The 72,089-nt window shown below is 30.5% G+C and overlaps 5 protein-coding genes across 23 annotated transcripts in view; 1 reads left to right on the forward strand and 4 right to left on the reverse strand.

The window, feature by feature from the left end:
• Positions 1-8,908: 8,908 nt before the first annotated feature.
• On the reverse strand, positions 8,909-15,099 carry LOC110613816 (mitogen-activated protein kinase kinase 3). Of its 3 annotated transcripts, XR_002487666.2 has the most exons (12): positions 14,929-15,099; positions 13,979-14,139; positions 13,649-13,903; positions 12,979-13,197; positions 12,723-12,860; positions 12,383-12,550; positions 12,108-12,221; positions 11,725-11,832; positions 11,248-11,339; positions 9,971-10,363; positions 9,682-9,833; positions 8,909-9,185 (listed from the first exon to the last, which is right to left on the reverse strand). XR_002487666.2 is itself a non-coding variant. In XM_021755151.2 (11 exons), the coding sequence occupies exons 2-10, from the start codon at positions 14,078-14,080 to the stop codon at positions 10,003-10,005; spliced, it is 1,557 nt and encodes a 518-aa protein (XP_021610843.1). In that variant the 5' UTR covers positions 14,081-14,139; positions 14,929-15,099; the 3' UTR covers positions 8,909-9,185; positions 9,971-10,002. The 3 variants fall into 3 exon arrangements, 2 of the variants coding, with proteins under 2 accessions (XP_021610843.1, XP_043812131.1); XM_021755151.2 differs by lacking the exon at positions 9,682-9,833; XM_043956196.1 differs by having other exon boundaries at positions 9,153-9,833.
• A 6,356-nt stretch (positions 15,100-21,455) lies between these two features.
• On the reverse strand, positions 21,456-33,343 carry LOC110613814 (uncharacterized protein At3g49140). 8 transcript variants are annotated; one of them, XM_043956011.1, is made up of 12 exons: positions 33,160-33,342; positions 32,135-32,228; positions 31,625-31,847; positions 31,405-31,507; positions 31,249-31,313; positions 29,244-29,360; positions 29,062-29,160; positions 25,786-25,939; positions 25,197-25,306; positions 24,809-24,958; positions 23,832-23,927; positions 21,456-21,785 (listed from the first exon to the last, which is right to left on the reverse strand). In XM_043956011.1, exons 1-12 carry the CDS (start codon positions 33,191-33,193, stop codon positions 21,681-21,683), a joined length of 1,350 nt encoding a protein of 449 aa, XP_043811946.1. In that variant the 5' UTR covers positions 33,194-33,342; the 3' UTR covers positions 21,456-21,680. The 8 variants fall into 8 exon arrangements, with proteins under 8 accessions (XP_043811946.1, XP_021610841.1, XP_043811948.1 ...); XM_021755149.2 differs by having other exon boundaries at positions 31,625-31,853; XM_043956013.1 differs by having other exon boundaries at positions 29,244-29,296; positions 31,299-31,313; positions 31,625-31,853; positions 32,135-32,258.
• Positions 33,344-49,114: 15,771 nt separating this feature from the next.
• Positions 49,115-52,047, forward strand: LOC110612903 (probable ribosome biogenesis protein RLP24). Its single transcript, XM_021753747.2, has 5 exons — positions 49,115-49,489; positions 50,860-50,962; positions 51,219-51,332; positions 51,466-51,602; positions 51,703-52,047. Exons 2-5 carry the CDS (start codon positions 50,882-50,884, stop codon positions 51,875-51,877), a joined length of 507 nt encoding a protein of 168 aa, XP_021609439.1. The 5' UTR covers positions 49,115-49,489; positions 50,860-50,881; the 3' UTR covers positions 51,878-52,047.
• A 1,617-nt stretch (positions 52,048-53,664) lies between these two features.
• Positions 53,665-55,703, reverse strand: LOC110614012 (probable xyloglucan endotransglucosylase/hydrolase protein 23). Its single transcript, XM_021755457.2, has 3 exons — positions 55,297-55,703; positions 54,956-55,149; positions 53,665-54,273 (listed from the first exon to the last, which is right to left on the reverse strand). The coding sequence occupies exons 1-3, from the start codon at positions 55,546-55,548 to the stop codon at positions 53,880-53,882; spliced, it is 840 nt and encodes a 279-aa protein (XP_021611149.1). The 5' UTR covers positions 55,549-55,703; the 3' UTR covers positions 53,665-53,879.
• A 10,516-nt stretch (positions 55,704-66,219) lies between these two features.
• LOC110613838 (probable pre-mRNA-splicing factor ATP-dependent RNA helicase DEAH5) overlaps positions 66,220-72,089 on the reverse strand; it is a 10,161-nt gene continuing 4,291 nt past the window's right edge. For 2 of the 10 annotated variants that reach the window (XR_006350478.1, XM_043956007.1), the window contains 2 exons: positions 67,256-67,311; positions 66,882-67,175 (listed from right to left, as the gene is read on the reverse strand). The gene's annotated coding sequence lies outside the window, so the exon portion shown is untranslated. Of the gene's footprint in view, positions 66,654-66,753; positions 66,846-66,881; positions 67,176-67,255; positions 67,312-70,297; positions 70,357-71,619; positions 71,657-72,089 lie in introns of those variants that run through there. The other 8 variants (XR_002487671.2, XM_043956006.1, XR_006350479.1 and 5 more) reach the window with 6 other exon arrangements.

Consider the following 72,089-nt stretch of genomic DNA (forward strand, 5'->3'; position numbering starts at 1 on the left):
TGAAAGAATGATGAATTTTGGTTCTTCAGCGAGACAAAATGTCACACGCTCTTCGACCAGATCCTCTCATATTTGAAATGCTGAAAGAATAAAATTTTTATTCTCCATCACCGGGTGTCCAGGGGTTTCGGTCCCCTTCGAATGAGCTGGAACATATATGTGGAGCTGAGAAAGGATGGGGTCCAGCCACGGAGGAGTGAGGAAGAGGTTTTGGACTTCCTCCAGATGATGGACACATTTCAAAAAATAGACATCACTAAGGCGGTGAGGAACAACATTTTATCTTGGCAGAGTCTTCTCCAGGGGAGCCAGGCTTGAGGTCCTCAGCCGCCTAGCCTTCCCAGTTTTGGAGAAAGCATCTCTCTGGCTAGCGAGCATGGTATATTTCTTTTTGACTTTTTTTTATAATTCAAACTGCCTTACTCACTTTTTACTCTATGCAAATAAGGCAGGGTCATGAAACAAGTTAGTCGTGGCGGCACGTATTGCCCGAAAGGGTAAAGCTGTTGTCGGTACAATCGAACCACCATCCAAGCTAGCTCGCAGGGTCGAGGAGGGCATCATGCTTCCTCCTCCCCCTCCTCCCCCTGCTGCCGAAGCACTAGCCCCTATTCAACTTGAGTCTTCCACGAGGGGTAGACCTGAAGTAGTTACTGCCCATGTTGGAACTTCACAAGGAGAGGCTGAAGTGGAAGTCATGTGGCCTCAGGGCATCCATCACCTAGCACTGGCCCTAAATTGAACAACCTTTCTTCTCGAGGAGCCCTAGTTGTCTATCCTCATAGTAAGAATGCTTTGTGGCCTGGAGATCGTCATCCCCTGAATGCTGTCGAGACAGACAATCTTTACAACAACATCATCCACTCCACAATGGAAAGCGCCCTGTGCGCATATATGGACAAGGAGTGTGAAAAGGCTCTAAAGCGAGAGTTTGAGGCAAAAGAAGCAGACAAAATCTCCTACAGGAGGAGTGCTCGAGGCTAAAAGCTCGGGTTAAGGAAGTGGAGGGTACAATGAAGGAGACGCTGAAGTCCGTTGACAAACTCCAAATAAACCTGGATGAGGCTAATACTTCAAAGCTGGCATTTGAGAACTGAGCTAAAACTGCCGAGGACTAACTGGCTACTCTCAAATGCCAATTCTAGGAGTTGCAGACTCAAGCAGAAAAGGCCTGGGTTGCCACATCTAGAGTGGTTGAATTGAAAGCCGAGCTTGAGGAAACGGTAGCTCGGGGCAGAGAGATGTTCGTGCAAGGGAAGGAGAACTTTCCAAGCATTTTCCTATAAAGGACTTCTTCTGGATTGACGACATATTTCCAGACGATGAGGATGAGGACAAGGATGGGCAGATGAGGAGAAGACAATCGAAGAAAATCCTCATGTTCCGGCTTCTACTGTAATAGCAACAGTTAAGCTTGTATCAAAAGCTCGAGAGGAGGCAACTGATGATGTCCCTTCTGCCTGTAATTTTCATTTTTATCTTTAATGAGAAATCTTTCCTTATATATTATTTGACATTATTATTTCTAAGTGTTTATATGCTCGATACTCGACCATCACTCTCGTCCCATCATAGCCAAATAAGACTTTAAATGATCTTTTTAAAAGGTGTTAACACCTGACCAAGCACCTGGCAGTCTCTGCTTTTTGATATAAGATAACTTTTAACATTTCAATGGACTTACCCCTTGCCTTGTGACTCGCCTGGTGGATACCCGTCTCGTGACTATGTAATAAATAACTTGAAAGAAATAAAAAACTGAATTTAACACTCGGTCATGATAATGACTTAAATGATTTTATTAATCAGGACTGACTCCTGGTCATTAGCCTGGCGGATACCCGCCTTATGGTGCTTTTTAGCAGAAACTTGTCTTTATCTTTTGGGATGAACACCTAAAAACTCACCTAACAGTTACTCGCCTTGTGGCGCTTCTGGTAGAAATTCGCCTTTCTCTTTTAGGACTAACACTCGAAGACTTGTCTGGCAGTTACCCGTCTTCTAGTGCTTTTTGACATAAATTTGACTTTGTTTTTTTAGGATTAATACACGAAGACTTGCCTGGCGATTATCCGCTTTGTGGGCTGGACATAAAATGCCTTAGAAGCTTTTTGTGAAGCGAGACTAACTCCCAAAGACTCGCCTGGTGGATGCCCGCCTTGTAGCCTAAGCATGAAATGTCTTAGAGACTTTTTTACGAAACGGGAACACTCGGTTGCGTGGCTTGGCGGATGCCTGCCTTGTGGCCTAGGTATGAAACTCCTTAGAGATTTTTTCGTGAAATGAGACTAACATCCGATAGTGTGGCTTAGCGGATGCCCGCCTTGTGGCCTAGGTATGAAATGCCTTAAAGACTTTTCTGCGAAACAGGACTAACACCCGGCCACGTGGCCTGGTAGATGCTCGCCTTATGGCCTAAGTATGAAATACTTTAGAGATTTTTTCATGAAACGGGACTAACACCCAGTCACGTGGCCTAGCGGATGCCCACCTTATGGCATGGTATAAAATGCCTTATAGATTTTTCTGCAAAACGAGACTAACACCCGGTCGCATGGCCTGGCGGATGCCCACCTTGTGGCCTAGGCATGAAATGCCTCAGACTTTTTTGTGAAATGGGACTATCACCCAATCGCGTGGCTTAGTGAATGCCCACCTTGTGGCCTAGGTATGAAATTCCTTAGACTTTTTTGCAAAATGGAAGTAACACCCAATCGCGTGGCCTAGCGAATGTCTGCCTTGTGGGCTGGTACAAAATGCCTTAGAGATTTTTCTATGAAACAGGACTAACACCCGGTCACGTGGCCTAGTGGATGCCCGCCTTGTAGCCTGGTATAAAATGCCTTGTTTAGCAGGACTAACACCCGGATTATGGCCTGGCGAAAATTCACCTTGTGGACTTGGCATAAAATGCCTTATTTAGCGGGACTAACACTCGAATTATGGCATAGCAGAAACCCGCCTTGTAGCCTTGACATAAAATGCATTGTTTAGTAGGACTAACACCCGGATTATGGCCCTGGTCAAAACCCACCTTGTGCCACAATATAAATTATCTTATTTAGTGGGACTCACACTTGGTTTATAGCCGGCATAAAATGCCTTGTTTAGTGAGACTAACACTTGGATTATGACCTGGCTGACATCCGCCTTGTGGCATGGCATAAAATGTCTTGTTTAGCAGGACTGACAACCGCCTTATGGCCTGAGGAAAACCCGCCTTATGGCCTGAGGAAAACCCGCCTTATGGCCTGGCATAAAATGCCTTAGAGACTTTATTGTGAAACAAGACTAACACCCGGTCGCGTGGCTTGGTGGATGTCTGCCTTATGGCCCTAGTATAAAATGTCTTGTTTAGCAGGACTGACACCCAGATTATAGTCTGGCGGATACCCACCTTGTGATCTTTTTCTTATCTCCATATATCCTCACCTTTCTGCCTTTTGGTTTTACTTTGGACTTATCCTTTTGTCTTCTCTCAGCGCTTGGACTTTATCATCCAACCTGACATACTTATGGGTTTTATTTATTAGCTTTTGGTACATAGCGACTGGGTTCTTGATTAGGGAATTCCTGAACTTAATGTTGCATGTTCCTTTTTTAAATGCTTTACATGCTATATCATAGTTTAATTCTTCTACATGTATTGCTTCTGCATTGAAATGTGAGATAAAGCTCCTTAAAGACTCGCCCTCTCCTTGGCAGATCTTCCACAAGTCAGAAGAGAGTTTTTTAGGAGGTATACAAGTAATAAACTTGGATTTAAATAAGATATCAAACTATGTAAAGTTCTAAATTGAACATGGACTCAGATGTTGGTACTATTTCTGAGCCAAACCTGTGAGTGTTGATAGAAACACTCGGCACAACACAAAATCATTGACATCTTGGAGTTGCATTGTTATTCTAAAGATCATCAGGTGACTCTTAGGATTTGTTGTTCTGTCATATTTTTCCAAATTCAAGAGTTTAAACTTGGCAAGAAAAGTATATGCTAAGATCTCTTCTGACAGGGGTGAGGCATCGTCCAGCCCATAATCATCCTCCTGCTCCTTCTGGTACCTTTAAATGACCCATATCAATTTTCAGTCTACATCCTTTGGAGCTTCGTCCGACAACTCTTGTTCCTCTAGGTTTGTCTTCCCCTTGGACTACGATTGGATCGCTTCTCTCTGAATCCTTGTAGTATCAATTGAAGCTTCCTCCCTTATCTTGAGAGCCTTGAAAAAGGCCTCATCTCAAGCTTTATATTGCTCGAATGTGGCCTGTAGCCTTTTTATGTATTGAAGCATCTACTCATTGTTTAAATTGCTCAAATCAGTTTCATTGACCATTGATGGGGTGTTTTGTCCACTACCAGAAGTGAAGGAATTGATTATGCCATGGTTTCCATTAGTAGCAGCTCGTGAATTGTCAGTCATTTTAGAGAATAGAAAAGGGAAAAGATTGCCTTTTAAGAGAAAATGAAAGATCAATTTCTAATCCAATTGAACAGAGATAATCCAATGGATTTCCTAGCAGCGAACTCAAGTCAGTAAATTGAAGTAAAGGGCGAATGTAATGAAATGCTTAGAATTCAAGAGTAGTTGTATAAGAATGCGTACATTGATCTCTGTGATCATTAGTTTTTATACTGTAATGTAATGAATTATTTAGAATTCAAGAGTAGTTGTCTAAGAATGCGTACCTTGATCTTTGCGATCATTAGTTTTTATGTATTGAAACATCTACTCATTGTTTAAATTGCTCAAATTAATTTTATTGACCATTGATGGAGTGTTTTATCCACTACCAAAAGTGGAGGAATTGATTGCGCCTTTATTGCCATCAGCATTAGCAGCAACTTGTGAATTGTCAGTCATTTTAGAGAATAGAAAAGGGAAAAGATTGCCTTTTAAGAGAAAATGAAAGATCAGTTTCTAATCCAATTGAACAGAGATAATCCAATGGATTTCTTGGCAACGAACTCAAGTCAGTAAACTGAAGAAAATGGCGAATGTAATGAATTGCTTAGAATTCAAGAATAGTTGTATAAGAATGTGTACCTTGATCTTTGCGATCATTAGTTTTTATATTGTAAAAAGATGGAGTTAATTATCACATCTTCTAAAAATCCGATTGGTACCGACTAATTGATAGGGGATCCTGTGATTGTAGATGTAATGAGGATTTGCTGGATTGTACTTGCTAACGGTAACTTTATGTGAAGACTCGACCTATTCAGGAGTCTTTCTTTCCATGGGTGGAACCGTGTATCGACTTATCGGACGCTTGACATGTGACCCTATCTTATAATAACAGTTTATATCTTGCTTTGGGCAATTATTATGTTATATTAATAACTTTGTTTTATTTTATTTTATTTTCAAGAAAATATTTTAAATATCTTTTAATATTTAATAAAATTTAATATATTTAAGATAGGTATAGTTAAAAAGTTAATAAATATTGTATTTTTTTTAATTTCCCAATTCCATTTCAAAAAAAAATGTATTTTTTAATGTGTATAAAAAAGTAAAATGGATAAAATAAATAAATTTTATATATGGAGGGAGTATTATATACGGTGTATAAAGTATAATCAATGATAATAAATGTAAAATATTAAATTATAAGAATTTAATTTTGTTATTTAAATTATATTATTTTTAAAAATAAAAATTAGTCAACATCTACAGATTCATTAAATCCTTGAAAAATATATATTCAAAAGGTAAAAAATAAATATAACCTCAAATAATTATGTTACATGGCATAATAATATAAAATTGAAAATATAATAAGTAAATTTAAATAGATATGGGATATTAAAAATTAGTAAGAGTAATATATTATAAAAATAAATATATATTTAAGTGGATCAGAGAGTTGATGTTACCAATTTTATATACTTTGAGCATATAATTAAAATAATATTTTTAATTTAAATGAAAAAAAAAAGTATATATGGAACTGAGAGTTCAATAAAAAAAAATTCTTGACCCACTTTACTGTTAATATAAAACATAAGACCATATAATTCCTCAAGATTTTTTTAAGGTGTGAAGGTAAATGTATAAAGAATAGTTCAACTACAAATAGAAAATCCTATCCAAAAGCACAATTGATCAGACCCACTCAAATTTTACCAATCAAACCAAGAAAATCAAACCTGAATAAAGAAAAGCCAGGACACTTCCACCATCTTCCAACTGTCTCCACCCCAACAGCGGCTAACACTCCACTACCGACCGCCAGACCATGATCTACACTAGCCATGGTATGTCCTTGGTTCCAGATCGGAAGACCACAGTCAAAGAATCGAAAATTGGAAAGGATACTCGCTGGAAACCACCCCATATATGTAGTTGGAAAATTGAAAAATAGATTCAGCAATAGTGAGAATGCTTATCCGCATCTCAGTCTCTTCTAACCTGATGGAAATCAACTTATAGAATGTGTGGCAACTAAATTTCTGAAGCAAACTATCATTGAACAAAAATAACTTTTTTGCCTAGTACCACCACAAGAAGCCGCACAAGCAACTAATCATTACAATCTCTTTATATACAGGTACCCATTTGAAGAAAATAAAGAAAATCTAAATAAAAATAATAATAAAAAATAAATATAAAATTAAAATTAAAATTAAAATCAAAATCAAAATGGCTCCACTGGTGTTGAGAGAGATGATGACCGCTGGACCTCTGCTCGAGTTCATACAGGAAAGCTAGGTCATCAAAATTTAATAAGTAAGTCTATCCTCTAGCACGCAGTCCAGACCACAGTCGGACAGATCGAACAGAATAGGACTCAAGCCTAACAGATAAGAATCCAGCTCACTTGACTTGATGGATCAGTAGTGAGAACATATCTCTCTTCACATTCAGAACCATGTCAATAGGTTCCGGAGGAAATTAAATAGCCTACTAAAAATATTTAATAGTCATCTGACGATTGAGAAATGGACAATACGTTCATATCTACGATTATGCATGATAGCAACATGTAATATTGTAACTGAATGACGGTTATACGTCATTAGATAATTAAAAAATAATAATAAAAGAAGGGCATTATTTAGATTAAACTTACACATGTACCTAAAACTCTACCATCTTTTAGATATGAGATCATCAAGAGCTATCTCCGAAAAGCTGCACAAAAACAGACCTTACCGAGTAAAACCAAATAGCAAAAATCACAGACAATTGATACTCAAATTTTGGCATGACGTGGAGTTGGAAATCACAGTTCCCTTTCCCTCTCCTCATCCTTTCTCTCTCTCCTATCTTATATATATAACTCTTATGTTGTAGGAATGTTTACATTTTGAGCTAACCAATAGAGATTTCATACTCAACAGTTACTTTATATTTGTTTCGTAAAAGAATCAAACCGGTATTGATAATAAAAAATCTCAACTACTTAGCCATAGAACCCAAAATCTATAACCAACCCATATATTACTTATTGCTTATTTATAAAATAATAGATTATTAATGCATTTAGTTAAATTAAGATCTCAATCTCCTACTTTTTATATAATATATATATATTTTTTATATAATTTTGAGTTTCTTTAGATTTATAAATAATTTCCACAAACGTATTTTAAAAAAGGGAAAATAACATTTATTAGATTATACTACTCTTTTATAACTAATAAATTAATTTTTTTACATTAATAAATTATTTAAAATTACAAGACATAATAATAAATTAAATATACTATAAATAATAATTAAAATAGTTATACTATTCATTAAAATATAATAAAAAAAGTTATGTAAATGCATAATAAATAATTATATTTTAAAATACTTTATAAATATATAATAAATTAACACTCACAGATTTAATTTAATGATAAGTGTATCTGAATAGATAAAAGAGGTTCCACTTCAAAGAAAAGTATATTATAAATTAATATTTTTATATTTACTGCATTAAAATAATAAATTGATATAGCGTTATTAATTATTTATTAAACAGTTATAACTATTAGTTACAATACTATTTCAGAAAAAAAAAAAAAAAAAAAAAAAAAAACTATTAGTTACAGTAAGCTCCTTACTATTTAGTAATAAGCTAAACCAAACAGTTTTATATACCAACAAATAATAATGTTGCCGTATTAGATGTCCCATCAACCTTTAAGAATTTAGTTGTGCCTATAAATAAAATTGCCTTCTCAAAAAATTGATATTATTGTAAATTGACCCAAATATTTGGTTTATTTCACAATTAAGCCTAACATAATAAAAAATATAGAATTTATATTTATATTTATTTTTTCGTCAGCTTATCAAATATTAATTTAAAAAATTACTAATTTTTTTATTTTGATTTTTTAATTAATTTGGATAAACTGAATATAATTAAAAAAATCTTTTAATTGGGCTACAATGACGGTTCAAAAAGCTGTAGATTTTCTAACCAGTGTGATACAAGAATCACAAGACTGCCCTTAAAACAATAGCATCTAAAGCCACAATTGCAACTAATTTTTAAAATTGGGCCATGATTATATATATTGTTAAATTTAAATCAGTGAAATTCAAAAAATTCATGGCACCATTTACTGATGATGTAAAATTCATGGCACCATTTACTGATGTGAAATTTATCGCATGTGAAATTCAACAGACCCCTCGTGTCCAGTGCGTGACATATTTATAAGATGTTCAACATCGGAAAATAAACTATAATACCATTTAAATTTGAATCAGACCTAACTCATTAGTTTTGGAGAAGTTGCTGTAACTCATATAAGAGACACGTAACTAGGTAAGATGTGAAATTCAACTTATATAAATTATAATCGGCACTAAAAAGTAGGTTTTTTTGACAATGTGACCATTAAATATAAAATATTTCATATTTCACATTTCATTAATGAAAATTTAAAAAAAGAGCAGTGGGTGACAAATAAAACATGGAGTTTAGTTGATACTAAACTATATAAATAAATATATTGCTGATTTTGACAGAATTTTCTAGGAGATTAACAGTGAGAGATTAAATTATAGAGTGGAAAAAGTCATGCAAAATTCTGAAGTTGTAGGTCACAATATCTTTGTACTAGAATAGCTGGTGCTTCATTTTCTTCATATAATGCAGCTAACTTCCATGTTTCTTCCCTTTTCTCTTCATCTCTGCTTTCTTTGATATATTTGCTCTAATGGAAATGTAAGCTTGACGGTCTGTTTTCAACCCCATAAGATTTAATTTTCAATAAATAAATGCTCAAATGTTTTTGTATAAGGACGAAAGAAATGATTAAATAACTTTATCTTCTGTTAAAAAAAAAAACAATACTACTAATGGATGTAATATATTTTCCACTGTGATATTGATCATAGCTAACTTTAACAGTATACATTACTAAGTTCATATCACAATCCAAAATTGTGTCCACAATGGATCTTACAATGCCAATATGAAGGCATGTATAAGAAGCTTTATGATATCAATAGTGATACTCTTAATGTTAAGTTGATTTGATCAATGGCAAATTGCAATTTGCAATTAGTCCTGATGCAACTCGTCTTAGGGCTCTGTTGATCAGATCTCCTTGGAAGAAGCAGTTTGTTAATTTGTCTATTAGTTTGGTTCAATGTTTGAGACCGACTAGAGAACTAAGGGGGCATGAACAGAATACAAATGATACATTCAAGTTTAGACAAAGATGAAAATTACCTTGACCCTTATAATCATAGCAACTTGACAAGAACTTAGTAGTCAGGTACACTACATAAGATTGACTCTGTATATTAGATGATGAGTCGTGGACAAATGTAGACCCATAAGTTTACCAGCTTAGATTTCTCACAGCCGTAATGGTTAAATATCTGTCAGACCAAGAAAGGGATAGAGATGAAATAAGAAATTTCCTTACAGGCCTCAAATATGCAGACAGCAACTACGAAAGTAACATCAGAAATTGCATAACCATATAAACTCATAAAGTACGGTTGAGCATACTAACCTTGGAGGAGATGGTTCCCGTTTTCGGTTATTCTACTGCATGATATAAAGATCTTGTTTAGCTATGGAGTAACGTCCAATGGCATTTCCTGGTTCCATGATAAACTGTTCCTGAAATGTGCCCATGCGTTTACTGGGAATATCAATTGAAAGATCTTTAACATTTGGCAGTCCCTCTACTTGCAAACCATCCCCACAGATGAGGAACTGATTTCCAATTATAAAAGAACCAGATACACGGATTGCAACTCCATCTTGACCATGAGCACGGCACTGTAGTTTTTCAACAACGTGAACCAGTCTTTCAGGAGGCCAATCACCAGCTAAAGTGCTTCGTATATTTGACAAGGCTGCAAAAATATCTCTAGGACCAACAGATTGTTTTCCAGAGAAACTAGAAAGAACAAAATTTTATCTTAGTCTATACTTAGGGCAAGAATACACAACTGAGTAGCAGTTCCAAATCATAAATGTAATATACGACCAGAACTCTGTTTGTTTTGCAGAAATAATTTTCTAGAAGTCACCCTTTTTTTTGTGATTTTTGAAATATGCAAACTCTCAGAAACAGATAAGAATTAACAAAAACATCACTTAGTTATGCACCTATTAGTCTACTAACCACTGTCAGAAATATTTGATTGTTGAAACTGCTAGTTGGCAATGAGAGTCATAATTTACCCAGTATAATTTTTTCTGTACAATGTGCAAAAGTATGACCCTCACATATGCAAATGTTCTCATAATCTTCTTTGTTAAAGGAAATTTTTTCACATTGCAGTCCAAATGTCAGTTACGAGTTCCCTTCCCAATTCTTTGTTGTAACAATAGAACACAATAAGTACAGACTAAAAGATCATTTGCCATCTCAGAAAGCGTTTTCTACAAACATATGGTTATCTTAGCTTTCATGTCCTTTCATATATTTAGCCATTGTAAAAAGAGTTCATCTATTGAGAAAGTGATGTGTAACCTTAGAGTATAAGAAGTCTTATCATATTCTACTGTTCTTCCCTTGCCTAATTCACAAATATATCCTATGTCTTATAATTTGTTCTTCTCTAGGATCTACATCACAAAATAATAAGTTTCTTTTGGAACTACAAAGCTTTTTCATTTTCAAATTCAAGTATTATGACCAAGGAAATGGAGCATCGAAATCCTTCCAATCAAACTTTTTGCTGCCTGACAACAAATATTTTTAAATCCTTTTCATAAGAACAATGTCTAATAATTAATAGAAGATTCGAGAGAATATAGAGTTTCATAGTTTAGTACCTAAAAGTTGAGCCTTCATTATATAATGTCTTTGCGTGCTGCCAAAGCTCATCCGGGCCATCAAAAAGCAAGTAATAATGTATAGTCAGCATCTGCTCATGTAAAGACATAACCATTAAAAACCAATAAGCAATAGGCTGAAGACACCTGATGTTTCAATTTCAACCATCAAATGCTTTCAATATATGTGATATGGATTAGAGAAAATGCTACAAAACTAATAACTAGATCATAAGAAAAAAAGTCTTGTGTATTCATCTAAGATCAAATAAAAATGGTCACGTATTGATCAATATGCATATGCAGCATGAGCAGTTAGTGATATTTTAAACACTTTCAATGCTTTTAACTTGATATGTATGGATAACTAGATGACACCTACTCCACAAAAACCTTATAAATACAAAATATAATTTGCAGATTCAACCTAAGATGAAATCTGCAATATGGGATGCATGTCTATGTGTATTGACTTACATCTGCCAAATCCTTCATCTTTTGCGTTGGATCAAAAACGCTTTGGACAAATGCTGCTAGGTCTACACTAGTGTGAGCATATTTCGTAATAAACGGGTGTGAAAGAAGCTGCAATAAGTAAATACAAAATCAAAAATGACAAACTTTGAAAAAAAATCCCTTATTCAATTCCTCAAGATTAAAATAAATATGGACGTAAGAAAATCCATGCATTAATAAAACAAGAATTCTGATTTTTGGTAAATTTGAATATTTCAAGCAGGAAATGAAGTTTATATTATAATAGAATCATGACAACATCTCGCAATGCTACCAAGGAATGCAAAGGATCTATAAGTACAAGGGCATTTCATATCCTGCAAAGCTCATCAATACTTGTTTACCTGCTCTGCCGTTGGCCTAGCATTGGGATCCTTCTGGAGGCAAATATCGATAAATGAGCAGAATTCTGGTGAAAATTTGTGTTTGGTTGGTGATGGCGATGGATCATCCAAGATCTTGCATAAAGAACTAATAATTTAGTTGCAAGATGACAAAATGATGCATTGAACAGAAAAGCTTCAAAGCGACATACCTCTCACATGTGCCTGCACATGTGAGAGAAATAAATATGCACAAACACATAAGTAAATAAAATGGCATCAATACATCAATTTACCTGCAACATAAGGTTAACAGGTCCTTCATTAGCCGTGTATGGGAACTCCCCAGTGCCACATTCAAAAAGAGCAAGACCAAGACTCCAAATATCAGCTGGATAAGAATAGTTGTCATTTCGAATTCGTTCAGGCGACATATATGTGACAGTCCCAACAAAAGTAGCGCACTGGAAAGTTTCATTTTCACAAACAAAAATTAGCAACAACTACATCCATTTATAATAGTTATTTATGTTATTGAGCAACAAAAAAGTGAGAAAATCAATTCAAATTGACAAAGAATGAGAAAGTTGAACAAAAATAAAATAAAGCACAGCTTAAGTAGCATCTATTACTAACCATCGCCATTGAATTCTCTAGGCCAGCACTTATGCCGAAATCTGTTATTTTTGGCTCGCCCTTTAGATTCACAAGCAGATTTGCTGGTTTTATGTCTCTATGAACTAAATGTCGAACCCCATGCAAGTAGCTTAGACCCTGGAAGGATTGAAAAAAAAAAGGAAAAATAAATGAGTCATGAAGCACTTAGCAATTAACAGTGAAAGAAAAGCAGCTGTAATGGGAAAAACTAGCCAAAACAGCACAACTTTATTACATGCAGAAGCTTTTGAAACATATGTGAAAGCACTGGTTCTGGTATCTTTTTCCGCACTCGTAACATGTCTGCTAATGAACCTCCATCCATGTATTCTAAAGCTATGCTTATTTGCCCAGAGTCAGGAGTATAAAATGCTCCATGGAATTCCACAAGGCCCTCATAACAAGGTGCCTCACATAGTGTCCGAATCTCAGTAAGAAGCTGTTGTCTTTTCTCCTGATAAGTAAAAACATGATCAATGGTATGAGATGGTGAGAAAATAAATGGTTCACCATGGTACCTATATAATGAAACTCCTATCTTTGATCAAATTTTATAGGCGCTGCATGCTATTCAAGTATAGGTAACGGACATACAGACTATTTCAACTGCCATTATCGAAGAAAGATAACAAAGCATACATGGGAAAATGGCCCACGATGAGGATATCCATTATGCTACTCTTTATGGATAAAGATTGCACGACATGAGCACTTACATATAAAAACAGTAATAACTACAAAAATGACTCTTTTAGTGAGATTCTGCGAATCAATGATGGAACCAAAATACATTATTGTCATGAACAGGTGTACGACTAAAATGAGAAGTGTACGACTAAAATGAGAAGTGTACTCCTGATATCAAGACAACAACAGAAAATTAAGTAATGATGAGAGATGCTGACCTTTTCAAAAATATTAATTTTCTTTAGGGCAAGAATTCTATGTGTAGGAATATGAAGAGCTCTCTGAACAACACTGCTAGCACCACTACCTATAGCTCCAAAAATTCTCATCTCTTGGGAGGCACATCGATATGTTTTCTCACTATGATCTGTTTCATCTACTGGTGAAGAAGTGCACTTTTGCAATCCCAGCTCATTTATGTTGTAGACTCCATATGATCTGCTTAATAAGTTAACAGTTCCACCATCTGACAGCTTCAAATACACAACAATACATTAGAAAAATACCTTCCACTTATTTGCCTGAATATATTCAATAGTTAAAGTTACCATATAAGAATCGCTAGGATCCAAGGTTGACCCTGCAGAGAAGCCCTTTTCAGCATCAAATAATGGTACAAGCTTCTTCCTTAATTCCTCCAACCCAGCCATGATAAATTACCAACTCCACATCAATTGAAGAAACATTGATTCCTTCCCATTTGTTCCATCTGCATGCATTGAAACTCATTCATTACTCTTGAACTGAAAACAAACAGGCATATTAACAAATAGAACATATGAAATTCAGCATGGACTTCAATTCTTTAAGTTCATCCACTTATTCCCTGTATCTCACTCTTCTAAAACAAATTAATCTTGATAACAAATTGAACATAGAAGCATCCTAACAAGAATGTGTGAAATGCAGCTACTGTATACCTCATGAAATTTGAAACACAACCGTTTTTTTCTATTGTTATCAAAAAGCATACACCGCAAGTATCACTCCCACAGTCTGACCAAAGATAACATCACCAACTAATGGAGAACACTTCTCAAGATTGAAAGCAACTGCACAAGAGAATTCATCACTGACCCATCTAAACTAGCATTAAGATTTTTCAAGCAAGACTTATATCCTATATGTCAATATAAGGCAATTAAAGAAAGAACTTTAACAATCTTCTATTTTAGTTTAGGAGGCCAATCATTCAGAGTAAGTTGGACATTTAATTTCAAGAAGTAAAAACTTTCCCAAAAAAATTCAATCTGATGCTTCAATAAACAACCATCTTGGTAAATTTGAAAACTTTTAAGACCATAAATTCAACAACTTATGATTAAATAGTATTCTAATTTAGATTATAATCAAAGCCCAGAAAAATTTGCTTGTTAAACATGCCGAAACAGCTACGATTCAAAGCAAAACAAACTCATATATGATCAAAGAACAGAACACAAAGAAATAGAAGATGGATTTGGGAAAGAGATTATGATAACTGCGCTAAGTTTCTTACAGTTTTTGTTGATACCAAATCAAACTGAAACTGAAGGTACTTTATTTCATTGTCACTTGATATCAATCTGCTAATTTATGGGAAGGTCGTGATTACGAATAAAACCGTGCGGTTTCCTTTTTACCAGATCCACAAGGATTAAGATGCACGCACTGCGAACGACTGAATTCTCACGTCGGCCTTTTTATAATAATAAAAAAAAAAAATGGTGCCCGAGCATTGTAATAAAATTATTAGTTCAAAAAAAATAAATTCAAATTATTAAACCGTATTTGAATTGGATTCCATTACATATTTTAATATTTTTAAAAATTAAAATATCATATTAATATTAATATACAGAATTTATTATATTTAGAAGGGAAAATTACTTTTTTATCCATGAGGTTTAACATAATTAATAATTTTGTCCCTCTATTTTGACGATTCAAAGTCTTTCTGTCTAAAATAGATGTTTAGTCAGAAAGTCAAAGGTGATAAGTGATATATTTTCTAAAAATGTCCTTAATGAACTTATTAAACCCCTCAATGTGAAACCCTCCCTCTTTTCCTCTTTCGTAACTTCTCTATCTCTTTTTTTTCTCCCTCATATTTTCTCTATTTTTTTTGGCATTATTGATTTTCCTTCTTTTTTTTTCTCTTTTTCATCTTTCTTTTCTTCTATATCTTCCTCTTTTGTTCCTCTAAAATATTTGCAACTAAGTAGACAACAAAAGCCTATAATCAACTTCTCCCAACACCCTTCTCTCTCTAAATCCACCACCACTTCCCCGATCAACACCACCACCATCATTCATAAGATGGAATTCCAAGTCTTGGAATCCCTAAATCATTATTTGAGAGTTGTAAATTCTTTTCTTGGAGGATTAATAGAGATATGAAAGAGTGAGTTCTTGCAAAAATAGAGAGAGATTTATTGCAAAAGAGGTAGAAGTTATGGTGAGACACTGACATGAGAACTGAGGGATTAGTGATTTGGAGATGAAGAGTTAGAGAAATAGTATGAGGAAGAATAAGAAGAATCTGCAATGAAGAGGTATTGGGTTTGGGTTTCATGATTTTAAAATAATTGGACTTTTATCAATTTTGTCAATTCACGTATTCTATACGGGTATTTTAGACAGAAGGACTACGAATTTAGACGGAAGAGAAAGTGAGGGACTTAAGTGTTGGGTCGCCAAAATAGAGGGATAGAAGTGTTAATTGTGCTAAACTTTAGGGACTAAAAAGTAATTTCCCTATTTAGAAATATTTTTTTTTTTAATTTTAGATAATGTATCAGTTTCACATTGAATGGATATACACTCATGTAAAAAATTAAAATTTTTATATATATTAAATTTATAAATTAATTTGTATATATAATTAATTAAAAATCAGAATATTATATTAATTATTTGGATAAGATTTTTTTTTCTCTCTAAATTTTAGTAGATTTTGACAGTTTAGCTATAGGAGAAGTTACTTTTCCAAGTTTGAACCATTCGGTTCATAAGCATTAAATGTATTCTTCATCTGTTTTTTTTTTTTTTTTTTTTTTTTGTAAATTTATTAAAAAATAAAAACTTTATTTAAGTAAAATGTGTTATTTTTTAATAAATAATTTAATTAAATTGAAATAAATAATTTAATTTTTGATAAAAAATTTTTAATTTTTTAAAATATAAAAAAAATCAACCATATAAAAATAATTTTTATACTTCCTAATAATTTTAAATTTTCTAATTGAATTATTTTGAGCAAATAAAATCTAAATTTTTTCGCTTAAAATTGAAATATTTTATAAAAAAATAATATAATTTATCAACTTTCAAAAATCACAAAAAAAAAAAAAAAACCTTAACAACACAGCATATAACGCGCGATATTAGCATATCAGCTCATACATTTAATCTATGATCTAGAATATTAAATGAAAAACATATTACTAAGTATACTAAATACAAAAATTTTTAGTCTATTGGAATAAAATAAATAGAAATAATTTTTTATACTGTTTAAATTCTTTTTTTTACTTCAATATTTATTTTATTTTCATGATAGGCGATAGAATAAATTTTAAATATTAAATTTAATAAATTATTATTTTAAATTTAGAGGACAAGTTTAGAAATAAATAATAAAATTAAAAATTATTAAAATTATTAATTATATAAATTTCAAAAAAAAATATTATTTAATTCTTATAATATAATAGTTCTTATTATATAGCTATTAGAAACATAGAAAAGGAAAATAAATTATTAAAAATTAACTTGTTTTATAAAAAATATCTTTAAAAAAATTATATTTTTTTACGGAAATCACTTGATAAATTAGCACATTAAACATGCAATTAAACACTTGTAGGTATTCTAGGCGGCAAGTAGACCGAGCACAAGACAAACTGAATTATGATGGAATTATGATGGAACCGGATGATGAAAAAAACTAATTTTCGATTATTAGTATAACTCTTTGTTTAGAAAGAAAAATTTTTAAGGTAGTTTTTCAAGATTTAAAATCTTTGAACTCATGTTTGAAAAAGAGTGAAGGTTATGGAATTTTCTCTTGAAAACTTTCAAATAGTCTAACTCTAATTTGGGAAAGGTCCTTTTAAAGTAATAAAAAGTTTTCAAGATTTAAAACCTTGAATATGTGTTTGCGAGAGGGTGAAATTTTTTAAAGTAAGATTTTTGGAGATTCTGAAAACCTCCAACCATAACCCACCAATTTGATAGGTTGAGAAAACCTCTAAATGTCTTAAAAAACCTCATCTTCTTCCTAAACAATTTAAGATTTAAAAATCATGAGAAACCATACCTCATAGAACTATACTTTATAAAACCTTAATTTAAAGCACATGAAAAGAAGTTGGTTTGGAAAAAGTAGAATTGATAATAAGATCCGTATACTTGCTATATATGTCAAAAAATTATTCATAAAAAATATACCTAAAACAACACGAAACTCCAAGAATTAAGACCAGATTGAGAGTTTGAGGCTCCAAAGCTTAAATCTTAAATCATAAAAGAACCATATAGAATTCAAGTACTATATTAAAAAACCTCAACTTTTTTCTATGTGTTAATGTGATAATAGCAATGCTATTAGTATTATTAATGACTAATGGCGTTGTTAGTAGTGCTATTAGTGATTAATATGCTGTTGGTAGTGGTATTAGTGTTTTACTTTATTTTCTTCCACTTTTCTTAAAGGAGGGTGGTCCTTCGTGTTCTAATCATGCTATTAATTTCTTTTGTTTATAGGAAGAGTTATCTATTCCCTTTGTATATAAGTTCAGTTGAGATAATAAAGGAGACTAGATTAATTTATCGAAAGTTATTGAGTACTTAACTTAAGAGATTTTTCAGGTTCTCTCTTAATGAGCTTGTATAACATTCGATCATAAGTCAAAACAGAAGAAAAACCACTTTCTTCTTTATCTATTGATCCATTAATTCTTCGACCTTGTCCTATAACTCGATCACATTTTTAAGGATCCTAATATTTGGTATCAGAGCTAAGAGTTATGGGGAATTCAATTCAGCATCGACTCCATAGAATTTTAGCTTTGTTCTTAAAGAGCAAGCTGTCAATAAATTCTAACAGGAGGAACTCAATGCAAAATTGGAGAAACTCACAAGAGTTGTTGCTAATGGTAAATAGTCTGCATCTATATCAGATGGCAGTACCTAAAGTGGAGCTTCAAAATTAAAAGGGGCAGATAATTCAACTTGTGTAGGATCTTATTCTTCCAATAGTGCTCCTATAGTCCCTAAATTCACTATATTAGATTTTTCATGATTTTTAGGCAAGAAGATCCTCTGGGTTAATTAACTCATGAGCATTTTTCCGTCATCAATAAACGGGGAATGATGAAAAGTACCCATCTTAAAAAACTATCACTCAATTGAAACAATAATTTCTTGCTCTCGTGCTTGAGGATAAGCACATCAATACGGGTGAAAGTAATGTTAGCAAATCCTTGCTAATTTGCTAATTTACAAGAAATTCACACATAAAGAAAGAAAAATATTCAAATGCAAGACTAAATCAACGTCACCAATGCAGTTAAGAAAAATTAGTTTCGTATGCTGTTACTATTCATGATATCCTACTTATTAGTAGCACGGTCTCCTAACCATTAACGATAATGTTGGCAATGCTATTAGTAGTTAGTAGTACGGTTAGGTTAGTGGTTAGTGGTAATGTTAACTTTTAGTGAATTTATATAACCTTCTATCAGGGAAAAAAAAAACACTATTTTCTAAGAATATTAATTTATTAATATTATTATTTTATTATCTTAATGGCTTTTATTTTTTTTTAATATAGATTAATAAAATACTGTTAGTGGTATAAACAGATTCAGTTAATAATAATGATAAAAAATTTTGAATTTTTACTTAATAAATAGATAAAAGAAAATCAACAACATTTCAATTGTCAAATGTCATAACTGCATTTTATAATGGTACTTTGAAATTTTATTCAATGAAAATTTTTAATTTTGTAAATTTTTATAAATTTATCAATCGCATAATTGAATTAAAAATATTTTTTAAAAACTAAAATTTTAACAATAAAATAATAAATATATATATGCACGTACTTCAAAGAAACTAATACTTTTAAAGTAACTAATTTAACCTTTCACTAATTATACATGATTATTAAAATAAAAATTATTAATCTATTAATAAAACTATGGTGAGCATTATTCGATTCAAACTGAAAAAATCGATTGAATTGAATTAATTTGAAAATTTAATTTTAATTTTTTTATTCATTTCGGTTCGATTTCGGTTTGATTTTTAATTTTAAAAATTTCAGTTATGTCGGTTTGATTCAATTTTAATCAAAAAAAAATCAAACCAAACCGGTTAGTGATAATAATATATTATTTTTAGTAATATATAGAAATTAAATCATATTAAAATTAAAATATTTTAATTAAATTTTAAAATACTAAAATTAAAATGTATAAAATAAAAAATTTTATTAAAAATTGAAAGCGATTAAACCGAACTGAATCAAATCAGTTTGATTTAATTTTTTATCAAAATTAATTCAATTTGATTTTTATAAATACTTAAATTTCAATTTTCACTTTATTCAGTTCGATTCGGTTTTGAACCGAACCAACTGAATACTCAAACCCCTAATCATCACTATATTATCACCGTATATCTCTACATCCTGATATAAAATATTATATTTTTTTATAATTTTATTTTATATTAAAAAAAATTATTATTTAATCTATAATATAAAAAAATTTATTAGTTATTACTTAATTTTAAAAAATATATTAAAATATCCAACCATTTTAAAAAATCTAATAGTGAGTTATCTTTTAATTTTTAAAAAATTTATTAATTCGCCTATCCCGTTTTTAAAAAATTTATTAATTAATATCGAGGAGATATTTTAAATTTGTTTCGAAATATTTAACTATATTTTAATAAAGAGATTAACTAATAAACTTTTAAGATATTAACAACATTTTAATATATTTTTTAAAATTAATAAATTAATTAATTAATTTTTTTATGGATTAAATAATAATTTTTCTTTTTAAAAATAATCAATTTAATTGTATATCTTTAAATTTTTACCAATTAAATCTAACTATTAAAAAAAATTAAATTCACTGTTGTGTCATTAATGGAAACAGCATATAAATCTTAGTAAACCCTTAAACTAATTTTTTTTAATCACTCCATAAGACATCTGTAAATCACTTCTATAACATATTTAATATTGGTTGAGAAATAAACTAAAGTTTATTTTAGCGAATAGAAATTCAGGAAATTATTTAGTATTGATAAAGGACAGATGTAACATGATTATCTAGCAAAAACTTTATACTTTTAAAATTTTTTACAATTAGAGTAGTATTCGGTTCAAATCGAAAAAATCAATCAAATCGAATTGATTTGAAAATTTAATTTGATTTTTTATACATTTCGATTCAGTTCGAATTTTGAATTTTAAAAATTTCAGTTATTTCGATTCGATTCGATTTTGATCAGAAAAAAATTAAAAAAATCAAACCGAATCAATTAGTAAAAATAATGTTTTTTTAATAATATAAAAAAATTAAATCACATTACGATTAAAATATTTTAATTAAATTTTAAAATACTAAAATATAAAAAATAAAAAAATTATTAAAAATCGAAACCAATCAAATCGAACCGAGTCGAACCAGTTCGATTCAGTTCGGTTCCTTATCAAAATCTATTCAATTCTATTTTTATAAACACTAAAATTTCAGTTTTCAGTTAGAATGCTCACCCTAATTATCACCCCTAATTATCACCCATCCTATAAATAACCCAAAAGGTGAAATTTGACCCTCATTTTATGATTAAGGGTAAATTTGCCATTTTATAAAGACAATTATGCTTTTATCAATTTAATAATTAAATACTATATAAGTGCAAACCTTGTTGCGAAAATATGAGAACATCATAATGTGACAATGGCATGACATCACTGAGCGAATTTTAACATTTTTTTCAACTGTTGAATATAATTAGTGAAAATTTAAAAATACATAAATTGATTATTTTTAAAATATAAAATAAAATTACAAAAAATCATAAAATACAAAATTTTTGGCAATTTATTGAATTTCTAAAGGCCTACATCTTCCTTTGGGATTGATGAGGAAAAGATGACAAAACCCAGCCAAACCATTTATTCAAAAACTCTAAATTCTTTTATCAATACAACATACAATAGCATAACAGAACTATAATGACTCAAGAGTCCCTAAGTCCATCAGCATGGCTTCTAAATTTCTTTCGCCGGGACCTTGGAAACAGTAGCTGTTGAATCTGCTTTTCTGCGGCAGCCTCACAGGTAGCCTGCAAATCCGCCAAGCAAGAACAATCAATTTTTGTGCTAAATAACTTATATTAAAACAAACCAAAATACACAAACTTTCACTATTAAATACCCTCCATTTCAAATCAAAGAGCACATTTGTGCAACCACAAATAGCAATGGCAATAAGCCAATGTCAGGGGTGGGAATCACTCCTCCCATCACTGCGCTGCAGAGACTTCAGGTCGGGCGGGGAATTTCCCGCCAAGGAACAGGTGGAGCAGATTTCCCAGCAGGGATTTCCTTTTCTTATTATTATTTCAATTTATCAAAATAAAATATAATTTATTTATTAAAAAGTAAATTATATGTGGGAACCTTCTTCCCAACCCCGCCCCATATGAAAATTGACTGGTTTCAGGTCAAGGGAGGGGTGTTGGGACAAATTGTCAAAATTCTCCATCATACTTTAAAAATGGCTGAATATATCAAAACTTTGAACTTTACCAAAAAGGACCTTATGACATTCTGAATTTTAAAAATGTTTAGTGACATATCCAAACATTTAAATATTGAATTAAGATTTTGCAATCCTAGTACAAGGTAGATGAACAACGTTCACATGCTCAAATTCACTTTTAGCAATCAATAATCTAACAATAGTTATATATATATATAAAGCATACATTTTTATCTCATATTTCCTACACCAAATAGTCTCCTCTTTGGATTCAAATTAATCCAAAAATGTTTCAAAAGATTCACACTATCTGCTGACTAGAATCACGAGGTCATCTTATCCATTTTAGATAGTTCGAGTGTGTCAGTTTTCAAAATTGAAGATAACAGGGAAATTTTTTTGGTAAAGCTTAGGGGGTGTAAAGATGTATTCAGCATTTAAGAATTTGCATATCAACCGTGACATTTTGTACACCTTATTAAAACAACTCATAATATCAACAAACTTGCACCAAGCGACAGAAGACTGTCCTATTATCTTGTACTCCTACAAAAGCAGGCAATTTTATATGAAATGGATGAATGGAATATAGAACTTCCAAAGCAGACTCGAGGTGCAAACATGAAAACCAAATGAGTTAAAGAACAAAAAGTGGTGTAAATTTGGTTCAGAAAGCTAGACATAGATAAATGGGAAGAGCATCAATGAAGAAACAAGTATAGAATATAGAGGGTGTAGGACGAATACCAAAGGACAATCCAGTATCATGATAATCTAGCTAGGAGAGGCTAATTGAGACATTTCCAAAGCTGGTAATAGAACAGGCATAAAGAAAAAAATTCCAAGCAGGGAAATTTCTCCCCCATAAGGAACTGAATAAGTTTGGCAGCTGGCTCTCTGTTTGCAGAGGGTTAGGTGATGATTCTCTATCTATGCACCCTCAGCTCATTTACATTGTCCCTATGGGAAATCAAGTTTAGTTTTATGCAACTTTGCAGGTTTCAATGAAATCAATATGGGGACAAGCAGGAAAGCTGTTTAATTTTGCCACAGTACTTTAATGCACGCAAACAGTGACATGCAGTAAATTTCAAGGATTCAGTAATAGGATTCTCAAACTACAAAAAAAGTTGAAAGGCGGATATAAATCAGCTGATGAGCAAGATGGGAGTGACCAAAATTTTGAAAGGAGAAAATGGGAGAATGGGGGATTATATCAAGGAAAATATCATTTTGATGTTGCATCTTGTAAATAAGAATACCAAATAATAACAAAAGCATAAGTCAGACCACCTTTGGGCTACTGTTAAATATAATTTTAAACTTATTGGATGCAAAATTTAAAGAAGAATATCCACTGAACATATAGGCAGGGATCATCAGGAATAAAATCAGTTTTTTTTTCTAACTGGTTACCTAAGTAAAAGTCTGTATGGTATTATTGTAATTGTAACATCTGTGTATTGAATTGAGCTTCTGCAACATTTATTAGTTAGTTCAGACATCAGATGCTTGCAATTATATAGTTGAAATCCACACCAGAATATCTATTTGTCAGCATTGCCAGAATTAGGAACCTTTTTTTTCCATTTAAATTATCATTTTGACTGCACAATATAGCACTTACCCGGACTTTGAAGGGAAAACGATGAGTTCGTACTTCCACACCACAGAAAATTCTGACATCTATGCCAAGGCTATCAACCCCAATCAAACTAGCTCCCTACATAGAATTAAAGCAGTTCAAAAAATACCACGAAAAATGTATTGTAGACTAATAAATTATCAGTATGCTAGTGAGTGGACATGCACACATGCAGAAGTTTCTCATACATGAAATTGACGTGTCTTAGACAAACATACACTGATATTGCAAAGAAGCCTACAAAACAAATAGAAAATCATTTGATTTACACAACACTTGTCTTGCTTGATGGATATGTTTCCTTCCATGACCCATTGCTTCTCAACAACAGAGCAACAAACTAGCCAACTCCAAGCTAGTCACAGCCATAATTGCTTGAAGCTTTTACAGTGTTATAGGTTCACTCTCTGGGGTTGAGATAGAAGGAAGGAAACAACCAACAGAGTTTTCAAGGAAGCTTGCATTTGAATGCACATTTTGGCCCCAAGTACATATAATCTTGTCAGAGTTATTTACAGAATACTTGATCCAAACATTAAGGATTTAAACAAGTTATTGACTTCAAGGCATCATGAATTAGAAAGATGGTCTGTTCCTAAATCTTAATGCATTTATGACAAGACAATCCAGGACATGCTGGCAAAAGATTGTGGTCAACAAACAGTGACCAACCCCTTCAAGTATATTTAAATTGTCAATGATATATCCCTCGTTAATAAGACTGACATCTGGGTGGACAGGGATTAACCATCCAATTCTATCAAGCATTCAAAAAGGAAAAACAATAGAACCTTGACAAGACACTTGTGTCTAGCTCGGATGTTCACATAGAACAATGAAAACATCTTTGCCATAACCACATACGAGAAGTGTTTTTATAGGTTCTGCACATCCTCAAACTTCTACACAAATTAAAACTGAAAAGAATACAAAGGGTGGCATTTTGCAACAATTATTACCTCAGCAGGAAGACCCTTTCTCTTGCAAAGAGCTTTAAGAGCAGCATTGCACCTGATTCCCTTCTCACTAAAGTGTTCCAGAATTGCGGAAGTAGAGTGTGCAAGGATATCAGGTTCAGCATCTTGAAAATCTTCTAAACCAATTGCAGACTGCCATACCCAAACAAATGCAGAATTATAATAAAATAAGGTGACATTTTAATATAAAGACAATGATAAAGAAATAGGCCAACCAGTTAGGGCAAGAAAAATTAAATACATGCCCCTTCTTGGCTCCTTTTTATCCTAACTTTGCAACCCCCCACTTCCAAACTCAAAAAGGAAGAATTCCATGCAGTCGTGCTACATGGACATAAAAATATGACTAACAATAGTATAATGGACATGCCTGAATGCCATATACAGAGAATAGCTCAATCCTCATGATCTCCAACCGATAAATAGTTGAGCTTGTCCTGCTTCCATTTGTTTTGGGGCTAAAGCTCAAAATTTCAGCATCTAAACAAGTGAAAAGGATACATAAGGTGGAAACCTTCCAAAAGACAAGAACTTATGTTCCAAATATGCTAAGAAAATTCACATATAGCGGTGAACTTTAAAGTAAATATAGGACTGTCAATTACAAAGAGCTAATATCAGGCATAATTCTCATCTTTTATATCGCAAAATTTGGATTATTACTGTCACTAAAGAGTGCTGGTTGGACAGTAAATTATATTTTAAAGGCAAAAAGAGATGGACGACAATGAATTCATATTGATGATAGGTATCTCCATCTTAAAGAAATCCCAAGAAAATTATCAATTGGAGACTCCATATAGTGAAATTCAGAGGTTAGGACTCGGACAATAAATCCAACTATATTTAATTACTCAAAGCATCAGCCAGAATTCAATACCCCATCAGTCCCATTAGCACGATCCAGTTTAAACTAGGTCCATTATAATGATTCAGTAATAAGCAACCCACAAGAATACCTTTCCAGTTGGAATAATACTCATCATTATCTTCAAAGTGAAACAACCTTCTTAAGTATGATTCTTCATCGGCAAAAGCAGGTCTGAGGCACCCCACAATGGAAACACCATTTGATGGATTGTCCATTTTTCTATCATATTCCATATCAATCGCCTGTATGAAACCAAAAGAATTTATATTAATTTGTTAAAAGGAAGAAATAGAAGAAAATTGTATTATCCTTTCAATCATAGAAATAATATACAGTAACTGAGCAGCACAATTGAACAGAAAACAAATTGCAGGCATTTCAAAATTTCAGCTTTGATCAATGGTATACAAATATAATAACAGAACATCCATATGTTTTGTGCACAACAGCATTTACACACATGATGGGATCTTGTTCAATTCCTCAAGAATGTTACTAACAAGAAAAATCGACTTGTAATAAAGTAGCATTAGAATTTCCCCTTGTCATATATTATGGTAATATTTTCTTTTCATATTGTAGACTTCTAGTAAACATTCAAAATGTAACACATTAACACTTATTCCTAAAGTTGCAAAAAACATAAAGGAATCAAGATGTTTGACATGATGCTCAACTGCCAATTCTTTCAATTTCTGAATAACCACTATATCTCCAAGTAAGCTGCATGACTTAAATAAGAAAAGACGCAAAAACATAATAGAAAGGGGTAATTACAAAAAAACTACCACGTGGTTTGATCGCTTTTTCAAGTAGGATCCTGTGATTTTATTTCTGATTTTCCAGCAATATATATGGGAAATAGCATTACTGTTTAACACAATTCTACTGAGATAGGAGTCCTAAGAAATAAGAAAACAAAGAGATAAGACAAAACAATCTAATCCTAAAATAAAAAATAAAGCAATCTAATCCTAAAATAAATTAAATACTTAGAAATCTAATATTAAAATAAATTAAATACTTAGAAATCTAATCCTAAAATAAATCAAATACTAGAAAAGAGTTCATAACATCACTCCCCCTTGGACAAAGATCTTGTCCTCAAGCTCGAAGGTCCATTGAATTAAAACCTCCCGATTGCTTCTTTGGTTAGAGTGTGCTTTATCATCGATCTGTAACCAAAATAACATCTTACATTAATGACCCACAATATAATGTTCATCACAATTGTAACACAGCCCCTTCGCACGTCTATCTGCCATTTCACCTTTAGTTAATCTCTTTAGCATAGGGCCATGAGTAGGGGTGACATTCGGTCAGTTCAGTTCGATTTATAAACCGAAAATCAAAATTTTAGTATTTGTAAAAATCAAACCGAGCCAATTTGAGCAGAAACAAATTTGAATTGAACTAATCTGATTCCATTCAATTCAGTTTGGTTTGATCGATTGGGCTTTTTAATGGACTTTTTATTTTTTACTTTAGTATTTTAAAATTTAATTGAAGTATTTCAATCTTGGTTATACTCTAATCTCTCAATATTATCAAAAATAATATACTACTATCACTAATCGGTTCAATTTTATCAATTTTTTCTAACAAAAAATCAAATCGAACTGAAATAATCGAAAAATTTTAAAAATAAAAACCAAACCAAACTAAAAAGAATAAAAAACCAGACTAAATTTCCAATTAATTCAGTTCGGTCGGTTTTTTCAACTTGAACCGAATGCTGCTCACCCCAAGCAATGAGTACTATTGTTGTGACTAACTGTGGACACAAGTATTGGTGCTTTGGTTTTGGAATAAAGTGGATAATGATGGTGCATACTGTTTATTTCCCACCCAAGTTGGTAAGAAATTTCCTACAGCTCCATTTTGCATCAGTTTGTCTTTTTTCGAGGACCTTCGAAGGTCCTCGCTAGGCTCATGGCCATTGCAAGATTGGCTGGGTTTTTAATTGGCTGGGTTTTTGAAGTTCCACATTCATTCTGATTAATTCAATTAATCTCTTGTGATTGAGTGTACCCTGCTAATAAAGCCTGAAATTTGTGTTGGTACTCTTCCAAGCTGCTAGTTTGTTTCAAGTAGGCCAATTCACCTAAAGAATTGCTTCTTAGTGAAGGTCCAATGCGTTAGTGACAATAATTTTTAAAGGTGTTCCAAGTTAATCATGGTTCTTCCTGTTCTAATTTGAAATCCATAATTGAACCTCTCCATTCATGTAGAATGCCGTGAGTCCCACTTTGCCGACTTCTGCTATTTTTTTATTGTGGAAAAAATTATCACAACAGTTCAGCCACCCCAATAGATCCTCTGTGCCATCATAAGTAGGAAAGTCCACCTTAGTATAGCATGGTACTACTGTAAGACCAAGTTTAACCTCAACTCGATCTTCAGTTCTCTTTGAAAAATTTGATTGGTTGTTGCTGTTTGTTCCCATTTCAAACTCTCAGTCCTTCCTCTGTTCAACCTCTTGAGCCAAAGTTAATTGCTTAGCTATGGTCTCAAGTAATCCTCGAATCTCTCTTTGTTCCTAACACTACTATTGGTAACATTCTTCAAAAGTTGATGTCTCAAGTAATCGTCGAATCTCTCTTTGTACACTACTGTTGGTTCTTCAAAAGTTGATGTGGGATTCTAAATTTTGCTGTAGATTATTTTGATCTCCCATGACGCTAGACTTTGATAACAAGTTGTTACGGTCCCGAGTTATGAATCGCGTCACGAAATGGTTGATAGAAAAGGAGTTCGTTAAATGGAGCTCTCAAACTCGTTAATGAGAGAGTCTTAGATCCCACAAGTTTAAGAATAAATTCAATTTATATTATTTCTGATTTTCCAGCAATATATATAGAAAATAGTGGGTTACTGTTTAACACAATTCTACTCAATTCTACTGAGATAGGAGTCCTAAGAGATAAGAAAACAAAGAGATAAGATAAAACAATTTAATCCTAAAATAAAGAATAAGGCAATCTAATCCTAAAATAAATAAAATACTTAGAAATCTAATCCTAAAATAAATCAAATACTAGAAAAGAGTCCATAACATATACACACTTAAAACAAAGCATCTTTCACATCTAGGCAGATTATAATATCAAAAGATTTCACCGACAATAACACCAACCATTAGTAATGTCCTTCTAGAACTATATTTACTAACAGCAGTGCAAGACCAAAAAATATATTAATTTGAAACATTGCCAATCCTTTGCAGTAATCAAGTCAGCATTGGCAACAGTCATCTTCACAAATGATCTAGATTTACATATCCAGTAAATAGCAAAGAATAATGAAAGATTCCCATCTGATCCAGTTATCTAGAATACCCAAAAGGAAACCAAGACTTAATTACCTTTGTCAAGCACTTGGCAAAATACATAGGATGGATCCAGCTGGAAGTATCTGGCATCCCCCAATCAACTGGAACATCAGACATTTCAGGCTCCACTATCTATTAGAAGGCCATGGAAAGTGATATGTGAAATCGCTAAGTTACAAAGTACAGCCTAGAAAGAGAGAGAAGTGATTACCAACCTCAAAGTAGTCATCATCAAATGGAATATCGTCTACACTGCTGACATCAAAAACATCATACTCACTGGCTACCCTTTTATTCTCATACATCGGAATATCTATCCCAATCAAACAATTCTGCACATAAGGCGGTGATAGTTAGAAAAGCAACAACTAGAGATATAGCAAAAAAGCTGAAAATTACATGCATAGTCTTACTGATGATCATCATATGTAAAAGTAGTAAAGAAAAAATTTATTGTAAAGGTTGCCAATTGCTGTTGAAAATACAAAACAGCTAACACATGCCATGTACCCTAGTATCTATGTAAATTAATATCTGCCAAATAGAGAGATCCACTTTCAAATTAGATAGGTAAACATTGTTTCTCTGACAGTCTGGGCTTTTTCAGAAACCTTTTTATGCCTCAGATAACAGGTCATGCAATGATTATTTTCATTGTCTATGTAATAATGTGTTCCTTAACATTTCCCAGGTCATAATTACAGATTCAGCAGACATCCTTACAATTTAAACTGTTCATTGGGTGTATCTGGACAAAAAAATGAATGCCTCTATAAGGATCTGCTATTTTGGATGCTTGAAACAATTATTACAGTACACAAGTATTTAAATGAAGTCTATGTATAAACATTAAGATTATTGGAAGCTTGAAACAATTATTACAAGTATTTCAATGAAGTCTATGTATAAACATTAAGATTATGTCCTAAGCTCTCTCATGTAGAAGTGTAAAAAATGAATACTATATTCAGGTGAAATCCAGAGACAAATAAACATGGCTCAACAGCCTTTGAAAGCACTCAACAGCATACTGATAATGTTCTACAAATGGCCAATAATGAGATAAAATTAATTATTCCCAGATTCCAGAGCTGCATCAATTCTTCTTGTTGAATCCCACATCGATTGTGGAAAGGAGTAATGTGTCCCTTACATGGGCCATGGCATAGGTATTCCTCCCCTTGAGCTAGCTTTTGGGGTGAGTTAGGCTTGACCCAAATTTAACATGGTATCAGGGCCTCCCATAACTATGTCACGCACCAGTAAAATTCTGAGCATGAGGGGGTGTGTTGAATCCCACATCGGTTGTGGAAAGGGGTAATATGCCCCTTATATGAGCTATAGACACTCCTCCCCTTTGAGCTAGTTTTTAGGTAAGTTAGGCCTGACCCAAATTTAATATGGTATCAGAGCCTCCCCATCCGATGTTGGGCCTCTCATAAATATGTCACGCACCAGTAAAATTCTGAACGTGAGGAAGGTGTGTTGAATCTCACATTAGTTGTGGAAAGAGGTAACGTTCCCCTTATATGGGCCATAGGCACTCCTCCCCCTTGAGCTAACTTTTAGGGTGAGTTAGACCTGACCTAAATTTAATATGGTATCAGAGCCTCCCATCCGATATTAGGCCTCCCATAAATATGTCATACACCAGTAAAATTATGGGCGTGAAGGGGGTGTGCTGAATCCCATATCGGTTGTGGAAAGGGGTAATGTACCCCTTATATGGGTCATAGGCACTCCTCCCCTTGAGCTAGCTTTTGAAGTGAATTAGGCCTGCCCCAAATTTAACACTTCTCATACAGTTCTGTCTTTCAAAATTTTGTCCACAGTTAAGCCTTTAAATGAAAAACGAATTTGCATTCACCTCTCATCAAATCTTTGAAATAAACATCTTGAACAAGTTATATAAACATTAAAACACAATTTATTGTGGATGATAACCCATAAATTATTAAAAACAGAAACATATGGAAAACACAAGCAATACATACAAGGTAATAGTTATGAACTAGTTTCAACTAGTAAACTATGGTTAGATTATATTATATTTCAAAAGGAACTTCAGGAACCATCCAACTAGCTGGGGTTCTAAAGGTTTGACTTTTTGATACCCAAGGTCTTCCAAAACTTGCAGTTCCTGCAATTTGTACAATAATACTGCTAAAATGTATTACTTTCAGCCAGGGATAACACTTCAAAAAACAAGTATGTCCTCACCACAGGATTACTAGCTCCAGGATCTTGTAAGATGTTTTTGTCATCAAAAATTTGAAAAAATATATCTGAAAAGAAAATTGAAAATAAAATGATTAGGTCAAATCAAGTTAATATCATTAAAAATTATCCTTTACGAACAATACAACCAGAACAGACCTCCATAATCATCAATTACATATTGAAAATCTGCCCATGAAATTTGTTCATGTGGTTCACTGTGTATTGTTCCCGGAAACACCAGCAAAGCACTGTTGTTAGCCTAAGATACAATGAAATGCACACCACACATTATTACAAAGAGAATGACTTATTAAGCCAAGGCTAAGTAAATTCAAAATTATAATTCTCACAGCCATGAAATTATCCAAGCAAGCACCTCAACAGTTGTCCTAGCCATTTCAGCAGAGGTAAGCTGAGTTTCCCGGGTCCTTCTATTGACTTTGATATCTTCAAGTGGATGATAACTTCTCTCATTTGTGTAACTAGATGAATCAGGAACTGAATCAGAGTAATCTGCAGCAACAGAAACTTTCCAAAGGCAATGATCACGTCCCGCAGATGACCAATGGAATTGTGTTCCAAAATAAGGACTACTGTACCTGCAACTTAACATGAAAAACAAGACATTTTTTCCACGGAAATGTGTTGGGAAAGTAATCTATTACAAAGCAAGAATTGAGAACCTCATTAACAGCCCAGCCTTCTAAATGCAAATAACTGGGAACACAACTATTTAAGTATATTGGTCCTAACAGAAATTTGTGTGTAGCTCAAATCATTTACAAACGCCATCAGTTGAAAAGGGGAAACCTGAATCAATTCCATGCAATTTGAACATGATTTCCTACTTCCTATATTAGTTATAAAATTATGAAACAAAACATGCCTTATGCTGGAACAATCAGAAGGTTTGCGACTGTCAATGGGAGATTTGATCCAAGTGCTTGTGACCCTATATGATGTTGAGCAAGAAAAACCATCTGCATGGCATAATTGACAGTGGGAATGACCTGAAATTAGGTTTGAGAAAAATGTTACAGGAAAATATCTTGAAATAAAGTATAATAAAGGTTTGAAAAGGTGAAGAAGCAGAGAAGAGATCATCAGCTCACCGAGCTGAGTTCCTAACTTATCAGGCACCATAGTTGAGTTAAATTCATATAAGAGTTTTCAAAAAGGTCAAAATGACTTTCCTATAAAACATGAAATTGAAATTGGTACTTCACTAATTCACAGAAAAATCTCTATCTCGCCTAGTTCCTCCATAATATTCCCAATATTTCCCCAATAATTACGAATTAGATTCTAAGAGAAAGAAAGTGCAATACACAGAAGGGGGCCGCAAAGTGAAGTTAAAATCAAAACCAAAATCTGATTTTTTTTTTTTAAGCATTTCTAAAGCAGCTCAGCTTAAAAAGATACTAACAACAAACATTCAAACAAACTATTCTATATCTAAGATTTGTTCGTAGTTAAAATATCGCAGTCGCAATCAATAGCAATGCCTTTTTCAGCTAGGACTCACAAATTCAATCGAGGATTCCTTCAAGAAATTTCATTGTAGTAACCAAAAAATTCACGTTCAAGTAGAATCTCACACAAAAATCATGAACGGTTAAAAAATAGTTCCGTGATCAGCCACCAATAACTTTGCACTGAAATGGCTGCTTCAATATTTTAATAAAATTCCAAACAGAAATCTCTAAATCCAGCCTTTCTCAACGAAGAGTACTGAAATTAAGCAAAATATCAAAAGGGTTGTCCTCAATAACATCAAAATACAAATGGGTATTTGACAAATTGATAAACATTCAAAAAATCAATTTGCATTCGTCAAAAGAAATAAACTAAAAGTAGAAACAACAAAAATAGGGAGAAAACAAAAAGGTGAGAGCTTTCAGAGACGATTACCTAAGGAGAGGGAAGAAGCAGCCGCGATCACCATGAGAGACTCAGTGCATGTGACAGAGAGAGAGAGAGAGAGAGAGAGACTCAGATGCGGAGAATATGACAATCGAAGAGTGCGTTTGTGTGAGGTTTTAGTGTAATTACCCCATCAAAATCTCTGTCATAGCTACTCAGTGCTGGGGAATTGTTACATGGGCTTTCTGAACCACTAATTTATTTCTTTTCTTTTCTTCTTTTTATTTTTTTTTTTTTTAAAACTTTCTGTTTTTTATCTAAAAAAATAGATATTTGAACTAAGGTGCGTCTGTTTTCATTCTAATTTTTTATTTTTTATTTGATAAAAAATAAAAAATAAAAAAAATTGTTCAATACTTTGTATTGTATTTTTACTATTTATTAGAAAAAGCTTTTGAAATAAAAAAATTAGAAATATTAATTTTTTTACACATTATATCAAATTCTTTTTTTTTCAACTTTTATCATGTTATTATTAATAATTTCAAAATTTTATTTTTATTTATCAAATTAATTTTTTAAAATACACATTTATTTAATTAATTAATAAAATATAATTTTATTTTATTATTATAAAAAAATTTACTATTTAATTTTTATAGTGTAAATTAATTTCTCGACACATTAAAGCATCTTTTAATTTTAAATAGTTTAATAATTAATTATTTTTATTAAATATTTTATTATTTAATCATTATATTATAAAAAAATTTATTAATTGATTTTTTAATTTTATAAATATTTTATTAATTATATTTTTAATAAATTTTTAATTTTTTATAAAAAATTTAAATTTAAATTTTAATAAATGTACATTAATTATTCTATTAATTTAACAATTAAATATTTTATTTTTTAAAAAATTATTATTTAATCCCTCAATTATTAACTCAACATAGTTAAAGGGAATTTTGGAATTGACGAACAAGTAATTTGGCTGCCAAGATTAACTCAACATAGTTACAAGGGAATTTTGGAATTTTAGAAGAATTTAAGAAATCATGAGAGAGAGAAGGAATCTTGCAATTGCAATATTGTTCAAGCGGGTCAAAATAAGTAGGTAAACCCTCAATCTCGACATCAAATTATCCTTCTTCCACTTCTCTGTTGGGTGAGCAGTATTCGGTTCAAATTGAAAAGTCAATCGAATCGAATCGATTTAAAAATTTGATTCGATTTTTTATATATTTCAGTTCGATTCGGTTTTTAATTTCAAAAATTTCAGTGATTTCGGTTCGATTCCATTTTAATCAAAAAAAAATCGAAAAAACTGAACCGAACTGATTAGTAATAATAATATATTTTTTCAATAATATAGAGAAATTAAATCATATTAAAATTAAAATATTTTAATTAAATTTTAAAATACTAAAAATAAAGTGTAAAAAATAAAAAATTATTAAAATTCGAAACTGATCAAACCGAACCGAATCAAACCGAATCAGATCGGTTCGATTTAATTTGATTTTTAACCAAAATCGATTCGATTCGATTTTTATAAACACTAAAATTTTAATTTTTGATTTATTCGATTCGGTTCGATTTTAAACCGAACCGACCGAATGCTCACCCCTACTTCTCTGGCATGCTCTCTTTAAGGTTAATTTCTCCAATTTTGTCTTTTTCCACTTCTTTGGCATTATATCTTTAGGGTTAATTTCTCCAATTTTGTTCTTTCACAATCTCATCGTAAGCTTACTCTTTATTGGGTCTATTTCCCCCTCAGGTTATAAAGTTGTGTGTTTCTTGAATAAACAATTTTTTTTTTTTTTTTTTTGCAGAAATCCAAACTTTTGTGCTTAATTTTCAAGATTTTCCATTTATAAGGCCTTACTGATTGATGGCAAGCATCGTGTCTTGATCTCATGATGGGTTGAATTCAATTTTTTGTTTAATTAAAAAGAAAATTAAAAGTTCAGAAGAAATTTATTTTGTTTTGACAACTAAAAATATAGCGGTATTTTCGATATTAAAATTTTATTTTTATCGGTTCACTAAAAAAAATTCTTTAACTAACAGGAAATATAACAGAAAAATCAAATAATTATATTTATAAATAATAAGAGATATTTTAATTGAGTTTAAAAATTATAAGAATTAATTAATGAATTTTTTAAAAATTTAAAAATTATATAATAATTTTCTCTTTATTTTTCTTTTTCTTTTACTTATTAATGTCTGTGAAAAATTATTAATTAATCCTCAATTTTATAAAAATATCTATTAATTAATATTTTTATATTGGGAGAATTATAAATAATTTTATAATATTTAATAATTAAAATTCACCGAAAGATTAATTATTATATTATTTAAAATCTCAAAAATATTATAATGTATTTTTTAAAATTAATTGATTTATTAATGAGTTTTATGTATTATAAAAATTAAATAATAATTTTTTATTTTTATAATCTTTAACTACTAAAATTAATAAAATAACTAATTAATAAATTTTTTAAAAATTTATAAATATTTTAATGTATTTTTTAAAATTAAAAGACTTTTTTTTATTTTTACACTAAAAAAATTGATTGATCTAAATATCAATCAATGAGTTTTTCTATACCACATAGAGTTAATAGTAATTTTTTTTCTTATTATAAAATCATATACTTTGTAAAAATAATTATTATTTATTTTGATGTACAACTATTTATGTAACAATCCGGAAATCGGACCACTATCGACACTAGGGTTCAGATCGACTTAAGGTCGCCGGAACCCGTAACAAGCCTACTATACATCCTGTACTTCATAAAATCTATACATGATCACACGATATAACAAAAAACTTATACATTTCATGAATCAAGACTCGGCCTGTGCATGTATCAAACTAAAAACATAAACTCATACTAGAGCCCTCATCAAATGCTCCAGTATAGTAAGCAACACATGCCTCAAGCTTAGTTCGAACATAACTCATAAATAAAATTTTTACATAAAGATCATGAAAATAGGGATTACAAGACAACTACTAGAGCAAAACACAATTTTAAAACCATAACAAATAATACATGTCTATATTTATGCTATTACAAAAGACTATACCAGCAACTCAACCGGCTTCCCCAAGCTAACTCTGATCCTGCAAACCTAGAGTTAGGGGAAATGGATAAGCTACAAGAGCCTAGTGAGCAGAACATAAAAATAGTGTAATAAACATATGATCGAATGAAATGCGTCACAACACAAACAATTCACATAAAGATGGATTTGTCACCAGTAGCCCTCTACCAATTCCAATAGTGTCCGGCCCACGACGGGTGCTCATTAGGACTTCCTCTTAAACATATCATAACATATTCATAATGCCAGAGGCGTAGAATGGGTCTCAACCTGAACTTCCATATACATCATAACATATCATACTCAAGAGCTAGTGGGTCATCCAACATCCATCTACAACAACAGTAAATTATGCAATGCATCATATTCTTGAAATCTAATACAAACAACCTAATACATATACATGACAATTGTGATGCATGAGCATGCTTAAAAAGTTTGATTCCTTTAAAGTAATAGATCAGTTCAGTTCTACTCACCTCTAGCCGACGCTCATCTAATACTGGGGCAGCTATCTCATTGCAAGTCTCTACGGTCTCCCAAGTCTGATCCTACACAGATGGACTCAATGAGGGACCAAACATAACCTTTACAAGACTCTAAACAACTCCCCAAAAACCCCTAAGGCATACCAAAACATGTATATAAAGCAAGCAGAAAGAGGATGGGCAGGGGACTTTCGGTGGCAAGTTCGGCGGCCGAAGGTCCCTCACAATCTGAAAGTTAAGGACTTTCGGGGGCAGGTTCGACGGCCTAAAACCCTTCACAGATCTGAAAGTCAGGGACTTTCGGGGGCAGGTTCGGCGGCCTAAACCCCTTCACAGATTCGAAAGTTAATACTTTTGGGGGCAGTTTAGGCGGCCAAAAGGTTGCCTCTACCTGCAGGTTTAGCGGCCGAACCTGGGTTCTCCAGCAAGGCAGAACCCGATTCTGCCCTAAGCACACAATCACCAAAAGCTTTGTTTCTCACACACACAGCTAAAAAAAACAACCATACATACTCAATACGCATAAGAGGCATCTAAGACTTAGCTAATCCCCATCATACAACAACAACAACACAAGAGGAAACATTCATCATCAACCCTAACCCAAACCCTAAACTTTAGATTTAACAATTTGTATGCATTAATAACCCTTAAACCCCTTTAAATCTTTCAGTAACAAGAGAAAAGCAAAGATTTGAACTTACCTCTTTGAGACACAAAGGCGACAGCCACCCAAACTTGGAGATGAGAGAAAACGATCTCCTGAGGTCTCCAAGGTTTAAAACTCTAGATTTGAACTCAAATCTTCAAAAATAAGGGGAAGCTCATGAATTCTTGGAGAAATTTGAAGAAATTCCAGCAAAAACATCAAAGAAAGGGCCTGGACTTACCTCTGCCCGACAATGGAGAGGAAGCTCTCTCATTTTCGGGTTGAAGGCCTCTTATAGGCGACTGGAGGAACCACCTTCAGTGGCCGAACCTTGAAAGTTCGGCAGCCGAACCTGAGGATTTCTCTATAACTCTTTTATTTCCTAAACAAAATTCCAAACAATAAAACTAAAAATTCATTTTATGAAAACTTTATTTTACCCTTGTAAATATTCTAGTTTCGACATTCTGGATTCCGACGGAAATTTCGTCGGAAAGTGAGAATTCCGACGCTGGAGTTTAGCGGGATATTACAATTTACAAATTATTTTTATTTTTATTTTATTATTAAATATTATATTTAAAAAAATATTTTACTACCGATTCCTATATAAAAATTTATAAATTTATTTTTATAGAAACGGTTTTAAGAAAATAACTTTTAAGAGATAAATAGCAAAAATTAAAATTTTATATTATGAAACGCACCCTAAGATTTAGTATTTTTTAATAAAAAATAATTTAATACTTAAATTTTCATCTTTACTACTAAAAATAGTCATTTGTTAAATTACCATTAATTAGAAAACCTAATTTAAAATCATATCATTTTTTATTAAAAAATTATAAATAAAGTCATTTTTTTTATCAAATTTGAGAATTTAATTTTTTTTCACAACTACATAATTAATAAGAAATTCAACTAATTTCATGATGGATCCAATATTTATTTTTTAATTTTACAAAATGTGGAGTTTTGATTTATTTTTCCAGTGAAATTAAACATTGTCATAAGAGTAATAAGTATTTTCAATGTTAATAATAAAAATTAGTCCAGCCTTACATACCTTAATGATTAAAAACATATGTAATTCACTTCAAGACATGTTTGAATCTTTACTCTCCAGCCCTTCTCAACTTGTCTAAATATTTTAATTATCATGTCATACAAAATATTTATTAAATTCAATGTGTGCTAGGTGATGTTTGATAAGACTAAAAAATAAATCCTGAAAATTTAATAATAATATTTTAAGTTTAAATTGTGAAGTCGTTTGGAGTTGGATTTTCTTTTGTCCCTCGGAACAGAGGGAAATCTCTCTCTATCTTCTGTCACAGACCTTTCGATTTGAACCCCAATTCTATGCGGCACTCCGCTCAGTTTGTCGAACTACGTCCACCTCTCCACAAAGTTAACCTCACAACGTCCACCTCACAACGTCCGTCCCAATAAGGATGTTTAGAGCAACAATAGAGGGTAAACAGAAAAACTAAATTAACCTTGGGCAATTGGGAGAATTAAAGGAATTTATAGAAGCTAGGAAAGTAATTAAGAAAGCTGAATATTGTAGAAAAAGTATTTGATGCTAAAGAACTCAATAGACTAAGTAGATAAATCTTTTCAAAGTGTGTACAACAAAGCCCTAGCTACTCTCACATGGGTTCTTTAAAAGGGCAGTAGTCTCTTTAAAATGAACCTCACATGAGATATCTGAGTCTGGAAATAAAGTTTATGTAGGTTCTAGCCTTGTTTCACCTTGTAGATGGCTCTAAAATTTTGCTACAATTGTTGCCCAGATACTCTTGATCAATTTCTGCTTGTTTTGAAAAAGTTCCAACCTATTTGAACCTTATTTAGGTTGTTCCGGCATTTTTATAGTCTATCGTATGTTCTATCGTATGTTCCAACATATTACTACGTGTGATTATCTGTTTTTGGCCCTTTACTATACACCTTGAATAGGAGTGTAAACAAACCAACCCGAGTCGAGTTTTAAAGAGCTCAAACTTGGTTCGTTAAAAATTTTTCGAGCTCGAGCCAAATTCGAGATTTACTCATTTCGAACTTGAGTGGAGTATTAAGAAGTTCAAGTTTGGCTTATTTAGCAAATGAGTTTAGACGAGTCAAGTTTTTATCGAGTTTAGTTTCGAATAGTTTATGAGTAGTTTAATTTATTTATATGTACAATGAGTTTTAGTTTAAAACTAATAAGTTTAAAGCTAAAATAATTTTAGTTAAATAAGTATATTCACAAATTAACTCGTAAACTTATAAAGATGAGCTTTTAAATCTTAACGATCCAAATATATGCAAGTTTAAAAGTGTAACTAAATTTATATAGAGCTGGACTTTAAAAAATTTAGATTTGGCTCACGAAAGTATATATTGGGTTTGGCTTACGATAATGTTCATAAAAAATTTAGGTTTGGAAATGAGAGCACGCTTGCTTGTGGAGCCCAATTTGGCAAGCCAAGCCTCATTTCCTCATTGGGTAGTGCATATTGTTTCTTTAATAGGCCCATCTTACGTTGCACAGTTACTGTAGTTATTAATCTCATTTCCACAGTATCAGGCTCGAGCTTGTTTAACTACAATAGCCTTCCATGTCTCAGCAGAACTTTGTTTCGCCTCTAGTGGCCCACTACTTTTCCAGCAGCCCATCAGCATATCAAGCAGCATTGCTACACGTCTCGCAATACTCCAAATGAATCTCATGTTATAGCTGTCTTGCCCAATGTCTCAACAACCTGCCAGCTTTAGCACTCAACTTTCCCAATGGCCTTATAGCTCCAACAGCGAACCTCTTTTTCCACGCCCTAGGCTAGTTGAACCTCTTTAGCCCCTGCATCTAGGGGAGAGCATAAATCGATTTGAATCGAAAAATCGAACCGAACCGATCAATTTCGATTTAATGGTTTAGTTAATCGAAATATTTGGTTCGGTTCGATTAATATTTTTCAACTTATTCAGTTTTCAGTTCGGTTCGGTTTAAACGTGTTAAATAATCGAAAAACCGAAAAACCGATTTTATATATACTTTTATTAATTTTATATGTATTTTAAAATTTTACACAGATTTTTATGAATTTTTTAAATATTATCATTATGTATTCAGACAATATTTATTGGTAAATTTATGTGAAATATTTATTAAATTATTCTACTGAAATTAAAAGCAAAACATTCAAAAAAAATTACAGATTTCGGTTTGAATCAAACCGAACTGATTTTTATCAGTTCGATTCGGTTCGGTTATATTTTTATAATCAATTTTTTCGATTTTTAATATTTTTACAATTCGATTTTCGATTTTTTCGGTTCCGTTCGGTTTGGAACAGAACCGACCGATTGCACAGCCCTACCTGCATCCTCCCAGCAATTCTGCCTTGTGTTAGTGCTTCTCCTGGCCAACAAAGCTAGTTTTGTACCTTACGTTAGTGAATTTGCCTCCAATGTAGAATTAGTCCATTAAACCACCTTTTGGTTGCACTTGCAACACTTAGCAAATTTCAGCCCCATGACACCTTCGACTCATTTTTCCACAAATAGTGGAGATTTTTAGTTCTTCATCATTGGCACATGATGTCCTTCCCCACTCATTTTGATGATGTCTTTGTTGTGTCTTCCTCACACATCCACCTATATACAGGCTAAAGTCGGATCTCCTTGTATGTCTACGTACATTCTTAATGTCGATCCTTCTTATATGTCCACCTACATGTAACGTACATCAACCTACATACTATTCGTTGCCTTAAGACATTCTCCACTTGTGCTCCAAAAGCGCTCACCTTGTCTGTGTGGTTAAGTAACTTTGCCATTTTCTTGGCCTTGCACTTATGATTACTCTTTAAGCAACATTACCTTCGCCTCCCTCACGTCAGCAACACTACCTCCCTTGGACATTCAATTGTTAACTCTCCTTTGGACACCTCATCCTTAGCATAATCCACATTCTCCCTCAATGTGTTTTTGGCAACTCGACTTCACCTCGTACACAACATTTCTTTGGATCCTTCCCTTTACAGGTACTCACTTCCCTTTCACATGAATCCACATTACAAAGTGCCATAAGACATGCATCCTTTCCTTTCAGCAAGGACTCCTCTCCTTGAACATCGTCACGAGCCTTCTCCTCTTTTGGCAATCCTTCACCTTGTGTGGCCCTTAATGAAAAAAAGTATTTGGACCTCCCTTCTTGATCTCTCTTGTATCCTCTAACTCATTGGAATGCGACTGAGGCACCTCTCTTTCTCTTTCATTAGGCTCCTCCAATGAAAAGGATGAACTTGCCTATCTTGGGTTTCTCATGAGCTCCACCTCATCCACAATCTTCTTTAGTGCCAACAAAAGTCTCCTAAGCTCCTCTCTTAGGAGTTTATTCTCTTCCATAAGGCTAGCAACTTCATTATAAAGAGAGGGGGCTTTAGACTCACCTTACCTTATTATTCCCTCGATGGTTTTAAGGGCTAATTGTATTTCCCCATGGAATTCATCACCCCTTCACTCTAATTCCTCGATGAATGAACCTATAATAGTTAGCTAAAAATGGCCTAAAAAACTTTTGGACCTATTTTTTACTTTGCTCAAAATAGTTAATCTAAATCATTTAATAGTTTTTGTTAGCTATTATATAAATCCAATAAACTTTATTTTGTTGGATGATGTGGGATTCCCACATTCTCCTCGACTCAATTTTCCGATGCCCTCATTACAACCCTATTATGTTGAGTCAAGTATAATTACTAAGTTAGGACCGAACTCTCGAGTAATGTGGTTCACTAATCTCTCGAAAAACTCTACCTCATTCTAAGAATTGTATTTTTCTCACATAATCACTAGCTCTGTATAATTTTTTTTGATTTAGAGTGATATGATACTAATTATAACAACCCATTTATAACTAACCTAAATAATTTTTGGACCCATTTTCTACTTGGTCTAAAATAGTTAAACCAAGTTATAGTTATTTTTGCTAGCTATTAATAAATTCAATAAACTTTCTTTGCTAGTCGACATGGGATTATGGGTGCATAAATTCTCCTTAATTAGTTAGGACCTCGTCTTCTTATTACTATGAGAGCCAGATATTTTATCACTTGGTGAAGAGTGGAGAAAAGAAATCCATAACCCAATGGTCTAGGTTCAGGATAGTGGGTACGAGAGAGAGAAAGTATTAGGCACTCTTGTCGTTTGAAATTTACTTGAAAATCTGTACCAACCTCCTATATTGATTCTTATATTTTGCCTTAATTAGGATGAAATCCTTTTCAAGTATTATGTAATATAATTATCACACGCACATTTATTCACACAATTACACATTGCACAAGCATCCTTCCGTCTTAACATGTGAAAATGGTTACTAAATGTTGAGACATGTTTCTAAGTTCAAGTACATGCCACAGTTCAATTAGCACTAAAGTTGGGTTCCGTAGTATGCATGTTTTCTAGGTTAAATTTAGTCGTATAGTAAAAATAGGTCCACTAGGTTTTTAACCATATAAATTAAGCCTATTTTTATGATTAACTTGCCTTAAGGTATTTATTACTTAGTCAATTTTCATATCAAAGTGAAACAACCACTAAGCATACAAACCATGTCTCTAACATACATAATTAATTCTTAGAATTACTAAGTGAATAACCTATTTTACTAAATTGAATTACATGCATATTAAATTTGCGGAAAACATTAAGAATAGAATTAACATCCAAAAGGCCAAAAGAAAGAGGATGGAGAAAAACAAATAATTACATAACTCAAAAATAACTAAAACAAAATAATTAAACCAATCCAAATATATTACAAGGCCTTAGGTAGGGGTGAGCATTCGATCGATTCGGTTCAAAATTGAACCGAACCGAATAAACTGAAAATCAAACTTAAAATCAAATTTTTGGTATTTATAAAAATCGAATCAATTTTGATCAGTAATCGAATCGAATCGAATCGGTCTGATTCAGTTTAATTCAGTTTGATTTGATTGGTTTAAATTTTTAATAAATTTTTTATTTTTTACACTTTATTTTTAGTATTTTTAAAATTTAATTGAAATATTTTAACTTTAATATGATCTAATCTCTTTATATTATTGAAAATAATATACTATTATCACTAATCGATTCGGTTCGAATTTTTTGATTTTTTATCAAAATCGAATCGAACTAAAATAACTAAAATAACTAAAATTTTTAAAATTAAAAACCAAATCAAATCAAATCGAAATAAATAAAAAATTGAATCCAATTTTTAAATTAATTCGGTTCGGTTGATTTTTTTTATTTAAACCGAATACTGCTCATCTCTAGCCTTAGGCCCATCATCATTTGCAAAGGACCTTCGAAGCATTCCAATTGAGTCTCTATTATTAATTAGGTCTCCACCATAGGCTTCATGGATCTACCAAAGCAAAACTTGCACACAGGGTTTCAACTAACATATTGTCAAAAGGTTAAATTAGGCTTTTTACCACTTTTCTTGATCATTTAATTAAAATAAAATTCCATAATAAAATAAAATAACAAATTACCATAATTAAATAAAATAAATAAAAATTCAGAAATAAATTAATTAAAAATTAGGTCTGAATATCGAATTAAAAATAGAAACCTAAAGGGAATAAAATTCTAATATGAATACAATTTCTAGGGAGGTGAATTTCAATCCAAAAGGATATCACATAGGAGTCCTAGCCGCCTTCTATCTCCTGATCTTATATGCTAAAACATATGTTAATATGGTAAAAGTAAAGATCAAATATAGAAAAAACACGTCAAGAACAATCAAATAACACAAAATAAAGAAAATTGCACCTATTAAGACCTATATGTGATTATGACACATTTTGAAAATGAAAAGTGAAAATATAGGAAAAATAACAAATGATCTCAAACAAATATGAAATTTTATAGAGATTTTCTCACACAAAATAAAAGAATCGTGAAAGAAAGACACTAAAAGGAAGTATGGTTTGTGACATACTGCCTTCGCCATTTAGCTGCTCCAGAATTAGATAAAGGAAGATTTATAATTTAGTCTCTGGATATTGCTATTATTAACAAGTCAGTCCTTGTATTTTTAGAAACTTATTAAAACGTCCTTATATTTTCTTTCCGTCAATGAAATAGTCATTCCGTCCTCTTTTCCGTTAAAATTAGATAAAGGAGGAGAGAGAAAATTTTTAAAATCCAATTTTACCCTCAAATAAAACCTCTTATTTAGTCCTTGGATATTGCTATTATTAACAAGTCAGTCCCTACATTTTAAAAATTCTATTAAAACATTTTTATCTTTTTTTATATCTATTAAAACGTCCTTATCGTTTCTTTCCGTCAATGAAATAGTCCCTATCTTTTCTCATATCTATTAAAACGTCCTTATCGTTTCTTTCCGTCAATGAAATAGTCCCTCCTCATCATTTCTTTCCGTCAACGAAATAATCCCTTCTCATCGTTTCTTTCCGTCAACGAAATCGTCCCTCCCTATATTTTCATAAATCTATTAAAACGTCCTTATCTTTTTTCATATCTATTAAAACGTCCTTATCTTTTTTCATATCTATTAAAACGTCCTTATCTTTTTTCATATCTATTAAAACGTCCTTATCGTTTCTTTTTGTCAACGAAATAGTCCCTATCTTTTCTCACATCTATTAAAATGTCCTTATCATTTTTTTCCGTCAACGAAATAGTCCCTCCTCCTCCTCCTCCTCCTCCTCCTCAAAAAGGAAGAAGATGATGATGATGATGAAGGAGAAGAAGAAGAAGAAAAAGAAAATGATGAAGGAGAAGAAGAAGAAAAAGAAGAAAAAGAAGAAGAAGAAGAAGGAGAAGAAGAAGAAGCAGAAGAAGAAGAAGAAGCAAAAGAAGCAAAAGCAAAAGCAAAAGAAGAAGCAGAAGCAGAAGCAGAAGAAGAAGCAGAAGAAGGAGGAAGAATTGATGAAGAAGAAAAGGAAGGAGGAGGAGGAAAAGGAGGGGGTAATTTGGTCTTTTACTATATTTTTAATGGTAAAAATAGATGGAAGGACTATTTCGTTGACGGAAAGAAAACATAAGGACATTTTAATAGGTTTCTAAAAATACAGGGACTGACTTGTTAATAATGGCAATATCCAGGGACTAAATTATAAATCTCCCTTAGATAAATTCTGAGCACTTGAAAAACTCAAAAAGATAAGAAATTTACTTCACTTCCTAAACTTAATTTTAGAATCATGAATCACTTGATTTAATAATTAGAAGTTCAAGATAGGACTTTTTAAATAGTGACATTATTTGGGAACATCTAAAAATATTTGATTGTTTTACTCAATTTTTAAAATTTATAACTAATTACTCCTAGCTTTAATTTTATTATATTTTATCATTTTATTTTTCACCTTTTCTAATTTTTATTTTTACTTTTTTCATGAAATAGAACATCCATTTTAATACTCTAAAAATAATTTAAAATATATTAGAACCATGATGCGATCTTCACTGAGCGTTATTGTCTCAAATGAGCATTACTTAATATATAAAAATTAGGGGTTAACCGTTCACCCTCTATTTTGGCATAGGCTGGATGATATATAAGGTTTGTCAAAGTGTTCCTAACATGAAATGAGTCCCCATTTTCTATGACTCACTCGATTTGCCTGAACTAAGGCAGAACTTATGTAATAAAATATCTGTGATTTTGATTGTGATTCTGTTTTTTATATTTATACCCATATTTTTTCAAGCCCTTTGGGAAGAAGCATCAAATTCGCACATAGTTCGAGGAGCTTTAGGGTGTGCTTTGAACCCTAATCTAGAAAAAGTGATTTAAGATTTTTGTGATTTTGAGGCTTTGCACTAGAGTTTCCCATGTTATCTACATATCTTCCATTTTGGAGGAAGAATTAGACTCCACATAGTTCGATAAGACATGACAAAATGATAATGTGATTTTGACTTAAAGTCGGATCTATAGGATGTACTTTGTATCCCAAGACCACACATGGTAGATAAGATCTAGTTGGATGTACTTCATGTCCTATGACTTGGAGGAGATACTTTGTATTATACTAGGATATGATTTGTATCCTAAAGAATATAGCTTGTAATCTAAATCTAGAAAATGCACATGAATATATAAGCATCTCTAAAGAAAACTAAGACGTACTTCATGCCTTATGGCCTGCATAATGTATTTTGTATTTTGTGTTTTGCTAAGACATGCTTTATATTCTAAGTAATGTACTTTGTACTCTAAAGCCTATATATGCATAGGAATGGATAAGTATCCAAATAAAAACGAAGGCATACTTTGTGTTTTGTAGCTTACAGAACGCGCTTTGTATTCTGTTAGAACATGCTTTGTATCCTAAAGAATGTACTTTGTATTTTAAAACCTAAATATGCATATGAATATATAAGCATCTTAAGAAAAAAACAAGGCATATTTGAGGTCTTGTAGCGTGCAGAACGTTCTTTGTATTCTACTAGGACATGCTTTGAGTCTTAAGGAGTATACCTTGTATTCCAAATGCCTAGTCTAGAATGTACTTTGTATCTTGAAAACTTTTGTTAGGTAGAGGATGTCCTTTGTATCTTAAAGACTTCTATGAGATAGTGGACGTGCTTTATGTCCTAAAAGCTTTCATGAAACACTTTATACCCTAACAACTTTTGTAAGATGCAAGATATATTTTGTGTCCTAAAGATTTTTTATAAAAATAATTGATCTCTAAGAGAGATTAAAAAAAAAACTGGATTTGTAAATATCTTCATGCTCATTGAAGCATGTATGCAAAACTCTTTCTTACATGTATTCAATATTTGAGAAAAGGCTTTTACGTATCATGAAATATTATGAGTATAAATGCATTAATACAATCTCTAAATTCAAACCAAGAGCATCCCTCTTATAAAAAATTTATTAGTTGATCAATTTATTTTAAAAAATAAATTAAAATATTTTTAACATTTTAAAAACTTTATTAATTAATTATTTTATTAATTTTAATTATTAAATATTTTATTATTTAATCTCTATAATTTAAAAAAATTTATGAGTTAATTTTTTAATTTTATAAAAAATATATTAATTAATTTTTTCATATTAAAATAATAATTTTTTTAATATTTAGTGATTAAAATTAATAAATAAATAAATTAATACACTTTTAAATATTTTAATTTTTTAATATATTTTTAAAATTGAGAAATTAATTAATAATTTTTTTTTATAAAAAAATTAAATAATAATTTTTGGATAAAAATTCAAATAATCCCTTATACTTTTATGCAAAGACTAAACAAGCATAATTTTAATATTTTTTTTAAATAAATCCTTCTGTTTTATATTTAAATTCAAATAAGTCTATTTTTTAAAATTTTAAATAAAAATAATATTTTTATATTTTTAATAATAAAATATGAATTTTTATATTTTTATTTAAACTTTTTAAATAATTTAATAAAAAATAAAAAAAAAGAAAAGAAAAGAAGAAACTAGAACTACGGAAGGCTTCCTTCCATTTTCTAATCTACATCCAAAATTCAAAATCTTCTCATTTCCTTTTTTTTTTTTTAACAATCATTCTCATAATTTTTCCTTCCTTGACATCTTCCTCTCTTCTTTCTCACAATCAGCCTTTTTATTATTAAAATCCTAAATTCAGATCCTAAATATTATTCTTGATTTCAACAGAACTGCAAGAATCTGCAGAAAAATTACTCAAAAATGAAAAGATGGTGATGCTGAGTTGGTCTAATCGGTGGGTTAAAGCTGTGGAGACTTAGAATTGTAGAGAGCCGTTGGTGCAATTAAAATTTTTAGGTCCTCTACTTTACAGAATGCGAATGCGTTAGTGTATTGAGATTTGGGTCCATCGATCAAGCATTAAGTGCTTTTGATGTTGAAATAGATGGCCTGAGATAGAATGGAGATTTGCTTCCAACCGACAAAATAATGTAGAAACAGAGCAACATGTGATAAAAAAAATTTTTATCATAGAGATAATGAAATAAAAAAAATTATTTCATTATACTCCTAACTAACTAATGTGATTACAAATATAAATAAATATTATTTTAATACATTCTAACTAACTAATGTGATTAAAAATATAGATAATCAAACGATTTTAATTTTAAGAACGTCACAATAAATTCATGATAAATTAATTAAATATGAAGAAAATTCATATTAAAATGCTACAAGACTAAAATTTGATAAATTTTTAAATAATTAAGAGGAATGAAATATTGTATAAAATTAGCCACAAGATTAGTATGATTAGTATGAGCATGTTGTAATGAAGTTGAAATGTGATTCAATGTGAGAAGCTTGAAGATAGCTCTGATCAAAATGAATCAGCTTTGGTGTTAATCATTGTATAAGAACACTGACAGTAGAATGGAATTTTTATTTTTTATTTTTTTATATCAAAATGAACTAGTTTGATGGGTTTAATTTTTTTTTTTTTGCTTGAACTGGATTTTATGGGTTTAATGTTCTTGAATTCTTCAATTTTTTTTAACTTTTAATTTAATTTAACACTTAAACTAGTTATTAATATTTAGAAAATAAAATATTATTTTATTATTAAAAAAAAACTTTATTATATTAGGACCTATTTGAACTTAAATAAAAAAGTAGAGGGTTTATTTGAAACAAAAGGGGCTTATTTGGTCTCACATAAAAGTATAGGGACTTATTTGGACTTTTATCTAATAATTTTTGCTAAAACTAAATACCCAAACCCTTTTGAAACCCTTATTTCTGAACCTAACATTTCTCTCTCAACTCTCAACTCCGAACTCCCAACACTGCCGTCCGTCCCCTCTCCTGCCCCCTCCGGCCTCTCCGTCTCTCCTCTGGTGTAGCCGTGCGCTTCCCGCCTATCGTCCCTCTGCTCTTTGCTTCTTCGCTCTCCTCCGCGGCTTCCTCTGGTTATCGTCGCTACGTCCGGTTCTCGTTGCTTCTTCACTCTCCTCCGCGGCTTCCTCTGGTCCTCGTTGCTGCGTCCGCTGGTCCTGCCTGCTTCTTCCCTCTCCTCCGCCGCTTTCTCTGGTCGTCGTTGCTGCGTCCGCTGGTCCAGTCTTTCTGCCGTCTGGTGCTGCTCCTCAGTCACTGCAGGTTTGAATGGGTTTTGAGATTGTGGCTTCAGATATGTGTTCTCTAAGATTTGTGATATCTATTGATGTGGGTTTCTGAAATTTGTATAAATATTAAGATTTATGTGAATGTGCATGGGTTGTATTTGTGAGATTTATTGATAATTTTTTGAAATAAAGACTATTGTGATGGATTGAGAGTTGTTTTAGTGAGATTATTGAAATGAATTTCTGAATTTTATTGAAATATTAATATGAGATTTATGAAATTCTTGGAAATGCCAACATATATGCTGAGAGTAGTAATTGTGAAATTTATTGAAAATTCGTTGAAATTAAACACTACCCTGAATGAATTCAGAGTTGTTTTTTGAGATTGAAATGGGCTTCTGAATTTTATTAAAATGTGACATTTTGTGTGGATTCTGTTTTTTTGTTCCGATTATGAGTTAATCGGGGTCTGGTGGTTCACTACGGATGCGGTAGTGAAATGTTATTTTTAAACTGTTTGGGACGGGTTTGATAGTGTATAGGATTCGGGTTTGGATACTTAAAATTTCGCTGGTACCAGGTGCCCTACCCGTTACCATCCCTAAAATTCTTCATGAGAAAACAAATTTTATTAATTTAGTTTGTTTTACAAAGGACTTCTTCGCTGTGCTCAGCGTGAATGCTGTAGTTGTCTCTATCTATAGTTTGATGCTTCTAATAAATGGGAAAAAAAGAATATTCTCAACTTAAAATTATCATTCTTTATTTGATAAGGGAACAAAAAGATTTTTTTATTGGTCCTTATAGAGGTTTTGGTATGTGTAATTTAGATGAATATAATGGTGTAAATGAATGAATTTTGCCCTGGAGAATAGCAATTTGTATGAGAGGTGAGATTTTTGCTCATGTTTCCTTTGATTCTGGCACTAGATATCTAAAAGTAATGCTTGTAAAAATAAGATTAGGAGGTTTAAGCAGATGTTTAGCTTTAACTGTGTTTGTAGTTGGGTTACCTTTTTTGGTTTTTTAGCTTATGCAATTGAAACCCCCCCTGCTTTGACATTCTCATTTGAGCTTATGTTGAATGCTCAAGTATTTAATGAAGTAACTATCACTAGAAGGAACTCTTAAAATGGTTAATATGGTTAATCTAAGGATGTTTTCCTGTTTCTTTCTTCTCCTTTACCCTTTCCTTGGTTAATTTGTCATCTTCTTGTCACTAATGGCACTATATTGCAACTATTCTTTATCAGTGTTTGACCTGTAGAACTTGAACTGAATTGCTGTTAGGCATTCTCTTTTATAGTGTTGAAATTGGCAGTAGCAATTTGTTCATATGTTTTTTTTTCTTTTTTTTTTTCTGGTGCTTATCCTGGATTTTGCTCTCTCTCTGGATATCAGGGTTCTGTAATCCCAAGACACAATGAGATTGGAGAAGTGTTGGTTCTGCTCCTCCACCATATACCCTGGACATGGTATCCAGTTTGTCCGTAATGATGCCAAGGTAAGTGTTTCACATTCATTATTATGCTATGTCTTATTTAGGCATTTGCTATGCTTGCAATACACTTCATTTGCTGTTTTCCTAAATGTTGCAAATTTTGCTTGCTTGAGGAGAGTTATTGTCATCTAGTAATTCCATTTTATCTAGTTGAGAATAATTTATCTATATTGCCAATGCAATCCAGGATAACCTCAGTTGATTTCATCTTTGAGGGTATTTTTGTTGCTCAAGTTTCTGCTTAACCATCTCTCTACAGATTTTTCGATTTTGTAGATCGAAATGCCACAAGAACTTCAAAATGAAGAGAAACCCTCGCAAGGTAAAATGGACCAAGGCCTACCGACGTTTGCATGGGAAGGATATGACACAGGTTAAGAAACTTTCTTTGCTTTCAATGTTTTATTCACTTTTCTTTTGGATGGGATATCACATATTATCATCCTTCTATTCATTAGGTTGACAACAAAAACTATTCGTTGTTCATTTCTTTATTCATTGTCCAGGATTCAACCTTTGAGTTCGAGAGAAAGAGGAATAGGCCTGAGAGATATGATAGAAATCTGGCTGAGAATACTCTCAAGGCTATTAAGAAGATTGATAAAGTCAGATCTAACAGGGAAGCTAAACACATTGAAAAGAGGTTACATTCTCTCCATTGCTATTACCGTTATTATTGAATAATAGAGCTAATATTGTATCATTTTTACTAAAATCTCTTGATAAATTGAAAATATGTGCAGGATGAAGGGCAAGAAAAGCAAGGAGCAGAGAGAGGCTGCAAAGGAATTGGAGCAGAGCATCCACATGGTCAAACCTCCTTTGGTTCTTGCTCAAGAGCCATCTCTTACATTGCCCAAGATCAAGGCCAAGGTCTCACAACAGCAAGCCGACGAAAACCATGCAATGGAGGAGTGATGTTTTACTGGTTTATCCATGCTTTTATCCCCAGTTATTTTCTTCTTTTTCTTTTGGTTCCTACTTTCTTTCTTTTTTCCCTTTTCTTTTTCGTTTGTGAGAACACGTAGATGATAAAGGGGTTTGAGTATATCAATCAAGAAATGGCAGGGGCAATGCTTTTTCTTTTCTTTTCTTTTCTTTTTTTCCCCTTCTTTTCTTGGTGGAGATTTGCAATTTTTGTCAATTTTGCTGTGTTAGTCGATTTAGGTTAATATGTGCTAAATATTAGGGGTATTAATTCACAATTTATTCTCTTAGCTTCGGCTAAAATTACATTCCAGTCTTGCTTATTTCAATGAGAAACAATTTAATTCCGGAGTTTGATTCTGTTAACAAATGGTCTTGGGTCATAACAGGTTAGTACAATTTTTGCTGCAAGGATATTACAGTAGAATTAGGAGAGCTTTACCCAACTAGTAATACTGTAGGTTATAAATAGATAAAAGGACAAATAATAAAACATTAATGAGGGAAACGATTTAAATAACCTCTGGAACAACCTTGAATAAACTATATTGGATTTTGATTCTTAACAATTTTAAATTTTAATGATTTTAGGTTTGTCTGTTGGCATAAAAAATTCGAAACTTTATACTATTTTATAATTTAATTTTAAACATATTCAAATGTCTAGAAGTAGGTAAAATTGTCTAAGGTTATTAGTAAAAAAAATTTAAAATTTTTGTTACTTTACAATTTAATTTAAATATTTAAAAATTAGTACAATTTAATTTAAAATTTTGAAATCTATTTTTATTTATTTCTCCACAACTGGAGTATCACTAATAGTTCTAGTAGAAATTAGAATAAGTTTCATGGTTATTAATTTTTTATCAGGTGCATATCATAATAAATTTAATCAATATTCATCATTTTAAACATTTAAATGTCAAAATAATAAAAATTAAAAATTAATTTCATTGTCTATAATTATGTTATTAATATTTTTATACTGTTTACAACTATAAGCTAGTGTTTAAAACATAAAAAACAAAAATAAATATTGCATTTGAGATCAGTTGTGGTTTTTTACATTAAAATATAAAAATAGAATATTTGAAGAACGTAGTGATGGGATAAATTTAGAAATTTTGAATTAAATTATATTAATTTTTAAATATTTAAATTAAATTATAAAATAGAAAAAATTTTAAAATTTTATTTTATTAACAGTTATTTGTCTATCTATTATATAAATATAATAAAATAATTCACTCTTGTATATTTCTTTTAATTTGAATTTTAAAATTAAACACAATTACAATAACATTACAATTTTTAACCATTATTAATTTTAAAAAATTTAAATTAAATCGTAAAATTGCAAAAAGTTTTTGACTGGCCATTAGTTTCAATTTGAGGATAGTTTGATTTTGATAATGGTTTGATTTCTATTTGATTCAAATTGAGGTAATACAATAGTTGAAACAATTTATTTTTTTTCTTAAAAAAATAAAATTAATTAGTTGAACTAGATTGAACCAATAATTTCAGTCTGATTCAAAATTAATTCAATTTAAAAAAGATTAAGACTAATTCTTACAACAATTTTCAATACAATTTTAATATGGTTCATACTAAAAACTTATTGGGAATTCTAACTCTAAATTTAATTAGATTAATATGATTTTCGTTTTAGTCCAAAATCAACTTTTTTTACTAGGATGGTAGAACGGAAATTTCATATAGTCCATCTTACATGAAATAAGAAGCTAATTAGAATTTAGCATGTAAATGATGCTAAATCCAGCCAAATGGAAATCTTCCTTTTTTTTTTTTTTTACTAATAAAATGTAATTATTGATTTTTTTGTACTCTATTTTTCTTTGAAATCATCGTACGCTATTACTGCTCGTCGAATTTTATATATTACCATTAAAAACATAAAACCAAGTAATTTGCAACTAAATTCACTGAAAATTTATTAGTGGTGGTATTATTAGAAAAAACATAAATACATTCAAGCAAGTGAGCACTCAGGAGGGAGTCCTTGAGGAAATCGGTTAGTATCAGCGCAATAGTTGTAAATCATGTAGTTCTCCTGGACCCATTTCACTGTTGATTGGGCTGTGGCGTTGAGAGTCTGTGTAAGCCATAAATTATCAGAGGAATTGAAGGAGCAAGAGAGAGATCCTGATGGTGATGACCAAATGCATGCCTGTGCATCGAAGTTGCTATAGGAAGCTGTGAAAGGTGCTTGGCTCCAGTCTGTCTTCACAAGTCCACCCCTTGTGGCCCAATCATCAGCATTCCATAGGCTAGAGTATATCCACATTGGTTGGCTCTTTGGAAATTCTATACCATTTGATTCCATGTTCTTGAATTCTCTAATGGGTATCCCATCCACCGAGAAACTTTAAAATTGCAAAAAAAATTTGAAAAAAAATTCATTAAAAATTGTTAAATTCTAATATCATATAAATCTTCTATCTAACTGTCTCAAAATTTCTAATTCAAACACAATTTATGTTGAATCTAAAGAATTAAAAATTAATGTGTAACTGACTTTTCTTCTCGTTAGGAATGTGGAGTATTTGGTTCAAATCAAAAAAATCGACCGAATCGAATTAATTTAAAAATTCAATTTGGTATTTTATTTATTTCAGTTCAGTTTGATTTTTAATTTTAAAAATTTTGGTTATTTCAGTTCGGTTTAGTTTTAATAAAAAAATCAAAAAAATCAAACCGAACCGATTAGTAATAATAATATATTATTTTTAATAATATAGAGAGATTAGATTATATTAACATTAAAACATTTCAATTAAATTTTAAAATAATAAAAATAAAGTGTAAAAAATAAAAAATTTATTAAAAATTCAAACCGATCAAACTGAATTAAATCGATTCAATTCGATTCGATTTTTAATTAAAATCGATTCAATTTGATTTTTATAAATACAAAAATTTCAATTTTTAATTTATTCGATTGAATTTAATTTTAAATCAAACTGACCAACTGATGATTCTACTTCTAAGGTTACAGTAAGGTTAAGGTTACCGTATATTCTAACAGAAAAAAAAGAGAAGTCTTACATGATGGCTTGAGGATTCCAAAGAACGGAGTAGGTGTGGAAATCTTGGGTGGGATCAAACCAAAGATAGAATTGTTGTTCTCTGTTTCCTTTTCCTTGAGTGTATACGTTTGTATGGAGAATATATGGATCTCCACTAAGGTTCCCAAGGAATTCAAAGTCTATTTCATCATGGGCTGACCCTAAGGAAGATAGCTGAACCATTCAAAAACCAAATAATTCATTAGTTACATACTTAACTTATAATTAACAAGGGATCAATTACTATCTAATTAATGAAGAAAAAAAAAACCATTTGATCCATGTGTTATACAAAAATTTATTAATTAAAGACGAACTCACATAGTAAGCAGTGACAGTTCCAGCAGAATTTCCAGGCACTAGCTTGAGCTGCATATCAATACTCCCAAACAAGTATTGGTTCTTTGATCTAAAGCCAGAACCAGAAGCTTTGTCAAGAGAAAGAGTGAGAAGTTGGTCATTTTCAAGAATCTTTACTCTACCATCTCCCCAAGTTATGTCAAAATATTGACTGAAGTTGCCGGCCGCCGAAGCCGTCAATAAAAAACTCATCACAACAAATCCCACATACATATTTAGCCCTTCAGAGAATCAGAGTAAGAGCAGAAGGAAGAGCTTGTCAATGTCGTGCATGGAAATGGCAAAGGCTATATTTATATATACACGTGTATAGGTGTGGGGCACGTGGATGTGGGCTAGCTAAGACAAACTAATGAGAAAGGAGAGTGGTTGGGAATCATATGTAATTTTTTCTTTTTTTGGACTTATGTTTGAAATATCAAATAATACTAGTTTAGTATTTCTTTTTTATTAAAAAAAATCAGACAGTAAATTTCAACCGAAAACCAGAATTTAATATTTTTTTTTACGCCTTTCACTTAAATTTTAAAAGAATTTCATACTTAAATAAATATTTTTTAAATAAATACTTTATAATTTTAATATTTTATTAAATATTTTCTTTTTTAATTTATTTTCAATAAATAGAATAATTTTAAAATATTAATTAGATTCATCATATTTGTATGAACATTTTAATTGAAAAGTAATATAGTATTATTTTTTTTCTTTTTATTTTTTTGTTTAAATATAGAATATTTATTGTTTTTCTTAACTTATTTAAAATTATTAAACGATGATAAAAAATATATTGTTAAGAGAGATAGCCATAAAATTTATAAAGAGATATTTTGATGAATTAGAAAATAAAATATTATAACAATTAAAGGTATTCCTTATAAAAAAAGGGAAAAAAGTTTCAAGTGAGAATAATTTTCAAAATATTAGGTAAATAAATAAATTATTACCATATATATATTGAGACGTTATTGAAGTATTAGCAGAATGCATGTATTAGAGAGAATTGATATGGGAGGTTGAAATATGGATGGATGAGAGAGAGATATGTTGAAATCTTAAGTTTAAATTGTAACGGAAATTAATTGTTTTCCGTTACATATTTAATTTTTATTATAATGATCTAATATAATTTTACTTAATAAATTTAATCTGATGGTAGATGTATTTGAATAAATCTGAGAGATATTAAATTATATCCCTCAATTTTTTATTTTATTTTTTGAAAAAAATATCTAATATAATTATAATAGATATATTAATTTTATGATTTTATATAAATATTTAATTATGAGAAATATCGAATGAAAAAAAAAAAAAAACCAGAGTCAAATATGGTAGCTTTCTTGCAAAGTTGTTGTTTACCAACTTAATTATGCCCATTTGTAATTAAGGACATATATACAATCACCAACTAATGCCTGCTTAAAATGAAAATAGCATTTTGAAAAATTACTCCCTAGAAAAGTTCAAATTAATTAATAATTCTAACTTTTTCTAATAATTTATTATTTAATTTTTATAATATAAAAATATTTATTTATCGGTTCAATTCCAATAAACAGACGATTTTTCTCTATTTATTTAATTTTTTAATGTTTTACATGGTTGATTTTTTTAAATAAAATAATACAATAAAACATTTTTAAAAAATTAAAAAATTATTAAAAAGATATTTATTAATTTTAGGTATTAAATATTTTAATTTAATTTTTATAATAAAAAAATTTATTAATTAATTTTTTAATTTTATAAAAATATAAATTAATTAGTCCATTTGATTAAAGATATTTTAGACTTTTTTTCAACACTTAACAATTAAAATTAATGCAGAAACTAATTAATAAAATTTATAAAATCTTAAAAATATTTTAATATATTTTTTAAAATTAGAAAACTAATTGCTAATTTTTCATATACCACAAAAATCAAATAATAATTTTTTTTATACATATAAGTTTTGTTTCTAGAAATTAATATACCTCCCCTTTCTCCTAAATTTGAATATCTAATATTTGTTTGGTCAAAGAAATGGTCATTATCTTCTCTTTGAAAAAAAAAAAAATATATATATATATATATATATATATATAGTCTCGATAAGTATGTCTATTTTGAAACAATTTTATTTTAGATAAATTAAATTTTAATCCTTTAATTTTAATATAATTAATAAATTAATTTCTATATTTTTAAAATTAAATATTTAAATTTTTTTATAATCGGTCCATCCAAATTAAAATTTCTCTATCTATTTTAATCGTTAAAAGTATAAAAATATCTTTAATATCTTTTTTAAATGGATAAATTACACTTGAATTCTTGAATTTTAATATAATTAATGAATTAGTCCCTATATTTTTAAAAACATACACTTAAATCTCTCTATAATCAATCTGTCTTCCTCTACTATAATTTAAATATTTTGATCTTTCATTTTTTATTTAAAAGAACACTTAAATCTTTATTAACTTTTATCTATAATATCTTATTTAACTAATTTTTAATACTTTTATAATTCAATTTTTATTTATTAAAATATTTTAGTACTTGTAATTTTAAAATTTTCAGAAAATTCTTACGATTTCAACTATTTTTAAGTGGTATCAAATAATTTTTAAATAGATTATAAACGTTTATAAAGAATATTTTAGAGAGAAATTATACTTTTAAAAGAAATTTAATCATTCACTAGTTTCGAATTAATATCTATATTGAATGAAAGATCTGTAATTTTAAATATATTAAATATGAAGAAATTTATGGATTTAGTTTTAAAAACATAAGAATTAATTTTTTTAACATAATGAGATTCAAATGACACAACATATTATTATATTATTATTTATAAAAGACAAATTATATATATACATTTTTTTTACTTTATAATTTTAATTATTAAAAAAAAGAAAGAAAAAGGAAGCAGAATCGAATATGGTAGCTTTCATGCAAAGTTGGTGCTTACCAACTTAATTTTGCCCACCTGTGAAGAAGGATATATATATATATATATAATCACAAACTAATACCTGCTTATAACATTTTGAAAAATTAATTAAAAATTCTAACTTTTTTTATATATTAAATAATTTATTACTTAGTCCTTGTAGTATAAAAAAACTCACTTATTAGTCCATTGATTTTAAAAAACACATTAAAACATTCTTGAAATATTAGAAAATTACTAAATAGTCATTCATTAATTTTAGGCATTAAATATTTTTATTTAGTTCCTATAATATGAAAAAATTTATTAGTTGATCTTTTAATTTCACAAAAATATAAATTAATTAGTTCCTTTAATTAAGAGTATTTTAGATTTTTTCTCATCATTTAATAACTAAAATTAATATAGAGACTAATTAATAAAATTTTAAAAATATTTTAATATATTTTTTAAATCAAATGACTCACTAATTTTTTTTCATATTATAGAGAGTAAATAATAATTTTTTTGTATTTTTATCTATTAATATACCTTCCTTATGCTCAATTTGAATCTCTAATATTTGTTTGGTCAAAGAATTGAAAAGAAGAAATGGTCATTCTATCTTCTCTTTGAATTTTCACTTAAATTTAATCCTATATTTTTCATTAAGCTTAAATAATTGATGCATAAAAACATGATTTTGATTTTGGAATAATTTTGTCTTTTACAAAGTTTTATGTTTTTAAAAATTATTATTAGATGAATTGTTAAAATTTAATTTAATATTTGAAATATAAACCACAGAATTAAAACGATTCATAATGCTAATGAATTTATATCTCAAGCTTTTAATGATTATTATATGTCAGTTGGAATAACTATTGAAAAGTTTATTTTACATATTTATACACAAAATAGACTAGGAAAATCATTCATTAATCATTAGACCATTGCTCATGAAAATGAAACTTCTTATTTATTCACATTATAAGTTCTCTTTGCTGCAATTGGCTTTTGGTTATGAACTATATATTTTCTATTTTAGAATTTTTGGATGTCCTGTATATGTTCCGATTTCTCTACTACAACCCACAAAGATGGGTCCCCAAAGAAGATTGAGAATTTATATTGGATATAAATCTCCTTCTATAATTAAATATTTTGAGTCATTGATCGAAAATTTATTTACGGCACCATTTGTCGATTGTTATTTCCAACATTAGAGGAAGAAAATAAGCAGCTGAAAAAAATAAATTACATGGATTGAATTATCTTTATCTTCTCTAGATTCTTTTATAAAACAATGTGAACTAAAAGTATAGAAGATAATTAATTTAAATATTATAAGTTAATTGCCAAATGTATTTATTGACTTAAAAAGAGTCGCTAAATCTCATATACTAGCCGATAATACTCTAATTCAAATTGATTTCCTAGTAGGACAATTTGATATTGTAAATAATAGTAAGTCACACCTAAAGTGTGGTAGATCAGTCAATTCCGAAGATAAAAAAATCCTCAAAAATAAAAGAAGGAAATAATCATAATGGTCAAATTGTGGAGGCGGATGCTCGTAAAGAGATCCAAGACATAACTAATAATGAAACTCCATAAGAGTTTCAGGTACTTGAAAATAATAAAAATAAAGAGATCTCAGTTAGTTATATCTATAGCGGTAAAAGATGGAGTCGAAAAGATGTTGTTATCGACAATATTTTTGCATAAAATATGTTGTAGATATCTTAAAACAAAGTGATGATCTTGAACTTAAATAAGTTGAAGAAGGTAGACATAGAGATAATTGGCTAAAATAGAAAAATGCAATTCTAGCATAATTAAATTCACTTTCAAACCGTAAAGTTTTTGAATATATAGTCCAATACCTAGAGGTGTAAAGTCAGTCGGTTACAAATAGGTATTTGCACAAAACCAAAATAAGAAAAATAAAGTGGTGAGATAGACTTGTAGTACAAATATTTCTGCAAAGACCCAACATCAATTATGAAGAGACTTATTCTCCTGTAGTGGATGCAATCATTTTTAGGTAACTTATTAATCTCGTTGTACGTGAAAAGCTTGATATGTATCTTATGGGTATTGTTACATTCTATTTGTATAGTTCATTTGATAGTGAAATTTATATAAAAATGCTTGAAACATGTAAAATTTTTGAGAGAATTTTGCAATACAATTATGAAAATCCTTATATGAATTAAAATAATTTAGACGTATGTAATATAACCGTTTTAGTAAATACTTGTTGAAGGAAGGTTATATCCAATATGTCCATGTTTTTATAAAAAGTTTTGGATCAAAATTTTTTTGTAATTGTTGTGTATATAGATGATATAGATATCATTTGAACTCTTGAAATTCTTCAAAAGCAACCGATTATAAATAAAAGATCTTGGAAAAATAATATTTTGTCTCGGCCTGTAAATTGAGCACTTAAAAAATGAATTTTTTTCTATCAATCGACTAATACAGAAAATATCATAAAGCGATTTATATGGATAAAGCATTTCCATTAAATACTCCAATGGTTATAAGATCGCTAGATGTAAATAAAGATAATTTTCATCCTCACAAAAATAATGAATAACTTCTTACTCTTAAAGTATCATATCTTAGTGCTATAGGAGCACTACTGTATCTTGCTAATAATACACATTTTGATATAGCATTTATTGTAAGTTTGTTAACAAGACTTAGTTCTTCTCTAATAAGAAGACATTGCAATGGAGTTAAATATATATTTCAATATCTCCAAGGAACGATTGATATGGGTTATTTTATTCGAATGAATTCGGATCAAAATAATTGGCTATGCAGATGCAGGATATTTATTAAATTCACATAAAACCAATTTTCAAATGAGTAATTTGTTCACTTGCAAGGCACAACTATGTCGTTGCATCTTGCAAAACAAATTTTGGCTGCTACTTCTTCAAATCATGTAGAAATACTTGCAATGCATGAGGTAAGTCAAGAATATGTTTAAGTGAGATTATTGATCCAATATATCCAGAGAATATGTGGTTTGATTTTGGAGGAAATTATTCCAATGATATCGTATGAAGATACTGCAGCATGCATAGCTCAACTAAGGGAATGATACATTAAAAGAGATAGAACGAAACATATTTTACTAAATGTTTTTTTACTCATAACCTTTAGAAATATGGTGACATAAACCTTCAATAAATTTGTTTAAGTGATAATCTTGTAGATTTATTTACCAAATCATTGCCGACTGCAACTTTTCAGAAGTTAGTATATGATATTGGCATGCATTGACTCAAAGACGTTAAATGATGCTGTTATGATGAGAGTAAAATAATATTATACTCTTTTTTCTTAGTCAGATTTATCCAACAAGGTTTTCTTTGATAAGATTTTTAACAAGATAACTTGAAGTAATCGCAATATTGTATACTCTTTTTCTTTCGCTGGTTTTTTTTATTACACAATTTTTTTTCTCATAAGGTTTTAATGAGACATATTATTCATGGACATCCATGATACTCTCTCCATTTCGTAATTTTGTTGACTTTATTTTTTCACACTTATTAAAATAGATAATTTTTTAAAATTAAGTTTTTAATTATAATCTTCTTAAAAATATTAAATTTTATTAAATATTAAGAAATGTTTTGAATATTTATTTTAAAACATAATATTTAATGAGAATTTGTTTTGAAAATAAAATAAAATTAAAAAAGATTATAATAATTCATTTATATATTTACTATAATATCAATTAGAAAAGTGAATAATAAATTTAAAATGAGTAAAAAAGGAATCATTAAAGTAGAAATTTATATCCTACTAAATTACATAACCCCTAATTTCTTGCCCATTCAATTATATAACTCCCTAATTGTAATACCCAAATATATTTATGTTTGAGAAGCTATAAACAGAAGCTATGCAAAGCTTGAATATTATAATTTTCATTTCTCCATCTTTTTCTTGTTCTTATTAAATTGCATATCTTTATGTTTATCTTACATCAACTTATTCTTTATTCTCTTTTTTTTTTCATTTATTTTATAACACTAACAAATTTATTTAATGTTAATAATATATCATGTTAATCATATTCCACAAACAATGGGAAAAAAAGAAAAAAAGAAAGCCTTTTTGCCCTCAAATTTTGGAGTGATGTTTTTTTTTTTAATTTACTCAAATATTTTCATTTAGGTCAAATTATTCTATTATTTGAAAAAATAAAATAATGATTTAAAAAAAATATTAATTTATATTTTTTCTTAATTAAAATGAGAAAATAAAATAAATATAATCAATATTTATTATTAAATTATTTTTATAATAATAAAATATAATTATTATTATACCCTTATAATTTACCTAACTTATTAAAATATCTTTTACATTTTTATTTTGTTAACTAAGAAGAATACTCGTCAGTTTCTACTATTTTTTTTTTATTATTCTATTAGTCAAAACAGAAAAAGGTGTTTTTACTATCAAATTATCATTATTATATTAAGTAAAACTTGCTCCACCATTCGCATCTCTCTTCATATTTTTACCCTTTAAATTTGGCTCTCTCTGTCCACTGTATGGTGGAATGCTCGAGGAGGGAAGATAGCTACCGATTGCCGGTAAGAGTATGCCTGCATGAGGAGAAAAGGTTTGTCAAGTGTTGGACTGGAATTCAAAATGTCACCTTCTGGTGGGATAGGTGGAAAAAGCGGGAGGGACGAGGATTTCAAAGTCTAAAAACAACCCTAATCAATAGTATTATTATTGCAAAGATAACAAGTGTAAGTTTTTTAAATTGAGCTATTTCTGCCGCTTCTATCGGTAATAGCTGAGTTTCAGATTGAATCTTGCAAGTAATTTCGAGGTTGCTTGAAGAGTTAAGTTGATATGTTGAAGATCAAGAAAGAGAGTACATAAATTTATGGAAAACCAGAGAAGATTGAGATATTTAAAAACTAAAATTATTATACTGTTAGACCTAATTTAGTTAGGTTAAAAGTATATTTTATTAACACTTTTTATTTATAAATTTGTTAATATATTTTATTTTTAAATTAAAATTAAATAATGGAAAGTATATTATTTTTTTTAAAAAAATCATAAATAAATATATTTTAAAAACCTTTATTGGAAAAAATAATCTAAATGTTTACCATATATTCTGATTTTAAAATTTTGGACAATAAAATCAATTTTTTTTATATATATTTTAATTTATCTTTTATTTTAATCAATTTGCCAGAGTAAAATTATTTTTTTAAAAATTTATTAGATAAAAAATTTAAATGTTTATATTAATTTATATTTATATTTAAAATTTTAAATTTTATATAATAAAACTAAATCTTTCTGAAATTGTATGATTATAATTAAAATGACTAAATTGAATATAAAAAAGTTAATAAGAAATTATAATATAATTCTTAAAATTTTATATTAATAAATATATAATACTTCAATTTAAATTTTATATTAAAAATAAATTTATTAAATAAACATTTATTACAAATAAATTTTTACTACATATAAATATTATATATTAAAATAATTCATTAAAAATTTATACTCACTATTATAAATTATGTATATATTTTAATATATAAAAAATTATATTTTACATTAATAATATTAAATATTCATATTTTATTTTACTTATCTATATAATAATTATACTTGTAATGTATATTAATTTATTAATTAATCTGATAAAAAACTAAATTTCATATCAATTTAAATAAAATGTAATATTATATATTTTATATTATAATTTTTTTTACATTTTAAAGTTTTATTAAACTCCAATATATGTATAAAAATTGAGAACAAAAAGTAAATAATACGCTTAACAAAAAAAATATTGTTAAAATAAAAATATATATTTTAAGAACTATTTTATTAATTAAATAAAATTTTAAGAACTATATTATAAATTTTTAATAACTTTTCATATTAAATTTATTTCTCTTAATTATAATCGAGATAAAATAAAAAATTTTAATTTTATTATAAAAAATTTAAAATTTTTGAATACAAATATGAATGAACGCAAACGTTTTATTTTTTTATTTAACACATCATTTAAAGAATAATTCTATATGATATGATATATAGATTAAAATAATTAATTGAAATATATGATTAAAATTAATTAAAGTATATATAATTAAAATTAATTAAAGTATATAATTAAAATTCAAATAAATATAAAAGCATTAGTTTTATTGTTTAAATTTTTGATATCAAAATATAAATGTGAAAAATTATAAATATTTATTTTAAAAATACTTTTAAATATAAATTATTTTTCACGAATAAATAAAATCTAAGTTTGATTATGGTTATAGCAAGATATGTTACGGCATTTTGACTTAATTTGTGTGATGCGAATTAAAATTATAAATGAGAAAAATTATTTTTTAGCTGTTAAAGTATAACATAATTAATGAATTTATTTCTCAGTTTTTAAAATTTTGAACCTAACATTTTCATACTTGAAATTTAATTCTGAAATCTATGGTTACTCTATAAAAAATATCTGTTAAGTTAATGATTTTCACCTGATCAAAGAAAGAGAATAAATATAATATTAAAAATATCTTTATCAATAATAAAATAAAAAATTACTATTTAATCTCTATAATATGGAAAAACTCACTATTTAATCTTTCGAATTTGAAAAATACATGAAAATTTCTCTAATATTTTAAAAATTTATTAGTTAGTTCATCTATTAATTTTATTACTAAACATTTTACTATTTAATCCCTATAATTTAGAAAAAATTATTAGTTGATTCCTCAAATTATTAAAAAATTTATCAATTAGTCTCTCCATATCTAGAATATTTTAGATTTTTTATAATATTTAACGACTAAAATTAATGAAAAGACTAACTAGTAGATTTTTTAAAATGTCAAAAACATTTTAATGAATTTTTTAAATGGCGAGCAGTAATCAATAGCGAGTGGCATCACAAAAATAATTTCTATTAAGTTTGAACTTTTTATTTTTAATAATTTAAATTTTATATATTTTAATTTTTATTATATCGCTGAATTTGAATATTAAATTTATTGAAAATTTTATTTGTTTATGAAAATTGAATTTGAAATTTTCTTTCTTGAATTTTGATGAAATTAAACTTTAGAAACTAAAGTGATAAATTTGTGTTAAATTTTTTGAAGTATTAAATTCAAAACATAGAGAGACAAATCTATTAATTATATAATAATTTAAATACGAAAATATATTTTTTCCTTCAATTATCTGTGAGAGACCTATAAATTTATAAAAATTAAATGTTAAAAATTAAAATATTAAATTTTAAAAAGGATAGTTCAATCATTTTTTTCTATCACTAATGGCATTTTGAAAAATCTCTAATTAAATTTCATGAACGTGTTGATATATAAGGTTTAAATGACATGAATTTTAATGACATTATTAAGATTAAATATAAATTGGTTTAAGCCGAAGACCGATTAGAAACTACACAAAAATATAAGAACCGAAAATCGGATAGAACAGAATTTGAAAATGTTAAAAATCAAATTAAAAAATGTACCAAAATTTTAATTCAATTTCGATTCTCGGGCAGACCCAAACCGATACCTCAAACCGCATCCGCAAAGACCTGATTTTATTTTATATTCTACAATTCATTTCAACTGGAATTCAAGGACATGATTCTGTAACCTCCAAGTAATTTATTACCAAATCCCCTTAAATTCATAGCACTATGTTCTTTTTTTTTTTTTTTCATCTTTATTTTAGGAAAGGTTTTTCTCTATTAAACTTACAACTCATGGTTCTTCAAAAAATGATTTGAAAAATTCAAAAAATAATATATAAAAGCCTTTTCTTAGTACCAAACACAAAAACATGACCATTTCAAGATCAATACTCAAATATTACATTTAAAATAATAATAATAATAGAATCGAACATTTTATTATTCCAAAGAATATTGGATTAAAAACTTTGAATAACATGAATAAATAATCAAATATTAGATATAAATATTCCTGATCTTAAATAGCAGAAATAAAATAAAATAGAGAGATTTTTGTCAAATACCAAACACTACAAACCACTAAAATACAAACACTAAGATTCTGTTCAGCAAGACTATCTTGTTTAGTAGTTATTAGCTTGTATAGTAATTATTAGCTATTCTAATTGCAGTCAGCCAAAAACTAAAAGACCTCTCATAACAGTAAACACTAATTTAAAACATTGCTGCTGAACAGAACCTGATTCTAGTTAGCCATTAACAATTAAAATGACCCATGAATCTATAAATAAACACAATCTGCTTAATCTGATCAGAAGGTTGAAGAACATTTCCAACCACTAAGCTCCACTTCAGGGCTTATTCTCGTGACTGCCAAATATCAACATTTCAAGCAAGTTATTGCTGATCTATCTACCCAACAACCACAGGTGCAAATCTTAAATCAAACTGAAAGTAATTAGCCAATTACCAAGAGCCTTCCATTGATTCTTGATCACTAGCTGGACAATATTTGCCAATTACCCATTCAACATTTATATTCATTGGAGAACATCATTTCGTCTAAAAAAAAAAAAAAGAGAGAGAACATCATTGATCTGACCCATTACTGGAAAATTATAGGAAATTTATGTTTATTAATTATTCTAGGCAGCACATGTTACATGACACATAGAATTTATCAACTGAAGCAATAACTAAAAAAAAAGAAAAGAATTACATGAAACATAGAACGCATGCATATATCACAAAACCATCAAATATAGAATTACTCGAAAGACAAAGTCATCCCCTTGACGATCTTATTTCCAAATGCCATGAAAGCAGACTCCTTTCTCCTATAGAACATTCCAGTCTTACTTCAAAGGTTATACTTCTCCAGTGACAGAGAATCTGTTTTACAATTACAAATCACATGCTGAAAGTCTGAAAGCACCAGTCCCTTAATATAAATGGACATAAAAAGAATTTACCTCTTCAATAAGCAAGAACTTGCTTTATTCGGTCCATTAAGTGACGGCTTAATTTCCTACAATCCAGGCCAAATTCTGTTATGTAGAAGGATAATATTTGTTGTATTTCACAATAGAGATTACAATCTATTTATACATGAGAGAGGGTATCTAAATAGGAAGGAAAATCAAGTCTATGATTATACAATCCCTAGGATTAAGCAACTGACCCATCTATCAATATTTACTTCCTATATTAACATATTTACTTTCTATAACTTATAACACTCCCCCTCAAGTTGGATCATAAATGTTAATCATGCCCAACTTGTTACATATATAATCGACTCGAGTCCCATTTAGAGCTTTAGTGAAAATATCTCCTAATTGTTCTCCAGTTCGGATATGTTCTGTTGATATTATCTTTTGTTGAACCTTTTCACGAACAAAATGACAATCAATCTCGATGTGTTTGGTCCTCTCGTGAAATACTGGATTGGAGGCAATGTGGATAGCTGCTTGATTATCACACCACAACTTAGCAGGCACCGAATTTGAAAACCCAACTTCTTCCAACAGTTGATGTACCCACAAGATTTCACAAACGGCTTGTGCCATGGCTCGATATTCAGATTCAGCACTAGAACGGGAGACCACATTTTGCTTCTTACTTTTCCATGAGACCAAGTTACCTCCCACAAAAACACAATACCCAGTAGTTGACCTCCTATCAACTTTCGAGCCTGCCCAATCAGCATCAGAAAAGCATTCAATATTTGAGTGTCCATGGTTACCATAGAATAGGCCTCGCCCTGGGGCCCCTTTAAGGTAACAAAGAATCTGTCCCAGAGCATCCCACTGGGCAACAGTAGGAGAGGACATAAACTGACTTACCACACTCACTGAATATGCAATATCAGGACGAGTCACAGTCAAATAATTCAGCTTACCAACTAATTTTCTGTACCTTCCAGGATCTGCAAATGGCTCACTGTCTTCTGTGGTAAGTTGAAGGTTAGGGGTCATTGGGGTACTACAAGGCTTAGCACCCAATTTTCCTGTTTCTGCCAACAAATCAAGAACATATTTTCTTTGAGATAAGAAGATGCCTTTCTTACACCGCATAACTTCAATTCCCAAGAAATATTTCAAGGAACCCAAATCCTTTGTATGAAACTGTGTTTTAAGAAATTCTTTTAAGAATGTGATGCCAGCAATGTCACTTCCTGTAATAACGATATCATCCACATATACTACAAGCAGAATTACTCCACTATCAGAATTTCTATAAAACACTGAGTGATCACACTTACTCATCTTCATTCCAAACTGTTGGACCACCTCACTAAACCTGCCAAACCATGCTCGAGGACTCTGTTTCAAGCCATAAAGGGATTTTCGAAGTCTACAAACCTTACCTGACTCCCCCTGAGCAACAAAACCAGGTGGTTGCTCAATATAAACCTCCTCCTGAAGATTACCATGAAGAAAAGCATTTTTAATATCCAGTTGATGCAAGGGCCAATCATGAGTAGCCGCCAAGGAAATAAACAATCGGACAGATGCGAGCTTGGCAACTGGAGAGAATGTATCAGAATAGTCAACTCCATAAGTTTGTGCATAACCTTTGGCCACTAAACGGGCCTTGAGGCGAGCAATAGATCCATCAGGGTTTACTTTTACTGCAAACACCCATTTGCACCCAATAGCCCGCTTTCCTGGGGGCAAGGACATCAACTCCCAAGTACCATTAGTGTCAAGGGCCATCATTTCCTCTTCCATTGCAGCACGCCAACCAGGATGGGACAAAGCCTCAATAACAGTTTTGGGAATTGAAATAGAATCTAAAGCAGTGACAAAACAACGAGAAGAGGAGGATAATTGATCATAAGAGACACAAGATGAAATAGGATAAGTGCAAGTACGTTTACCTTTGCGAAGAGCAATGGGCAAATCCAAATCAGACGGTGAAGGATCAGTGGGAGCAGGATCTGTCGACGAAGAAGCAGGTAGCGGAACGGAGTCAGAGTCCTCTAAGCGTCTGGAATACACATGAAAGATGGGAGGGCGACCTGGCACATGAGCGAAAGGTGTAGGAGTAGTCTGAGGAGACAAAGAGCGAACAGTGTATAACAAGAGGTCATCTTCCTCCCCCTCGGTGTTATAAACAGATGATGGCGGAAAAAATGGAGTGGACTCAAAGAATGTTACATCCGCAGACACAAGATACCGATTCAGATCAGGAGAAAAACAACGATACCCTTTCTGACGTCGAGAGTAGCCAAGGAAGACACATTTGAGTGATTTAGGATCCAATTTAGTAACCTGTGGACGAACATCACGAACAAAACATGTACAACCAAACATACGTGGCTCAATAGGAAACAAAGATTTAGTGGGAAACAAAATGTTATAAGGGATATCACCATGAAGGATGGAGGAAGGCATGCGATTGATCAAAAAACAAGCAGTGGATACAGCATCAGCCCAAAAACATTTAGGTACCTTCATTTGGAATAAGAGAGCTCTGGCTACTTCAAGAAGATGTCGATTTTTTCTTTCAGCAACTCCATTTTGTGAAGGAGTGGCAACACAAGATGACTGATGAAGAATCCCTTTTTGTAACAAATAAGATTGAAATTCCCCAGAGAGATACTCTTTAGCATTATCACTTTGCAATATACGGATGGAAGTATTGAATTGGGTTTGGATTTCAGCATAAAATGCACAAAAAACAGAAAATAATTCTGAACGACTCTTCATTAAAAATAACCAAGTAGTACGAGAGAAATCATCGACAAAAGTAACAAAATACTTAAAGCCAGACTTAGACACAACAGGACAAGGACCCCAAACATCTGAATGTACTAACTCAAAGGGGGACGAAGCCCGTTTATTGACTCGAGGCAGTGTAGGTAAACGATGATGTTTGGCAAATTGACAAGATTCACAATCTAGAGTAGACAAAGAATGAAACTGTGGATATAACTTCTTTAAAACTGAGAGAGAAGGATGCCCCAAACGACAATGAACATCAAAAGGTGTTAAACGAGTGGAGCATACCAGAGATCGAGGAGATCGAGGTAGTTGTTGATCCAAGACGTAAAGACCCTCTGACTCACTCCCTCTACCAATAATCTGCTTCGTCGAAAGATCCTGAAAAACACAGTGATCAGGAAAAAATGAGACACAACAATTCAATGCACGAGTGAGTTTGCTAACGGAAAGCAAATTAAATGCGAACTTAGGGAGACATAACACAGAGGATACAGAAAGAGAAGGGGTTAAGTTGACATGACCAGAACCAATGACAGAAGATTTAGTGCCATCAGCAAGAGTAACATAAGAAGGCGATGTACGAGACTCAAGATTGGACAAAAGGGTAGAATTACCTGACATATGATCGGTAGCACCAGAATCAATAACCCATTTTGAGGATGAAGATACAAGACATGTAGTAGAGTTACCTGACTCGGCAATTGCAGTGATAGAGGAGGAATTAGAGGATTTTAGAGATGCCTGGTATTGGACGAATTGTGCATACTCATCTGCAGATATCAAAATTCCTTGATTAGAAGATCCATTCAATTTGTGTTCCGTGATTTTAGTCATCATAGGAATCACATCAGTTACGGTGGTGGTTTTCACTTCAACCATGACAACAAACCCAAAACGACAGCAACAAAAGAAACACAGAATCAGAAAACAGTACCCGGCGTGAACAGTACCACGTGAACAGTACCGATGAACAGTGTTGATGAACAGTGTTGATGAACAGTACTAGTGAACAGTACCGATGAACAGTACCGTGAACAGTCCGATGAACAGTACCGATAAAAACACCTCCCCAAAACCCGAACGGCAAATAAACCTCAGATCTGACAAGGGAACGATGTGGCGACTCCAGCGATGGTGAGATCCAAATATTACCCGTTATGGGTAACTCAAATAAACAGAGCCCTAAGTCTCCAAAAAAAAATTTTTTTTTTTTTCTTAAAAAAAAAAACTTTGACGGGAGAGAAAAATTAAATCTCTACGAGAAAGGCTCTGATACCATGTAGAAGGATAATATTTGTTGTATTTCACAATAGAGATTACAATCTATTTATACATGAGAGAGGGTATCTAAATAGGAAGGAAAATCAAGTCTATGATTATACAATCCCTAGGATTAAGCAACTGACCCATCTATCAATATTTACTTCCTATATTAACATATTTACTTTCTATAACTTATAACATGTTAAATTCAAGTGCATAGGAGAAATCAAACACACAAAGCAAATGGCATATTATAATAGGAAAGAAGACAAAAACACGAAAAAGGGAAGGATTGCTCAAAGGCTATGGTAGAAATGATGTTGATTCATCAGCTTGCTTTCTTCTTCAAAGATTGCTGACATTCAGCTCTGCAATCTGCCACTTGGCAAATACAAAGTTAGGTAAGGAACAGGTGAAGACTAATAAATGTCATTAAAAATCCATTTCTGCAAACTTTGCTATTCCCCTACTAATATAAAATAAATGGACCATGTTGATCTTGAATCCCATTGAACTATCAAAGCAAAGCATACACATGGTTTGTAATGTGCTGAGATGCAATGCTCCTATAAACTTTTTTAAGGCTTAGAAGTTTTCTATGGAATCAGTAAACAAAAACATGCCTGAATATTTGCTTTCAGTGTTAGCAAAGCAAATGGAATAGTCAGCAAGCTCAAAAGGAAATGCTTAACATTGACATGGACATAAAAAAAATCAGACATTTTTATATCCATGCGTGCAAAAATGCATCATAACCATTATAGCTAATAATTATGGCAGACTCAAGAGTCAAGAGTGATAGAAGCAGACTAAT

This window comes from Manihot esculenta, chromosome 4 (assembly GCF_001659605.2).
Source record: "Manihot esculenta cultivar AM560-2 chromosome 4, M.esculenta_v8, whole genome shotgun sequence".
Taxonomy (NCBI): domain Eukaryota; kingdom Viridiplantae; phylum Streptophyta; class Magnoliopsida; order Malpighiales; family Euphorbiaceae; genus Manihot; species Manihot esculenta.

What these genes read in the sequence shown, in the direction of transcription:
- LOC110613816 (XM_021755151.2), bottom strand. Translation starts at nt 14,080, where the DNA reads ATGGCTGGGTTGGAGGAATTAAGGAAGAAGCTTGTACCATTATTTGAT. An exon ending in ATCCTAGCGATTCTTATATG is followed by an intron (nt 13,904 to 13,978) that starts GTAACTTTAACT and finishes GTGTATTTGAAG; the next exon opens with CTGTCAGATGGTGGAACTGT. An exon ending in CTAGGCCAACGGCAGAGCAG is followed by an intron (nt 11,833 to 12,107) that starts GTAAACAAGTAT and finishes TACTTATTGCAG; the next exon opens with CTTCTTTCACACCCGTTTAT.
- LOC110613814 (XM_021755147.2), bottom strand. Translation starts at nt 33,193, where the DNA reads ATGGTGATCGCGGCTGCTTCTTCCCTCTCCTTAG. An exon ending in TGTAATTGATGATTATGGAG is followed by an intron (nt 31,314 to 31,404) that starts GTCTGTTCTGGT and finishes TTTTCTTTTCAG; the next exon opens with ATATATTTTTTCAAATTTTT. An exon ending in TTGCCAAGTGCTTGACAAAG is followed by an intron (nt 25,940 to 29,061) that starts GTAATTAAGTCT and finishes GGTTTCATACAG; the next exon opens with GCGATTGATATGGAATATGA.
- LOC110612903 (XM_021753747.2), top strand. Translation starts at nt 50,882, where the DNA reads ATGAGATTGGAGAAGTGTTGGTTCTGCTCCTCCACCATATACCCTGGA. An exon ending in TTGTCCGTAATGATGCCAAG is followed by an intron (nt 50,963 to 51,218) that starts GTAAGTGTTTCA and finishes ATCTCTCTACAG; the next exon opens with ATTTTTCGATTTTGTAGATC. An exon ending in GCTAAACACATTGAAAAGAG is followed by an intron (nt 51,603 to 51,702) that starts GTTACATTCTCT and finishes AAATATGTGCAG; the next exon opens with GATGAAGGGCAAGAAAAGCA.
- LOC110614012 (XM_021755457.2), bottom strand. Translation starts at nt 55,548, where the DNA reads ATGTATGTGGGATTTGTTGTGATGAGTTTTTTATTGACGGCTTCGGCG. An exon ending in GAACTGTCACTGCTTACTAT is followed by an intron (nt 55,150 to 55,296) that starts GTGAGTTCGTCT and finishes TGAATGGTTCAG; the next exon opens with CTATCTTCCTTAGGGTCAGC. An exon ending in TGGAATCCTCAAGCCATCAT is followed by an intron (nt 54,274 to 54,955) that starts GTAAGACTTCTC and finishes GCAATTTTAAAG; the next exon opens with TTTCTCGGTGGATGGGATAC.